The sequence below is a fragment of the Sturnus vulgaris genome, chromosome 3 (genome assembly GCF_052056855.1).
Source record: "Sturnus vulgaris isolate bStuVul1 chromosome 3, bStuVul1.hap1, whole genome shotgun sequence".
NCBI classification, from domain to species: Eukaryota; Metazoa; Chordata; class Aves; order Passeriformes; family Sturnidae; genus Sturnus; species Sturnus vulgaris.
The window spans coordinates 67817358-67889446 of NC_142245.1; positions in this window are offsets into that span (position 1 = coordinate 67817358).

Here is a 72089-nt window from a genome sequence, read left to right on the forward strand (position 1 = left end):
AACCCCTGGCAAGAGCACTGACCCTTTGTGTGACACTGAGGACATGGGACCCGTGACCTGTCCAGAGACATCAGCAGGAGCTGATGACTTAGATGAGAGACCCCATGTGCAGAGGCTGTGAGGGTGTAAAAGCCCAGGGATTCCTTTGTTCCGGGTTCCTTGGAGGCACCCACTCAAATTGTTGTGCTGCTGTTTCAGGAGACGTGGCATGACTGCATGGAGCAGAGTGTGCAGGGTGTCCCCAGGGACTCCCTGGAGCCACCCTCTGAGAAGGGGCTTTGGTCCCAGCCCCATCTCGGGTGGTGGGTGTCACCAGAGTAGCTCCAGCATGGTCAGACAGGAAAGTTTGCTTGACACAGCCTTATTAATTTCCTCAAGTATTGCATGAGTTTCTCTAAACTACTTTTGGATGTGAAGTGCTAGGTTTTGTGTGATACTACACCTTGCATATTTCCCATATCCAGTTGTATAGAGGTTCTGCAATTCCCCACTGTTTAGTGAGCAACTTAATTTAAACAAAATCTAATTTCTTCAAGCACAGAGAAACATAAATTCATAATCCTGATATTTTTAGACTCCTAACTCTAGAGACAAAGAATTTTTTATGCACATGGCTGAAACGGCGGGACATTAGAGATGATGATTACGGGCAGCAAACCCATGGTGAATGTTATATTAACTTTCAGGTCTATGCAAAAAAATAGGACACAGAGTCAAGTCAAGTTTTAGCTTTAGTTGGTGAACAACTGTTACTGTATAACCTAAATACATGTACCCTCAATCACACATATCTATAGTCTGCATAGCTGTCTAACTACTTAAATTCCCATATTGCATTCTTGCATTATTTTCCTTTGTTACTCATGCATACCAGGACATTTAAATCCACAATTTTTAGTCACAAAAGACTCTCGCTAGATTTAGCTTAGACTTACTTGAAAGCATCTCTTAGGATTTTTCATGCTTTTAAAGGTTGTGTTATTTTCTATATTCCATTTTCTTCTAAAAAAATGTCATGGCTCAAGGAAAGCATCACAAATCTTTTCTGTTCTTGCTTCACATTTCCATTTACTGTACTAATAAGCTTATCCCAAACACCAAAACCTTTTCATTCTCTTGCATGTTATTTTCAAATGGAGTTAAGCAACTGAGACTTCAGAGTGTTACAGCTTTTAAACAGACTAGCTACTTATCAAGTGTGGTCAGAAAATTCTCACTAATAAGTTACAGAATTCTTCAGTGTGCGGTTAGGCTACTTTTATTGCAAAAATATCTAGATATCAGTAAATCAGGACAATTAAGGACTTTTTATTAAACATTTTCTTGCATGAAACTTATTTTATCCAATTATCTTTAACCTTGTTTTTTGTCTTAATGCTAAGTGTTGAGCTTACTTTCTCAAGTAACATTTGTTCTCATTCTCATTTTCAACATTATAGAATGCAGAGAAAAAATTATATTCTAAATAACTTTGGAAAAATTTTTTTCTTAAATAAATATTTGGCTTTAGAGTTCAGATACTTAAAACAGAATGCCTAATGCCGATATTTCTAAATATATTGTTTCATTATTTAATTTAATTTTTTAAAATATTTTCTTGCAACATTTTAAAATGTTTTCACTAGTATTCAATAAAATTTGCTTTTTCTTAGAAAAAATATAAAGATTACCTTAGAAGCTAGAATTAGTCTAAAGGACAAAAATTTTATGCGATATTCCATGTTGCATGGGTTTATGAAAAGAAATATGAAATGGACAATGCATTCTTAGGTACACTTACAAAGACTTACTTTCACAGCAAACAGTCTTAACAATACTTTTTTGTCCAAAAATAACAATTTCAAATGCTCTTACAGTCAAATATTGTCAAGGACAGAATATCAATAAAAGTCTTAACAATTATTTCATCGTTGTTGAAGGTAATCAACAGAATTAAAGAAACTGTTGACAATTTTAAAAAGAAAGCAGTTTTAGGGTTTTTGATTGAAAGTAAATATATGGGCTATTTTAATCTGGCATTTGGTGAAGGAAAAAGGATTCATTTGAGAGTTCAAAGACGATTTCTCACTCTTTCAGCTTTTTTCAAGTAGAAATATTTGGAACATTTTTTCTTGTCATATTAGAGTTATTTGGCTCCTTGTCTTATTTTATGATCCATGAAGAATAAAGGGAAATAAAAAATGAAAAGGCATAATGAAGGCTATCTGTTATTTTCTAAAGAAACCAGCATTTTGGGTATGCATTCAGTGAAGGATCTGATTTTTTCTCCTTTCCAACAAAATCACTGTTCACATTTATACAATAGTAAGGGGGGTTAATAAGTACTCCACAAATACATTCAATATTAAAACAGCTTTTCACATTTCCTTCCAAATGGGTGAAGTTTTCTGCTTAGTAAGCATTTTATAACAAAATGCACACTTCTTATAAAAGATGCCTCAAAAAAAGTTAAATGCATTCCCAATTGTTCTAGACACAGTTACAACTCTTATAAACCATTGCAAACAATCATGTGGGTAACAGAACTCTCTAATTATTTAATAAAGGGTAGAAATCATAATGAAATTAACCCCTTTAAAGTAAGTGCAGCAATTGCTGATAAAACTGTATTTTTCTGTAAATTCACCATAAATTAAGATATTTATGAGGTTCTCTGTACAGCAAACACTGATGAGTCAGTGTAAAGCACCAATACTGGTGGGCAAGCAAACTCTTCTGTGGAAGAGATAAGGGATTAACCAGAGAAGTCCAATTCCCTTTGTCTTAGAATACCTGCCTCTGAGTGAGACTATATAAAGTATGTCATGCTGGAGAGTAATGTGGAATTGACTCTTACCCTCCTGGTTTTGCACTTGTACTGTCTCTGACAGTTCCCTTTGACAGGGGAGTACTAGGCCAGAAAGAGGCACTATTTATCCATGTTGCATCTTGATTTGAAGCCTGCTCTCTCCCTTCCTGCAAAGACTCTTCAAAGAGACCTGGCCTACCCAGGGACACTGAATAGAACATGCAGCACAGCCTTTCATGAGCTTCATTGACATGCTGTACTAACACTTTTCTTCTGAAAAAGGCAGTGTTGGAAAATCAACTAAGTGAGAAAAACCATGGAAAACAGCTGTGGCCTGAAGTACTTGATCTTTGTCCAGATTGACCTCCAGTCCCTTCTGGGGACTTTAGCCCAGACAAGGACTCAAACTGAAACTTGTGGCTCTAGCATGGAATATTTCCTTCTCCAGCACAGATGGAAAATCAACAGCTACTGATTGGCTGGTTCTGAAAAATAGTTGCACAATGTATATTAGAAACAACGAGGAGAGTGATTTTCTGACTAACTGTCCCCAATATAAGGAAACGATTTAGAGAGAACTGCGAAATCAAATGCATGAACAAATTAGCAGAATAATAAAATTAAGTGGTCATTCTTAAAATTATAATTCCATAGTGCACTGACATGTAAACACTTATGCTTCCATATTTCAAAGATTTTTTTCCCTTTTAAAGACACTATGTGCACTTGATATTAACTGTTTATAGAAAATTTGCAACCATTTGTAATAAAGTCAGTGTCAATAAAATGAATGATGGTCTTATAAGACATTTTTTCTTCACTGCAAGGAGCAATATTCACTACTAAGCAGAAAGGATTTAGAGGTGTGAGGTGTTGATATTTCATGTATAAATTGAAGATTCATGTCTCCTTATCTGTCAGATTGCTTAAAAATTCTATGTATTTCTAACTTGAAAAAGTAGCTTTTACCAGGTAGTTTATGATATCCTATGCCTGCCTCATTTGAGTCATAGGGCAGAAATTATGTCCTCTTTATAGCCTCCATCTCCAGAAATATCAAAAGTGAAGAAAAGGTGGAAATAATTTCCTATACACAGCAGATATCTAAATGTTCTTTGTCCTTTTGGTGTGAATTCTAAAGCAAAAGTTTAAATCTTATATAGACAACATGAAATCTTACCAGCCTAATTTAACCACTCTACTTGATAAAGTAAAATATTATTGCTTTACTATTGAATGTAGGTACCATAATTTTCCATGAAATGTAAGAGAAGTCTGTTATCCCTTAGGGAGTGCACAGCAGTTTCATTTATTTTCCATGATATATTAGCTTTCCAAGGATTTTTTTAACACATATTGGTTATCCATTTACAGGACTGAAACAATAGGCTGTCCCTAGCAGCCGAAGAAAAGGAAAAGGTGAAATGACAGAGGAAAATGTAGGAAAAAACAATTAACTTTTTTACTGCTGGGATTTGGGGAAAATATCACATGTACAAAAAAAATTAATGAATATGGACTTAAATCATTAGAAATTATAGAAAAGTCAAGGGTAAATTTTACGTTCTCTAGTCAACGAGATATTGCAGTATATTGGCAGGGGAGGGAGAAGAGAGATATAAAGAGAGGATAATGAGCTTATTCTGAATGCTTTTCTTCTCTTCAGACGAGAAGGTGTCTTCATTTCTCTTGAGACAGACTAATCAGAGAGTTAAAAAAAATTAAAGTGATGGCTCATACATCTATTTGTCGTTTCCACTCTTCTCTGACCTTAAAACCATCTATCCTGCTCCTTGAAGATTGCAATACTTATTGATAAGAATGATCTTTTCTTCCTCTCTTTTGAATCAATTTTATCCTAAGCTGTGAGTTTGCTGAGCATTATTAAGCACTGCTTTCCTCTCCTGAAAATAATAAATTATAGAGCTGAATATTAGAAAACATCTACTTGTGATTTAAAGAGTCAAATTGGTATTTATATGTTGAAATATCAAGATGTTTATACACAGGTAGGAACTTTATATTTAAAGTAGTCTTCTGGAAAAGCATGAGAGAGATGGTAAAGCTGAAAAACTAGTTAATACTTAAGGCCCGTTGGCAGGTAAGACTTAAGCACTTGACATTTATCTCCCATTGATTCTTTTTAAAACTCATGTTAATTATCTTGCCTATTTCTGAAAATGACACTTGGCCTTGAAGTCACCTTCAATTTCATTGAAATTTTTTTGAAAATTTTAGCTTACATCTCAAGCTTCATGCCCTCCTGATCACCTCAAATCATTACAATGTAGGGTAAAGGGCTAGCTTTCATATTATTTTCCTCTACATAAATATATGGATGTTAAGATAAAATTGGAAAGAAAGGGTTATTTTACTAGTAAGATGCAGTGAATATGTTAAATAACAAGTACTAAGTAGGATTATGTCACTCTCATGTATTGTGAACACCAAAATCATCTTTGTCTCTCCAAAATGAGATAAATCTGCTGAAATCTTGATGGAATCTGGTGTAAAATTTTTTTTTCTATTTGACGATAAATGTTTGTCCTCATTACCTTAGTGCCTGATCCACAAATGTGTTGTAATTGATGTCACATATCTGTTATTTTGGTTTTAAACATGAACATTAAATTTTTATAACTCCTAATGTGTAAATGTATTAAAAAAGACAAAGAAAGAAAAGGAAAGGCATGTTTTTCTCCTTATTTGATATACTACATGCATTTTTAAAGCCTTTCATTTCATTTGGTCCTTCTTTACAATTCTTAGATTTCCCCTTAAGTTTCATCCTTCCTGTATAGACTTGTAGATGTGATGACAACATAACATTACTGGGGTCAAATGTTAATGTAATTACTGATACTTGCACTTCACATCTGTCCTGAATGAAAGATCAAGTTGATCAGTTACCAGTGCAGGAAACTGGATAAATTCAGAAAATCTTATACTGCTTGTAGTTTGTGTTTACTTCATGCATTAACCTGTCTTAGAGACTGCTGTTTAGAAGGCATTGACTACTACTAAGTATTCAAGTTTGATAGTAGCATACTTTTTACTTCCACTTAAGCAGATAAAAGAGATTAAACTTCCTTGCTGAGAAAGAACTTTCTTGCTACTCTGAACCACAGCCAGAGCTGCAGTTGTTTCATAGGCTCATCCCACCTAGTTTACATTATTCATTAATAGTTTTTGTTTCTTCACCCAGGCTCCCCATCTAAATTGATCAGTGATGTTATTTTTTGTCCCATGCAGAAGTAACAGCCCTTTTGTTGGTGCTGTTTATTGAATGTCCAGATAATTGTAACCCAGGTAGTGTGAGTTCACATTACTTAGAGCTAGCATGCACCTCACTAAGACTGAAAAGTTCTTCTGCTCCCTACAGCAGACAGCAGTCTCTAGGTATGGTTACTGTAAGTGTTAAAGAAGACATTTACAAGTGCACTTATATCTTGGAAAATTAATGCATTTGGGTCTCCAGCTGACTTTTCCTGTGCAGGTGAGGTTTTCTGCCAGAGGAGGTCTAGGTGGAACTCTCACTGTAGGACAGACAGCAGCTGTCAGGCCCTGGCCCTTCATTGGTGACACGTTGCAGCACATCTCACATGCTGTAAAATATCCTGTGTGAGGTCACTGCATGTACTGCACCACAGTGTGAGCTACACAGTAATCTCTCTGTCTAGCAGATTGCATGTGAGATCAATAAAGTGTTAGTAAAATAAATGTGTATCATGGATCTTAAATGAACTTTGCTCCTGAAGGCTGTTCTGGGGTGATGTAGGAAAGCTGTATCAGTTCAGGATAGACTGCACACATTTCAGCCCACACAAGATGAGGTAAAGTATTTGTCTGACTTTCTCATCTGAGAGGGAGAGACTGATCACCCTGAAAAGCAAATTCATAGAGTGAAATCTATCATTGAAGCACTGGGGACAACAGAACTCATGCAAAGAGACCAGTTCTGAGCTCTATTGTGTGACAAAGTAAAGACTATCTAGAATTTCAGAGAATAATACATTAATAAAATGAGAAAAAATTTACTGTTTCCAAAGGAAAAACAATATATGCCTTAGTAGAAAAGAAAATTAACAAGAAGTGTTTAAAGTATAAACAAGCTATTACTTAGCTGATAAAAACCCCCAACTTAGAATTCATATAATGACTAAATTGGCAGCTGTGGTTTTATGTATTCCTTAAAGGAAGAAAGGATATTAATTCTTTCACCATCTAGCTTTGCTAAAATTTCTGAAGTGAAATTAAAATGGGGTTTGATCATAACAGTATTTCTTCCTGGGTACCAAGTGATCTTTGAAACACAGAAAAACTTGCAGACTCAATGGACATTGTATTTGAATAAATTTTTCCCAGAGGCAAATGGAGCTTATAACATAGGAAGAAAAGAATCAGTAACTTCCTATTGCAAACTCCATTTTTTTTGTGTGTGTTGTAGAATAGTGTAGTTATTAGAAACTCAATGTTAGGAAATATTGTCTCCATCCAAGTGGCACTTAATCTCTATTACCTGGAGGTTAAAAGTCAAAGAACAATCATCCATGTCAGTGATTCCTGCAGCAGATTGTTACTGAACCATGTAAGGTCGTTTAGTGGGGAAAATTAGCTCCCAGCAGCTTCACATGTCAGAGATGTTGTAGTAGTACTCTGCCCCAGCTCTTCTCCTTGGAAAATTCTATGATGAATCTGTGGGCTTTTTCAGGAAAGGTGTCTTGTGGTAAGAAAAGAAAAGCTTACCTTCCATAGATATTTTTGTAAAAGGTGAGAATGAACAGAAAAAAAAAAAAAAATTGCTGACTTTACCAGTCAGCTGTAGATGAAAAGTACACCAGTACAGCCAGTTGCCCTCAACTTTGCAAACAGATCAGTAATGCATACCTTGTGTTTCTGTAGCTAATACACCTTGTAAGTCAATGCCATTCTATGCATAAAGAATATAAGAAAATTTTATCTGAAAGACAAGGAAAACCTGTCGTGAGAAATAGCCATTGACCAAAGACAATTTGGAAGCTTTAGTGCTAATTTAATTGGAAAGTTGTCAGTAGCAATGTGGGCATATGGAATCAGTCTCTCTCTGGAAATACTATAATCCATCAATGCAGTGAGTGTTCTGGCTGTGTTGTTTAGAACAAGCTAGCAGAAAAAAGCTAGGATGAAAAAGAACAAGATGCCCAAGTCCATGGAGTTGCCCTGGCCATGACACAGAAATCTGTCCTGAAGTTTTGTAGGGAAACTGAATGCAAGGAACCAGAAAGGTTGAAGTATGTCATGTTTGAAATGTGAGGAACGGGGGAAAGACCCAGTGTGAATGCAAAACCTTTTACAAAGTAAAAAACCCCTTTTTACTAAGTGGTCAGTAGAACTATTATAAGAGACACCAGAACTGGTCTCTAATGAGCTTACATCTCCCCTTTCCCCATATCACACCTATATAACATCAGATGAAATATCATGGGAACATATTTTTTCCAGCAGTTTAATTTTTAATTTAGGGTTTATTTAATTTACTTATTTATTTTAATGTTTTATAAGGGAAATATCACTTTCCCTTCTTCACCCTTACTGGGTATTTTGTGCTAATCCCAGTTGCTTGCCTTTGCTTAAAAAAAAAAACCTGAAGAAATCAAAGTAGGATTTTAAAACCATCAAGATGTTTGATTTGCTTTCTCTGATTTCCAAACCCATGTCCATAGTAGCAGAAACATGCAGTAGCAGAGCTCACACTCTTCTGTTTTTGTTGCTTACTTCAAACTGGAAGCAGAAATAGTGTGGCCATTAAAGCCACAGGACAGGGAAAGACTGGAACTATTTGCTGAAGGGGCCAAATATTTTAAAATTTTTTTTAATCTGCATATAGTTCTGGTGCAGAGAACAGGGCCGAAAGGTGTTATTTTTTTAATTCACAGCTTTCTAAATCACAATTAGAAAAGAGATTTAATAGTAAATTTTGAAATATAGTATTTATCTTAAATGAAGGAACTATGCTTCATATAATCTCTCACTCGTATTTCAAATACACAGATATTCAATTTTTACACTGCACAGTTTTTTGCAGTTGAAAACTTCACTGTCTTCTCACATATTGTTGTCCCCCCACCCCAATAGATATTTAAAAAAAAAAAACAACAGTGGCTAGAAAGGGCAAATATAGAACTAGTTTCATTAGTATTAACAGACACTTACTTAGTGGGCTGCAGCCTTCTTCATGATATGCAGTTCTTCATGTAATCCAGAATCTTACTTTTCCAAAATAGATATGTAATAATTTATCAGGAAAAAAAATCATAGAATATCTACCATTTCTTTACTATTATTGCAACAGCAATAAGGGTAGGCAGGCAATCCAAACTAGTATCCTCTGCCAGAAATCTTTCATGTTGAAAACTCAGTTTTTGAAGGCCAAAGAAGAAGACGAGGACTTGTTTTAAGTTCTAACTCTGAATTTCAAACAAGTGCATTTATATTGAACAGAATATACTGAGCCCAAAGTACGCAACTTTCCGAAAGTTTGTGTTTAAAGTCACTGAATTATTTTAAATTATTATGTTTCAGTAGACAGGTTGCTTCAATAGTTAATTACCTCCAAAGTTAGAAAGCTGTGCTGAGTAGAAATGTCAAGCCCAGATTCAAAATTCTATACTGTGCACTATTACAGTCCAATCTTTGAAACAGACCTGTGAAAACTTTCAATGCTTCACGTGAGGTGCTGCCTTAACTGACCTTACTAGAATGTCAACCCCTATATCATTAAATGCATTGACACTTAGCCCCTAACCATGACATGTTCAAAGCAGTAACACAATAGACAATGTTTTATGATATGTGGCATTGCATCCTGCAAATTAAGCACTACAACAGAGGAAATACAGAAGGCAATGGCATGAAAAAGAAGGACTAGATATTCAAAGGTAGATAAAGATGAAGATGACATTATATTAAACTCATCTAAATTCTTTATTAATCTGATTCTCTGAGAACTGAGAAATGTCAGAAACCAGACCACAGCATTGTAGGCATTTATTATATGCATGAGTTGTACAATATATTGTATAATTCCAATCAGCTTTCATATTTCAATGGACCACTATTTCACAGGAAGATTCATAACCTTAATCACCTTTGATTTCTGTCCCTTAAACCCGTGGATTATTTTACCTATAGATTTACTCACAGAAATAAAGTATTTAAGGAAGAAATGTGTTTGGACTGGGTAAGACTTTTTTCCACACTCCCCCTTCATTTTTTTCAAAGCTAGCTGACAAAAAAGAGAAAAAAATAATTGGAAAGTAAAATGCCTGACGTAGACTTTACTAAAAAGAAATGAATGATCTTCCACATTCTCAACAGTGCTTCAAGGTGCAGCTAGTACACACCATTTTTACTATCAGAGGTTCATAGTAGCTTTCTGCCACTGATTGTTACATCACCTCAAAGATGTACTGTATGACAAACTCTATAAAACATCACTTGCATTTTGTCTTGCCTTTCCATTCCCCTTCCCCCACACTTGTCAAGATACCTTTATTTCAAACACTCTTTCTCAGCTACTTTTTGAAGAAGTTGTCAGCATGCCTCGTTCCCATCCACCCCTTTCCTGACAAACATTTTATCTTCTCGTCCCCCACCCTTGCACCTTGTGCCTCTGGTTGTAATTCAAAAAGCAGGGCAGAACAGGTCTAACCTCAATTTCCGGCGTTGAATGTGCAGCTGCTTGACTGATGGCCTCATGAATTATTAATGCAAAGGCCTCATGTGCATATACATGAAGTGTCTCTTTATTAATTCATAATGCAGCTGCTGCAAAGGCAGACAGTGGAGAACTCAGTCTCCTCCCACATAAAGATATAAGAAATGTCTCTTCTTCAGTTTCATTGATTCCTTTACTAGTTCATCCTCAGTTATGTGTCAACACCACCAGTTTACATTTTTGTTTTGTTCTGTCTTGTATGCCACTCTTGTGCCAGCCACATCAAGAGAAATCAAAAGGGTTGGCATCAAATTCCCCAGTAATGTTTCTTATGAGAAATAAATCTTAATGGGAGTAATGAGAGTTTACAGCTCATTTCAATTATTTTCAGTTGCTCTCAGGTGCTCCAATTCATGCTTAATTTAATTTACAGTGAATACTACATGCAGTGTGGTGGTGTTTGTCACTGGAGACTAAAAAGATGCAGAAATATCTCACAGGGGAGGATAAAAAAGAATAAAGTCCTTAGTTACTTTTGCAGTTATGTTTTCCAAAATGAGGACAGAAAGCATTAGAGACTTCAAGCAGACTTCAGGTTCTCAATGAGACAATTTTTCATGAAAAATAATAAACAACAGCAAAAGCCCTGCAAAATTCTTGAACATCACTGGGATAGGTGAGCTCATAGGTTTTAATTTTGTGTGAGTAGTTCCATTCTCCCCTCCAAAATGGTGCTGGATTTTTCATGGTATGATCTGATCTCCAACAGAGTTTTCCTTGAGGTAATTGGCAATTGGAATGTTTACAAAAATAATCAGAAAACATTTTTAAACTGCTTAACTCCAAGTATCTGAATCTAGCATTCTGAATGAGGGTAGATGATGAAGAAATAATTTAGAATTAACTGAAAAAAGGAAGAAAATTCTTCAGTTTCATAAGTGTTCTGTCATCATAGAAGCAGGAAACCTCTAACCAGAGTGTCTCTCAAATAAACCACTCAGACTGATAATGTCTGCTGTTTCACAACTGAGGGCAGAGAATAGTGAAGGGAAGGCATTGCATGGGATGAGAAGAGAGAAGGGAAGTTTAAAAAACCTGTCAAGGTTACAACTTGGGAATCACTTCTCAGGGAGATAAAGGGTAGGAGGAATGAAATGAGAGTTTCTGAACACTTACAGGCCCAGAATCTGGTAACATTCTGTGCATTTAGATTTTACACACACAGAGAAAGAGTTCCATTATAGTCTAGTTTAGATTCTGATTCCAATATTTTAAAGCCAGAAGGGACTATTAGATTATGTCTTCTGACCTTCTGTGTGACACAGATCATAAAATATTGTGCAGAGATTTTTGTACTGAGCCAAATAACCAGTGTGGAGTCATAAGTCACAGGTGCTTCATTGTGAAGGTTTTTTTTTCAATATTTGATCTTCAAAGCCAGGTGATTTGGCTTTAGTTAAATAGAAAACCTTACCTCATTCTCTGTTTCATTATCCCTTCTTGTTTCAGCAAAGGTAAGGAACATGATCATTTGAAGTAATGTAATTCAGTGGAGGGTTCTGTTTTGAATTATCTAGTGGAGCTTCTGTTTGCTGGTGCTAACACAAGTGTTAATGTATGGTAGGATATTAAATAAGCAAGAGCCCAGATGGAGCTTGAAGCAGTAACAGAGTCCTGACCAAATATTTAAGTGGAACTAAGGGTCATCACACTTGCTGTGCATCATCTACAACCACTTGCTGTTTTATTCCCCACCCTCTGTGCATTCATCTACCCCACATATTCCAAGCCTTCTGCTCCTGCACAGCAGCTGATGGATGCTATTGCCCTCTCCTGGCTATAAACTGTGCAGTGTAGCTGTGCAATTGATACATGCTCTCAGCAGGTAAAGGAAAAACAGCCAGGAAGATCTTGGTCCAGGGAAAATAAATATCTTCTGTGGTTGAAATCTGAGGTTATAGGAGGCCTTGTCATGGTCCAGAATACCAGCTAAAAGCTAAACAAGTTCTCTTTCAGAGAGAAAACTAGTAAAATTGGATAATATTGGAAGTGAAGATAAACCATTATTTACCTAGGGAAGAATGATCATACAAATTAATTTAAAGAAATGTCTCTTGGTGCACCTGACACTGGGCATATCTGTGTGGGACAGAGTTCTGGCCAGGTGCAGTTCACATGTACAGCCACTCCCTTGAATGCCCCCCTTTAGTCATCTCCACCAGGATACAGCCAACAGCCAAAGTGCTTTAGCTACAGTCCAAGTTTATTCTTTACTCTCCTTCCTGTGGTGGGCCCCTCCTGATCTCTCCACTGTGACAGCAGCTTTAAGGGTTTAACAACACAGTGCCTTTTGATCTCATTTCAACAGCTGTGATTAAATAGACACACATCACTTGCTGTGCCACTATGTGAGCAACTCATGGTTCACCTTCACTGAATTAGTACCCGCTGAGCACTGCAAATATTTGAAATGTCAATCCATTTGATAATGTCAAAGAGGGCTGCAAATACCACAGAATGGCACCAAGGAAACATTCAACACACGCAGTGGCATATATAATATCTCTTTTCTTCAGGACAAAAACCATAGTTAAATAGAAACAGGAAACCATCTAGGAAGATGTTAAGGTCAACAGACCTGATAACCTGGAGTGGGACATGCTCCTGCAATATATCACCTTAAAATTTTAAGCAAACTTATTCAAAGAACTTAATTCTTCCACATTCACACATTCTAGCAAATTATTCTCTGTTAGTAAAAATTGGAAGGTTAACTGTAAAACAACCCATGCTTTTTACATGTAGATTCTGCACCCTCAAATTAGGGTAAAAATACAGGCTTGTTGTGACAACTCTATTATCTTTTCCCACTCAAGAAGCCTAAACCAGAAGGAAACATTATATTTGAATAGAAAACAATAATTAAGCCATCTTTTCAGTCACAGAAGCTTGGATCAGTACAGCAGGTGAAAGCAGACAAGATTAAGTTGATTAGTAGGTTGTAGTTTGCCATGTAGAAAGATTTGCCTTTACAGAAGACAGCAGGAAATAAGACATCAAACTTATTGCCAGGAGTTGAATGAGAAAGTTAGCAACCTAAAGTATGTGCAACAAGAACTGAAATTTGGCAATTACACAGAGAGGACAGTCTTCCAATGAGTTAAAGTTTGTTTGGGGTATTTTTTGGTGTTAACTTGATTTACCTTTCTAAACTGAAGATTTTTAAACATTTCCTAAAATTTTACTGGCTAGCATATAAGAAATTAAGATTCATGATGCAGAGCAAGCTTTCTTTTTTTTTTTTTTTTAACTGAAGAGTCATCCACTCACTTAGTGTGTTTTTATTTTAAAAAGAAAAAACGAAAAAAGTTCATATACTGAAGCACTGACTTGGGAGGCAAATACCATGTGCCTTCTTTGTGGCAGTTGAGAATCAAGTGATGATTTTCCCTTTGTATGCTGCTAAAGACTAATGATTCACTGAGCATAAATACATTTGCATGTAATTAGACGAGTAGTACCTTAGCAATAGGAAGTTATACAGAGAATTCTTGTTTGTTGTCTTTTTGGAATTCTTGTCTCTCCAATTATCTTGACATTTCAAAAGTAGCTCAAAGTCCAGTTAATCCAGAGCTATAAATTTAATAAGAAAAGACCAAAAACCAAAACAAACAAAACCCCCCAAACCCAGACTGCAGTATACCTAACTATCTTCATTAGCATCCACTTCAGCCCCTTCTAAAGACTTGGCTGCAAGTTTCTTTTGGGTTTATCAGTTGCTTCAACAGCTTCATTTTCAGGGATTTTTTTCCTTTGTCACTGTCAAATTTAGTTGAGGTTCTACCTACAATTCATCACTTTCAAACTCAGTACATGGGAGATTACTTTATGTTACCAGCATATCTTTATTCTTTCCTACTAAGATATTAATAAAAAAATATTTAAGGAAAAATAACAGCAGGTTATTTAGACAACATAATTAAAGCTACTAAGTTTTATTAAGAGTAGATATGATTAATCAGTCTAAAAATCCATTTGAATGCAGACAGGTGAACTCCAGTAAATCTCTAAGTGATACTAACTTCTAAAAAAATCTTGGGAATTTATCTTGCTGTTATGCCCGTTGTGTCTGTTAATAACAAACAACATGTCACTGTGAAAACAGTGAAACAGCAAAAGTTATTACTCCTTCTCTACCTACTCTTCTGAAAAAAATTAAAATAAAACTTTCTTATTTTCTTAAAAGTTAAACAACTTCTATTGTAATATTACTTCTATTACTTTATTGAATTTTGTCTTTAATGTCAAAATATGTAACAAATCGTATTACCCTGATTTCAGTGGATTTTGGTAGGAACTACAACCTAAAAATTCAAGTGTCTTTTACTGCTTCCTCTACATGTGTTTAATTGAACCTGAACTGTTGATCATTAGTAAGTGATTCAAAAACAAGCTTATCAATTATTGCTCTTCCACCTACTTTTCTTTTGAAAACGGGGGCAGGAGTCTACCATTAAATGTAAGTAAGCTCTATAAAACCTTTGAGTTTTGCTGACCTCTGCTATTTTTTTTCCTTTGATCATATGATTAGACAACAATGTCAGATATTTCTCTTCATACGTGAAGTTTATCTCAAATCTTTGCTTTCTTATCCCCTAATCAGGAATGGACTAAAATTCTGATTAATGTCTCTGTTAACATGGGCATTCATTAGTGTAATCCTTTCTTTGCCCATATTCTTCAATCACTTTTGAATCACAGCTAAAGAATCTATTACAAGAGGGTGGCTTCAGTAAGATCTCTCTCATGTGACTTCAGGACACACTTTATCCTGAGGCAGATGTTGAGCATCCTTAGATACTCTTCCCACGTGACATGAAGAAAAGGACCCTTCAGACATTTCCCAGATGAGAGAGGGGCTAGGTTCTTCCTTAGTGCCTGATTGTCTCATTCCCTGTTCTTCTTTTCTTTCTTTCCTTTTTCTTTACCCCCCAAATATACATCAGCCTTTCTCTGCCATCAACAAAGCTGGTGTATAAACTAAATATGAAGGAAAGCCTAATTAGAGGAATAGGCTCTTGGCTGATAATTAAAGTGTGCACTTTGATCCACAACAGTGTGTGCTTGCTTTGAACAGTATCAATGTATTTATACCCATTGAATAAATAAAGCAAGAATTTCTCTTTGCATGGTGAGATCTAACAATGGGGATGCTGCTGAGGTTGAGTCAGTCTATCCCCTGTGTCTGAGCTGGTGCCATAAAGGAAAAAAAGAAGACACTGTCTCAGGAGACTCCCTTATGAAGGGAGCAGAAGCGCAAATATTCAGCGTGGACTCACTTCTTTGGGAAGCCTACTGCCTTCCTAGGGTCAATGATTTGAAGAGAAAGCTTCCTGCCCTGGTACGACCCTTCATTATTGATTTTTTAGGTAGGCAATGATGAAGTTGCAACAAGAAGCTCAAGGTCAATCAAGAGAGACTGCTGGGCATTGGCCTGATTTGTTAGGGGATTAGGAGCACAATTAGTGCTCATCTCTATCCTTTCAGTTGCAGGGAATGATGAGGAAAGAAACAGGAAGGTCCAGCAGGTGGAAACAGGTATCTGAGTCTGGCATCACCATCAGAGTTTTGGGATTTTTGATACTGAATTACTCTACATTACCTCATCTGCTGGTGACAGATACAGGTACATCTGTGTCAAAAGTGCTAAATTATTTTCATTCATGAGTTAACAGGGCTCTTGGAAAGAAATCTAAACTGGATTTGAGGGGGAAAGAGATAAAACCAGCCTTGCTAAAGATCTGGAGAGCATCATGCCAATATTTGAGGGACTGTGTGCACATGAGATCCTTTGGTCTGCTCTCTCAGTGGAGGTAGGAGATGAAGATCCATGCAACAGTAAAGACACAAGGGCTATTCATGTCTAGGAAACCATGGAAACTCTTGAGAATGGTCACATAGGAATTAGGGCTTCTCCCCCAAAAAGGGAGCAAGATCAATAGGCGAAGTGCATCTAAACTAATAGACTCAGGCAACAAATGGGTTAAAAACAAAAGGAGCTGGAGGACACTGTGCAGCAGGAAAGCTATGATAGTTGCCATAAAGGAGACATAGTGGGATCACTTTTACGACTGGATGCCAGCCAGGATAAAGAAGAATGTAAAGTAGTCTATAAGCAGCTGGGAGAGAAGTCCCACAATTTCCAGCCATTGTTCTCAAAAAGGATTTCAGTTTATCAGATGTCTGCTGGAAATGCAACATAGGAGAGAAAAAATCGTCTAAGAGGTTCCTGAAGTGTGTGGAAAAGAAGTTCCTGGCATAGCTGATAAGAGAGCCAACTAGGGATGTTGCTGAACAGAGAAAGACTGGCGGGTGATACAATGGCTGGAAGCTGTCTTGGGCACAACAGTCAAAAAATGATAGAGCTTTCAATTCTTGTAGAAGAAAGAAGATGTTACAACCCACCCCTGAAGGCAAGGATTATTGTAGTTCTTGTTAATAGATCCTCTTGGGTGGACTAGAGTTAAATTACACTGAATGACCAGTGTTTATATCTAATCTATATCTATATCACCTATATCTATATCTATCTATATCTATATGTGTGTTTGTGTGCATGTAGAGTCTATTTTACAACAATTTTGTTGCCATTTTGGTTGTTATCTTCTACAGTAATATAACAGTAAAAATATAAAGAGATCTCTTAGAAAAATATATAAGGAAAATAAAGAAAGAAAAAGAAAGGATAAAAGTAGATAGTGGAAAGGAAACATAACACTGCCTGTGGATCTAGAGATGAGACTTGATTGTTGCAATTTCAGAACTTAATCTGGCTACTTGTGTAAAAGACAATACAATCTTTTTTTAAATACAGAAAAGAAAGGACTAAGGAGAATTTCTGTCCTTTATAGTATGTGGGAGGAAACATGGTGATAAAAAGGAAAAGGCTGAGGTACTTAATCCCTTCTTTTCCTTGGTCTTCAAAAGTAAGACCAGTTGTTCTCCAGGTATCCAGGCCTCTAAGATGAAAGACAGAGAGACAAAAGAAGGTCCCAATAATCCAAGCAGACTTGCTATACCACTTAGACACATAAAAGTCTATGAAGCCAGATGGATCCCAGGAATACTGAGGGAACTGGAAGAAGAGCTCACTGAGCCACTAACAATGATTTGGTTCTTGCTTACCAGGAAGGCTCCATTTGACTGGAAGTTAGGAAATGGAAACTACAGGAAGGGCTAGAAGGAGGAGCAAAGGAGTTGCTGACCTTGGTGCCAGGGAAAAGGAGGCTTAGAGGAGAACATATCACTCTCTACAACTCCCTTAAAGAAGCTTGTAGTGGGTGGGTGTCGATCTCTTCTCCCGAGTAACAGGTGATAGGACAAGAGGGAATGGCCTCAAGCTGTGCCGGGGAAGTTTCAGACTGGCTATTATGAAAAATTTCATCACAGAAGCTTTTCTTCACAGAAAGTGTTATCAATCATTGTAACAAGCTGCTCAGGAAAGCAGTGGAGTCACAATCCCTGGAAGTGCTCCAAAATGTGTGGATATGGCACTTAGGGACATGGTTGAGTGGTAGACTTGGCAGTGTTAACAGTTGGGCTCAGTGATCTTGCAGGACTTTTCCAACCTAAACAATTCTATGATTCTGTTCCCATGATTGAAAAGGGAGGCCTGAACAAGGACTCAGATGACCTTTATTTTTAATCAAGGGAAATAGATAAATGAACAACTCAGAGAGCAGCTGTGGCACATGGTTCCCAGCCATGAAAAATCTATCTGTCTGGGCAGATCAAGGTACAAATACCCAGCAGAGCTCTCTAACAGCTAACGTGAGTGAAAGTATCTAATAGATCCCAGTGAGTGTTGACTAGCCCTGGCTCAAAGGCTCTCAGTGTAATGTAACTGAGTCCTCAGGACACAGCTGGCACGATGGGAAAAGTTTCAACTGTCCATTCACTATAAATAGCATGAAAGAATACAAGGTTATACAGTTTAACTGTCACTACCTAGCTTATTATTCTGATTTTAAAAAATAGAAAAGATGATTTAGTGAAGAAAAACACTTCAGTAGGAGGACAAGCAAATTTAGATTTATCAGTGAAGTCAGTTATCAGTGCTCTGGAAGACAGTAGCTGAGAGGCATAAAAAGAATTTCTTATAAAAATCTCTCTGCTGAACCTGACCTTGAAAATACTTCTCATCCATTTTGGGACAAAATCTAACAGGTGAGCATAAAGAACATTAGATTTGCTGTGCTATGTCTTAAATTGGCCAGCCACACTGACATACTGAATCTTTTCTGAGGGACAGCAAGTAGGCAGTTGAGCACTAGGCTGTACAGCTGCTGATTCAAATGTGCTCAATTTTCTGGCAAGAAAATGTCATGGGGGGCAGTGCTGTGCCAGATGCACCTGAGGACACAGTTGGCCATCCTGCTGACAGAGTCTGCTTCAAGGTGCTCTAGTGTAAGGTGCCTCTGCCTATGGCACGGAGTCATTTTATGCCTGCCTCTAACTCCCCTTAGATGCCAAGGCTAGTAGCAACACCATCAGGGAAGTTTAGCTCCTGACTATTTCCACGCCAGAAGCTGGTGACATTCTTTATTTGGGTGCACGAGTTCTTGCAGACCCCCCAGGGAAAAACAACAGGTAGCAAGGAAGATAAACAGGAAGTGTATGGGGCCAGAATGTTAGAGAAACTTCTTTGCTCTATGCTTCCCACAGCAGAGCCTCAGACTTCCAATTCCTGGTTTTGAGAAGCAGCTGGTATCAAATGCCTGCAGAGAGCAGAGTGGCAGTGAACTAACTTTCCAGAGGCAGTATTGTGATTCTGGGAGTTTTCCTGAGAGCTGTAAGCTCACTCCTGGGAGCTGGGCACTGCTGCATGCCCCAGAGCCTTTCACACCCTCATCCTGCAAGCAGAGGAGTCTTCAAAAAAGCTGGAGAGGGCCATATTTTCAGGGCAAGTAATAACAGAACAAGGGGAAATGGCTTTATACTGTAAGTGTGTGGGTTGAGAATAGATATTAGGAAGAAATTATTTACTGTGGATGTGTAAGACACTGCCACAGATTACCCAGAGCAGCTGTGGATGTCCCATTCCTCGCAGTGTTCAGTGCCAGGCTGGATGAGGCTTTGAGCACACTGACCTAGTCCAGGTCCCTGCCCAGGACAGCAGACACGGATTTGGAAGACTTTAAGGCCCCTCCAACCCAAACCGTTCTATGGTGCTATGATTCTGTGTTGCTTTATCCCCTGTCTTCCCCTTCCCCCTGCCCCCCTGCTTCCCCACCCTGAGAGGTGGATGAACAGGATCCAGAGAAGGCTGCAGTTACCACCCACTGACTGGCACCCAGAAATCAGTCACTTCTGAGTAACTCCCACAGTTTATATACCGAGCATGACACTGTGGTAGGGTGTATCCCTTTGGACAGACCATGTCAGCTGTCCTCCAAGCTTTTGGTGTCTCTTCTGACTTGCTGAACATAAGACACTGAAAATTCCTTGATTTAGGGTACACAGTACTCAGTAACAGCCAAACAATCAGTGTGTTGTCAACATTATTCTCATACTAAATCCTAGAAACACAACACTGTACTAGCTACTTAGGAAAAGTATGACCTCTAGCCCAGCTGAAAGCAGGTGAAACCAAGACACTGCCTTCCTCACTGGTCCCATGTGTATTTTTTTTCCATCTAATAGAGCAAATGCAGCGAGAAAATGAAAAGAAAAAAATCTGTATACCTTTCTAATAGATTATACAAGGAAAAATTTCCTCTGCCATTCATTTCAGACCATTTTTTGAAGTTACCTCAAAATTTTGTATCTATGTTACAATGAAAGAAAAGAAAGGAAAAAGAAAGAACTTACCTGTATATTTGAGCTTGATCTTATAAAGGAGTGGGGGCAATGCCCGCAATTTAAATGAATTAAACCTGTGCCCAAGAGTGAGCCACAGGAAAGAACACAGATAGTTAAAGCTGTGTAAACCTGTGTGCTTGGCAGCTGTTGCTTAGCTAAAGCTTTTAGCTGGAATGCAATGAGCCAAAAAAAACCCAAAAACTCCTGTTTATTTTACTCATAAAAAGAGAGGTACATATGGCATCCAGATAAACAGTTAAACATGCAACACTTCCATTAGTTACGAATATCTAATTCCATCAACTTTAATAAAAAGTTCCATACAGAAACATATGTAGATCCTTACTGCATATTTTGCTAACAGTCATTACACAGTTGTAGCAAAACTAATTTTTGTACAAAACACAAGGAGGCATTGAAAGAACATTTTGATCTGCTAAGGTGTATGTGTCAAAATGCTGAGCTCAGAAATTTCCATCAGTCCGTGGCAGACCTGTGTCTCATGGCTCCATTAGCTCTCTACAAGAACTTTAAAGAAAAGAATAGACAAAAGAGGTGATATGAGTATAAAATCTAAAAAAAAAAAAAAAAAAAAAAAAAAAAAAAACCAACAAAAAAAACCAAACTGATAAGGGATAAGCAATGTTTCTTGAGATTTCTTGGAGCATTCTCTGCAGCAATTGTTTTGAATTTCCAATGTAAATTTTTGAATGGGTGTCAGCCAAGACTTCTACGGCAGCAATTTGATCATCTTTTCTGTTTAACCCTTCTGTACACAAACAATTCTGTGCAGCTGTGTTTATTATTGTCCTGGTTTTGGGCAAATTTGGGGGAAAACCTCCAGAAGGAGCCCCCAGACAGCAAACCCCACGACTCCTCCCCCCCCACCCCACCGGGTTCGGGAAGAATTTCCTTGGAGAAGAGTGGGAGAAAAAACCTGTTTATTTAACAAGCAAGACACTCCCCAGCACAGGGAAAAAAGACAACACCAGCTGACAAAAAAACTCTTTCACCGTTCTGAAGGGATGACAAACTCAGTCTCTCTGGCGAGTGGTCGCTCAGTTATCAGTCTCTGGCGCTGGGGATGACTGCTGCAGGTGACAAAGTGTAGCCTCCCGGTGTTTCTTGGGGTTCCCAGGTCCCCGTCCGTTCAGATGGTATCCAGGAGAGGGAGGGGACGGGGTGGAAGAGAAAACAGTCCAGGGAAAAAGTTGGACTGCCTAGCTGAACTAACTAATAAGCAGAAAGCAAGGGCAAAGCGAAGGAAAGAAAAGGGCAGAAGCGAGCAAGCAGGCAAGCAAGCAGGCAAGCAAGCAAGCAAGCAAGCAAGCAAGCAAGCCGAGCTAAAACCTCTCCTAAACATAGACCATGGGGGAGGTGAGCCGGCTGATAACAAGACAAAACAAAGCTTCACTCTCAGACTCAGTCCTGGAAGCACAGGACATAATACCAAACATAATCAGGACACACGATTGGAGATAGAAACACCATAACATCACCCTAGGACAATTATAGAATTTAGACTATTTCTTGTTCCATTATGCTTAGTAGGGCAGTCATTATTCGGATTGGTTAATTTAAGTCAACAGCTTTAATAAAAGACAAATTTTTCCCTAGAGTAGGAAAGTCGTCTGTTCAATACCTTAAGCAGGTCTTTTATTGAGAGATAATAAAAAATGTGAGCCATATCAGGGGTTAAACAATTATTCTCCATCTATTCCAAATTAGCAAAATGGATGTTTGCCAATATTACTTTTACAGCATGAGGAAATAGCAAGTATGCATAGTAAAGCAGACCAGGAATTGTTCAAAATCTTAGAAGCAGTTAATTGATAAGGAGGACCCCACAACACACTTCCAGCCAGGATGAAGTACCATAAAAACATTTGAACAAACTTCCACTGATTGAATAAGTTCTAGTCTGCAAGGACTGGAAAATAGCCAAGATAAAGCTATTACCTAATAAAAGGACTAGCAATTCTTTTCTTATTATTTTTAAAGTTGCACTTTGCTGAGGATTGTATGAAGATTTCTAAAGATTTTTAAATGATTAATTCATGAATATATACATCTGGTCTGTGTTCTTAACGAAGAAAATGAAATACTTTATTGAATCTGTGAACTCAACTTGAAAGTGATTGTAAAACTTTGAGTTTCCAGACATCAAAATGAGAGTATTCATATTCAAACATAGCAAAGGTTTGGAGCCAAACAGAAGAAAAACAATTGTATTATCAACATACTGCATAGAAATATCTTCCCAATTAAATTTTTAGAAAATAAGATGGTAAAGGTCATGAAGTCTGGTACTAGAATATTCTGATCAGTAATACACTGGAGTATTTGTAATGTGAGGCTGTAACCAATGACTCAAACAAGTTACCAAAGGAGGTGGTTAACTCTCGCTTGTGGGAGCAATCTGTCCCACCTGCCTCAGACACTTATTTCAGAATGGGATGAATCACCTTCTGGAGAAGTCTGTAAGACCAGGGAATTTAGAGCCCACAGAAGCCAGGGTGGAGCTTACATGGCTAATTTAGATTACATGCCCAATTTTTTAATACCTGTAGTTATATGATGTAGACCTAACGCATCACAAGACAGGCACCTAAAATATAGTAAAACTCAAACAAAAACATCTTGATTTGTAGAAATGAGGATAGAATGCACTATGCCATCTGTTAACAGGAAGTCATTTTGGATAATGACTATAACCCCTTTTTTATTTCAAGAGCTTTGTCAGGATGGTTAATCAGCCATCTATTTCATGCACAATACTGCTCAGTATACTTCTACTAGCAAAAAGGGAATGAGATACTGACATAGATCAGATAAAATATGGGGAACAGTATACTCAGATTCCTAAAATATGATAGTTATAAGTGATTCTATCTTCAGTTTTGATAAGGATAATTTAAAATTGTAAAGCTTTAGAGAGGACATAAGTTATTGTGACCAGCCAAAATTTTTAAGTGGACGGTACAATATATGAAGCAAATCATTTGGGCATGTAGATCTTTCAGGACTGAAGTCTAAAAAGCAAACTTAAATAATAAATACAATTTGAGAACAGTTTTAGCTTTAGAACCAGTTTTAGATTTAATTAGCTATTACATCAGCAAAATCATTTGAGAAAAAGTGGATGTTAAGATGGAAGGGGTGGTAAGGTAGCTGTCTGCCAAAGATAGGGACAACAAATAAGCTGAAATTTAGGTGCATTGCATATTGTGCATGAACATATTTATGTCTGTTTGTGGGTAGAGTGGTTACTTATGTCCTAGAATTAGTATTCCTATAGAATTGATGATTTTTGCTGTAAAATTATGAACATACTTCCTAAGTTCATTTTGTGAAGATGTAGACTGAGATGATCAAGAAATTATTTTCTCAGAAACATTTTTCCCTTACTGGTAGCTGAGTCATTCCATCCTTTATTGATTGTCTATATGAGTTTATTTTAGTACATAGTGATTGTTTATTTCCACACACATAATTTCAGTAATAGTGCTGAGTATACAGGATGAAATATAGTAATATTCTTCTAGAAACCGAGGTAAAGAATCTGAAGATTTTGATGGATCTGCTGCAGGGAGTATTATTGTGGTGGTTGTGGAGGTCCTTGGCAATCTTAAATTATGACTTGAGGCACAACCTGGATTCATTCAGTGTACATCAGACTCTGGAGAGGTTGTTTGAAAAGACAAATTTAGTGACAAGGCTTTTGGAAGTACTAATTTTCCATTGCAGGTTCTGGTGTGTGTCTCAGGTAGGCAGCAGTGTGAGAGGTATTTAAAATCTCTCCAGGATAGCATATTAAAAAATTGGCATGGTTTAGGACCTGTTATCTAGAGGTAATTTTCATTATTGAAAGTAAAGTTGTTGGTAGAAGAGAATGAATGATATCCCTGAGTATATGCTATAAATATTAGTCTTACTATCTGAGGTACTTAGGGCAGGATATGTTGCAGAAAGCTATGAGATATTAGTGGAGAGGATGGTATGAAGGTGTTTTGCAGCTGATGGAAGAAAGCAGCTGCCTTTTAGGGAGGCAGTTAACCTTGGAGTCTGGAAGATTACAAGTCTGAGAGTGGTTTTCATGAATGGTGTTTTGGAAAAGTTCAGCTAAATAATATCAGCTTGCCAGAGATCTTTCTTTAGTGATCATATTAAAACCTTCTGTAAGGGATTTGGCTTTATGATTTTTCTTGGAACTGAGCCTTGTGTCCAAACTGAGGCTATAATGATAAGTTTGAGTTCTAAAATGAAAAAAGCGGTATCTACCTTGACACATTGCCGGAGTGCCTCTCACACTGCTGCTGTGTGAGTGCAGGTTTGTTTTTTATTGTATTTTCCCCACTTGATTTATCAAACAATTTTCTCTGTAGTAACCGTTCCGTGTTCTTAAATGCATATGTTTTGTAAACTACTAACACTTTTTGCTAATGATACAGTAGCAAAGTATCATCTCTGTAAAAATTTCTTTGGTTCTTTCTTTGCCTAATCTATTTTCAAAAAGCAATAGAGCAAGCACTTAGCTTTATTAATTCTTTAGAAATATAATCCCAAGTATCTAAATTAGTTAAACATTGGGCACACAAATGAATAGAAATACTCTAACATGAAATTTGTTCAATACCTGCTAATATTTGACAGTGTTGCTAGAAAGTTTTATACATTTAATCTCTGAGCTCTAGATAAAGTAATATAACAAGAAATAAAACTATGACATTTGGGGAGAACATTTATGTTTTGAACAGTAGCAGCATCACTTTGTTGTGTGTCACTGATCAACCATTAATTTCTACCTCTCGTTCATAAAGAAAAAAAACAAAACAACCCAAACACACTAATTTCTTGGTATAGTATGATAAGAAAGATTTACTTCTTCAATCTTGATGTAATTACTGATGGCCCTGAATCATGGTGTCTGCTTGTCTGTAGTTTACATCTTTATCTACATATTTGTGCTAAACCTGAAAATCTAGCCATGAGTAAGTCTTATCCAAATTTTCTTATTTCTGGGCCTGCAACTAAATTGGCATTTAACAACCACAGTTTCTTTTAAAAGGGACTTATTTATTTATAAAATTATTCATGGAAATAAATAAAAAGTCTGAAAATCTTTTTTCTAACATACAATCCAGTTCAAGTTGCCATTGACTTCAATGGGACTTGGACTGGAAAATCTCTGTGTTGAACAAATTTCTTTCACGCCAACCTTAAAAAACTACTTATGAATAAGAGTTTTCATTATGTATTACCTTGTATGAACACCTTGATGAACATTAGGCCAGTGCAGTACACTGATGCCTCAGGAATAGGCAAGGCTAAAATACCTGTTTGTTTTTATTTGTGGGTCTGAAACCTGCTGGGTTCTTAGGCGTGACTGAGTGATCAGAGCTGCCTCTGCTGCCATAAACGTGCACACTGTCAGAATGCTGCAGGCAGCATTGCTGCGGGATAGCTGTAGGATTTGAAATATAAAACCTCAGCTGGGTGTTTGAAGCTCTTTGTAAAGCTGAAGCAAGTGCTGAGGAATGCATTTGGTGCCGGTAGCTGGGTGTGCAGCTGCAGTGAGCTGCAGGCTGAGAGGGCGGAGGGAAATGGAGAGAGTCCCAGGCAAGAGGCAGAGGATATTTTTGCATCACAAAGGAAAAGGGACCTGTGTCCCAGGCAGGGTTTTCCATGGACCGTGCAAATTGTAGATGGGTTTTTATGTTAATGTTAGGCACATTACACTTTACAAATTTTTTTCCAATTTTTCTTCAGTTTTGTTCAGATCTACTTTCATTTTTCTCTCAGTCCTTACCACTAATTTTTTTTCTTCAGTCTACCCTATCGCTGCATCTCTGTTCTGTCATATCCTTACTCTGCCAGTCCAATTCAACACTGGCTCCCTGTTGGATTAGAAAACCTCATTCAGAGGTTAGCTGTTCTTTCCTGACAAGCTGGCAGTCTAAGCTTCCTCTTTGTGAGTAACCCTATGCATTATTTTAAATCTGATAGAGCCTTTCTGCCAGAGAGCCTTCATCAGCATAATGTGTCTCTTTTCTCTCATCTCAGTCATCCGCTTCCTCTGCATGTCCTATTGCATTCACAGGCCTCAGCATGCTGCTCTGAAGTGTCTTGGCAATGGACTTCATCTCCTGCAGGGAGAGGAATCACTGTGTCCTAGCTTGCTGCATCCCTCGATGTGGGATTGCGTTTCAGTAATCAGGACACAGGTTGTGCAAGAAATCTGGTATTTCAGTTTTGTCTAGATGAGTAATGTTCAGAATAAAAGTAGAGTACAAACTCTAAACCTTCTTAGCAGTATGGAATGAAATTATTGATTGCTCCTTGTAGGTTTCAAGTTTCCGAACATTTTCCTTCATGTCTTTATAAGTCTTCTCCCCTTCCACAAGATACTGTTGTACTTCCTGTCTTTTTGGACCAGAATCTGAGGACTCATGATCCATTCCTTTTAAAAGCACAAACGAAGTAAAATAGCAAACAAATACCTTGTTTATATCATGAAGGTTCAAAATAGCTCCCTTTGTGGTGAATTACATCCTTTTTGGTGCTATCACTCAGTACATATGAATTTTCTAGTCTCTACTTAAAGAATCATCAAGGAAGTCATAGCTAATAATATTCTACATAATCTAATTTAGTGCACCAGGTGAATAAAAGTAAAAGGATTTACTTTTGGTACGGAAAATTGTTTGAGTTCTGTATTCCCATGTTTCAGCACTGATCAATTTAGAGTATATTCACCTGCAAAACTCACATGCAATTAGTATTGTGTGTTATACTCTACTGTCATTATTGTGTTTCGTTGGCTCCTATAGATTTGGTTTACACCATGACTGTTCAGTTTTATTGTAGCTTGTCATCCTTCCTTCCTCCGTGTTGCTTCTCTGTCCTTATCTACTGTGTGACTTTTTATTTTTACATTTTCATTCTCTTCTGCTTCCTCCACACTTCTTCTCTGCTCAGTTCCTCTTAGAACATCTTGTTATAGGAAGATCCTCAAGCTGAGTTCCAAATATTTAGAATTTTATTGTACTTTGATAACCAATCTTGGAACTTTTGTTTTAACTGCATTTAATAATCACGATTCAGCCTTCTGCCACTGGTCATTTTTTGCTGAAATTGTCTTAGGGTCTAATTAATTTTTTATTGTTTATGTTTGGCCACTGCAATCTGTTCAAGTTGTATAAGTGTCAACTCTAATCTAGATGTTTATTAAAATCCTTTTTGTGGCCAAATGATATGGAATCTCATAAGGAAAATGATAATAAGGCAGCAGTTATCAAATTCATGCTACAGAAATTAAAATATTAATTTTTCCTTATTGTATGACCTTGGAATTTTCTCTGATTAAAAAAAACATTCAATAACAGTGCCCAAAGAAGAAACAGGAAACTCTGCAAGGTACCCACAGTTTGTTTGTTATCCAAGCTGAACCTTTAGAATATCAGCTGGCAACTGGCCAGCACTTGGGTTCCACAGGGTTGTATCTTAATGTCAGTGCTCTTCAACATCTTTAAAAAATTTGGATGCAGGACTGTATGGGACACTATGAGCAAGTTCATAGATGATACAAAAGTGAGAAGAGCTGTTTTGCTCCCTTGAAGACCCTGCAGAGAGACCTTGATAAATCTCAGGACTGGGTAATCACCAACCATATGAAGTTCAATGAGGGGAAGTGCTGGAATCTGCATCTGGAACAGATCAACCCTGGGTGTATGGGCAAACTGGGGAATGAGAGGCTGGAAAGCAGAGCTACAGAAAGGGACCTGGGCATCCTGGTTGGTGGCAAGTGGAAAATTAGCCAGCAGTGCCCTGGCAGCCAGAAAGGCCAGCTATGTCCTGGGGTGCATCAGGCTCAGCATCCCCAGCTGGACAAGGGAGGAGATTGTCCTGCTCTACTCTGCACTGGGGCAGCCTCACCTCGAGTGCTGGGGGCAGTTTGGGGTGCCACAATTCAAGAGAGACATTGAGCCATTAGAGAATATTCAAAGGAGGGCAACAAGGAAGGCAAAGGGCCTTGAGGTGAAGCTTTATGAGGAGCAGGTGAGGTCACTGGTCTGTTGAGTCTGGAGAAGAAGAGACTGAGGGGACACCTCATTGCAGCCTACAACTTCCTTTTGAGGGGAAGAGGAGTGGCAAACACTGATGTTTTCTTTATTTTGACAAATGACAGGACCCAAGAGAATGTTCTGAAGTTGTGTCAAGGGAGGTTTAGGTTGGATATTAATTAATAAAAGGTTCTTCACCCAGAGAGGGTTGGGGAATTGGAACAGACTCCCCAATGATTGGACAATGCTCTCAGGCACATGATGTGACTCTTGGGGTGGTCCTGTGCAGGGTCACGAGTTGGACTTTATGACCCTTCTGGGACCCTTCCAACTGAGAATGTTCTGTGATTATGTAATTCTGTAATACAGATCGGCTCAAGAGCTTTTACACTAAAACCCTCATATACATGTACCTAACAAGTTGCTTACTGGAGTAGTCACAGGTAAACTTTACTCATTAATTCACCAAGGGATCTATTCTGTCTTATGTGAGCCAGCAGAATGTAGCAGTTTTATTTGTGATAGTGACTGTAATATCATGCTTGACAGACTAGTATTCATGCCATTATACAGCCCTCTCATCAACTTGGACCAAAAAAATATTTTTCAAAAAAAATTAATGGTTGTCTGCAAAATGCCTGCAATGCACTGGGGAAAGCAGCAGAATTTTGTTGTGGGGTGGTTTTTTGGGTTTTTTTTGGTTTTTTTCCTGTCAGCACATAGATTAAAGGAGTCCAGAGATGTAGAGGCACAGTTTGCATATATCTTAGCACTCCTTGCAACTCAAGTTTTCACTTAGACCTACCACTATATGCTAAAGAGTCTTTCTGGATGTTGTTTTTTACCAGAAGACAGTTACCTACTTGACAATTTTAATGTTAGTTCCTCCTCTGGACCCTGTAACTGAGCTAAGGTTGCACTGTAGCATTTTAAATGAATGAAGCAATATGCTGGAGACCTGGGTATTTAAGATGCTTATACTCAGTTTCTGAACTGGTTACTCTGGTAAGGAAATCTTTACCATTATAAATTTTGGTTAATGCTTACCTTAGGTTAAAATATCATGAACATAACTCTTATTGCAGTAGCACTGTTATCAATTGCATACATTATTGGCGTATTTATAAATGAGTGAGAAAGTGAAAGAGAAAAATTTCTTAATCTGCGCATTCTTACTGATGGATCAGGAGATGTTTCACTCAGATCCAAATGCTCTTCTGCCCAGACAAGTAGATTTCTTAGGTCCTTCCTGTCAGAGAGCCTTCATTAGCATAATGTTTCATCTTAGTGGAATGTTTTAATTTCAAAGCTGATTTCCACTTGAAAGTGAAAATCTTGCCCTGGAAAGACTGATAGATCTTAATTTTTCTGAGGATAATCCTGTTTCGCATTGCTGAAATCATAGCCTGACCATATACCTTCATTGGAATAAAAATTATTATATTTCCTTTAGGACACAATATCCTCCTGTTAAACCAATATATCTGGCACTTGACTAGGGATAAATGGCTATCATCAAGAATTTTATTGACTCACTGGCTTGTCTAAGTGTAGGAAGTCATACACCAGATTTTGTGTTCTGTCACTTAAACATCTAGGTGGAATAAACATACATGTCTTGCACCTTAACTGAGAACAGATGCAGTGGTTGTTAATCACTTTAACGATTACAATTCACCTACTGATCACAAACCTCTTCATTCTAAACATACTCAGTCATTTGTCCTTTCCTGTTTATATAGTATAAAAGCACTTTATTCCAACAGAACTAACCACCTTCAAACAAACAAAAAGTTTCAAATAGATAAATGTTACCCTCTGTTTTAGAACTGAATCACTCCAAATCCTTGAGTTTATTTTTTTTAAACTTGCTTTGAATATGTTTTTCAGTAAGTGGAGAAGTATTTTTCATTTACCATGGAAGTTCTAATGATTTTACACAACTTAAGTTTCTCTCTAGCTATGAGGGCTATATCTTGACAGTGATCTATAATTTTGTTTGTAAAAACAACCAGCAACACAGATGATGTTTACAGATGATATCTAACTGCTGTTCTAAATTAATAATAAAAAATAAAAACGGAGCATAAAAAATGTCATCAGTACTTCAATTTCCAATATAAATAGTCCAAGAAACAACATTTAGCCCAGCTTGACAAGGTATTAACAGCATGAAGTCTTAGCTTAGATTTCTTCTCTTGTATAATCAATATACAGTGCAGCACAATTATACCAGCTTACCCAGCAGAAAATCTTCATTAATGTTTTTGAAAAGTCTTTTAGACAAATTGCACCATTTGTAGCATGCATCCATTTCCTTCAATTTAATTTACTTACACCGGTTGCTCCCTTTTTCTTGACAAAATTAGTGGTCACCAGAGTTCAGTAGCTATGTGTTCTCAAATAGTTATCAGTGTACTGTAGACAGTGCTGAGGTTTCCGTGGATTGCTCGTTTGTTTGTTTTCTTCTTTATTTCTGTTTTTTAATTTTGTTTTCAATTCTTGAAATCCTTTCTCTTCTTCCATATGCCTGCTCTCAGTTCCAGCTCATTCCTAACAACAGGATGAGGTTTTTGTGGATCTGTGTTTCATTACTACACAGCTTCATTGGGATGGGATAGTATTCAAATCCCATTTTTACCTCCCTGGGTGAACAGTACAGTTGGTTTGTTTGACATAGGCAATGTGCTTCTCTGTCCCGTGTGATTTATATTCTTCTTAATGGGGCAGTGCTGAATACCAACAATGCTCAGTTCCTCTTATTAGCTCTTCTAATGAAACAAATTTCTAAAAGAGCCTGGGACAACAGCCACATGATGCTGTTCTTCAGCTATGGGGTTGGAGTCACACAGCCCAAAGAGTCAGATTTAGGAGGGGAATCTCTGGCAGAGAGAGAACAAATCAAACTGACTGCACAGAGCTCTTTCACCAGGACTGCGAGCAAGGATGTGCTTGAGCTGATGATGTGGGAACCTGCCCAATGTGAATTATTGAGGTTGGGCATTTTCCAAAGACTGATTTCAGTGAAAACCTGTGGTGTTGCTGCAATATTTGGCCATGGTCAAAATGTCTATATATGCCACACAGGTACCCTAGCAACACTCAGGGAAAGCCAAAAGCTTGGTATTTCTGCCTTTTTATAAGATATATATACTATGACTCTGGACTAGGTTTTATTAATCCATCAGGCCATGAACCTTATCAGGGATTTGCTTGTTTGTTTGGCTTTTTGTTTATTGAGTACTAGCATGCTGTCTATTCCTGGAAACAGTAGATAGATATATGTGTTTGTGGAAGCAACCTCTGTGAATACATGTAGCCAGGAAACAATGTGAGCTGATTAGGAACTACTCATCATGTGTTTTCTAGAGTGGCCTTAGAACAACTCGTTCTCTTTTTGTTATCCAAGACTATTTTTCAGGACAAGGACACACACATCTAAATATGATTTAAAATGTTTTAATATCACTAGGCATTTTATCCAATGCCTTTCCAAAATAAAGAAAAATATATTTACTCTAGTATGAGTTTGTAATATTAATTAAATGGTGTTCTCATTCTGCTGTGGTTTTGTTTTTTTTTTTCTCTGATCTATTTAGTATATATTCCTGGCTGCAGCAGCTGCAGAATAGGTCATGTCTAAGTTAAATCCTCAACCAACCTGTCTTTTAAAGTAGAGACTTGATTTTAGTGATTGATTGGTAGCAGTTTTCTAACATAATGATAAAAATTTGAGTCCTCAAGAATTTTTCTGACTAGCTTCAAATGATAAAAAGAGATGCATGCAGGAGCACCAAAGTCAGGAGAAAACAGCTGGCTTATGTATTTTTCTTCTTAATCAACTTTCTATGACAGCCACCATAAAAGTTTCATTGGTTAAAACTAGAAATGGACAGGGCCAGTCTGAATGATAGGTATTAAACCACATATTTCATATTAACACCAGTGCTGGAATATCAACACTGGTATATGAGCTATATATAAAGCTAAAATTTGCTGTGAGAGGGGAAGAAATTAGGGAGCCATAGACACTGTAGTTTTAGTAAAACCTAAAAATAAAAAGAAAATAACTGTCCTTTCATATGAAAGAAGCAGAAATATAGATATAGAAGACCTAGAGAAAGAGAAGTATGAAGAGTAATTTTTGAGGGAAAGGATTAAGTCACAGTAAAAAAGAGAAAAGAATGAGAGACACTGAGAAGGGAAAAGGAAAATAATAAAGGAACAGAAGAGCTTGTTGATATGAATGTTATTGTTATATCCACTCATACTCCCACCATCTTTCCAACTTTTTAGTTTTTCTAAGTTTGGAAGATTAGAAGGTAGTCTTATTTTGATTTGAATTTTTTTTTTGTTTGGGGGGGTTGTTTGTTTTGTTTTTTTTTTTTTTACAGTTACATACAAGAACAATCTAATTTGGTATCACTGCCAGGAAAAGCTATTCTCAATACATTTATGTCTCTGTATTACTATTATGATTGTTTGCAAAGAGATAAGCAGCATCTCTCTTTTCAGGTTCTTATGTATATGTGTCTGGAACATAATGATTATATTAAAATCATATTTTTATATTTATATATGAAAATATACAAATATATGCTCTAAAAAGAATAAAATAGGTATTCAAAGTAATTTAAAAGAATTATTATTGTATCTTGACAAGATCTGGGAAGCTATTCAGTGCATTGTAATAAAAATCAATAGATTTTTTTCAATATATATACATATTAGAGATCTTTTAGCTTTTAGTGGGGAAATTCAGCTAGTGTTATATTGTGATTTCTAAATGGTATCCTTGGACTGACTGGTTCAGTAAACCACAGAGGGGAGAAGGAATACTGGGCATAGCTGGCAGAGTTATCCCTATGCCTGTGACACGATGTGATTTGAAAAATCTCAGCTACTCTGCAGGTCTAGCCATACCTAATGCTTCCCATTTATGTAACATCCACATGTCTCAAAACACCAAATAAACGTTCAAAGGATGTGCCAGCCTTTTGCAGATGGGAAACCTGCTGTACAAAGGTTATGATTTACAAAGCGTTTGGATGATACACACAGGAACAGAAATGATTTCTCGTCACTTGTGTTAGAAAGGTGTGCACAATTTTATTTTTCTGTCAGCATTTTTTGACTCTTCATTTTTGTCCTAATATTACTTCTAATTTCTACTTTATTTCTCAACATTCATCTTATTAAAGGAGTTGAGCTCACTTCTGATAGACACATGTTCATTCTTCACCATTTAACCATTCCTGTTCAGGAAGTTATCTTTTCTTCTTTTTTCTATTCCAAATTTTAAGGTTTTTTGGTAGTGATTTTCATATGATAGTAAAAATCAGATATAATTAGAAAATAAAGTGTAAATTACAAGACTCTTCAAAATTATACTTACCAACAGCTAAATAACCAGCTGAATATTTAGTGATGGCAAGAAGAAGGAAAAAAAAAGAGATACTACATAAAAAGCATAATTTCTTCAATAATAGAATTTGAAGCAATCATTGGTATTTCAAGTGTATAGTTAATGGCTTGCTTTTCTTCTAATGTTTTCTTTTATTAATACATCATTAGAAAATTTTAACTTCTATGATCAACAATTTATTTTCCAGCAATTTTTTTAACAGATAGAAAGGTAAGAAACAGATAAGATAACTCTTATGCAATGAGGTCTTGCCTTTGATTTTTATCTTATCCTCAGAACTTAAATATACTCACAGTTAGGACTGATTTTGCTATATGTAAGAATCCATTGGGATTTATGTGTACTTTTCTAGCGAAAATTCTAAGGTTTTCAATGAAGGGCTACTTTTTATTAATTTTAAATTTTATATATTTCTAACTGCCTGAAGTAGATCTTAATACTTGGATTTTCTTTTTCTTTTTTTTCCTTATTTGCCAGGAAGAGTTGGATTTCTAGTACCATAGGCATCAACATGACCAAGATTTCTTTGCTGTCCAGACGTGAATGGAGTTTAAGCATCAATATTTCACAAGTGTATGCACATACACAAACAGACCTGCACTAAAGCACTGAATAGTTTGAGATCATTTCAATTAAGGTTAGTTCAGAGCTCATTGTTACATGTGATTTCACTAAGTGATAATTTAACACACTAAATTACCACTCTGTTCCTCATAGAAAGTGACACTTATGACCACATAATAAAATACTTTATAGCCTGTTGTTCAGATTCATAATTCCACTTTGCTGTAGGAGGAGGAAGCCACAAGTCATTCCAGTGTAGCTGCCATTAGGGGATGTATTGCCTTCCCAGCCCGTGCACTGAGATTAAAAACGCTGACAGCCTCTCATCCACAGATGGCAGAACCCTCTAAAGCTGTTGAACTGGCACTCAGTCAGTTGGCTTTTGATCTGGCTGTTCAGATATAAGAGCCTGTTTAAGCAGAAAAGAAAATAGGCTGTTCATGTTCAGTTAGTATAAAACTCTCTTCCGATGGGCCTTTGTGTCTTTATCTGTTCCTTCAGCTGCTTTTAATTAATGCTTTGAAGACACTGTGTATTTTGGGTTTAAGGGCAGGAATAACTCTGTCTAACTCAGCTCCATGTGAAACATCTCAATGCTGTGCAGCAGCCCTGTTCTTCCCTAGTGGACTACCCACACAATAACTTATGACTAAATTTCTTGAAATAGGTACAGATTTTCTCATCTAGGGAATGCAATCCAAATCTATTCATGGTTGTTTGGAGAATCACAGTTTAGTGTAGAGTGAATGTATAGATAAATAAAAGGCTGTTTCACTGCTTGGTACAGAGCAGCCATTAAATTCAAGGGGTTATGGGAAAGCCCAGCAGCCTGCAATTTGCAGGGAACTATTGTGATCTCTTAGGATGAATCCTGAGGTCGTATGTATTGGCATTACTATTTTTTAATTGACAGCCTGGTAACAATGCAAAGCAGAGGTGAGGACAGAGCTCTTCCACCATGGGGAAAACAAATTCCCCTGCTCTGCTCAGAGTTATGGTATTACGTGTTTAAATAAGGTAGAGAAAACAAAAAAAAGAATGAATGTAATTACATTCAAAACATAGAAGGGGAGAACCCACTAGAGCAAGCAGCAGCTCTCAGTGTACAGTGGAGCCAGGGGGTCCCCTGGGCCAGGAGCAGTGGGACACTCCAGAACAAAGTTTCCCAGATGTGGATGGTCCCACTGTCCCAGCCAGCAGCAGGGCAGCCAGGAGGCACCAGGCAGTCCCAGCCCCAGGTGTGCCACACCTGCCTGGGCATTGGCCCTGCTGCAGTGGCACTGGGGCAGGGGCTCGCGGTCCCTGGGGCTGACAGGAGGAAGAGAGACACTGGCAGAACAATCCTTAAGAGGTGCACCAGAGAATCTTCAGGATAGCAAATGGAACAGGCATACAGGGAAGAGATTTGAACTTTTATACGTTGAAAAAATCTCATCCTAAGTAATTTAACTTGAAAAAAAAAAGAAAAAAATGGAAAAAGATTTGCACTGAAAATATTGAAAAGAATAACAAAAAACCTAAGATTAAATTGCTTAGGGGAAACTGTTAAAGGTTGAAAGCTGTGGTCCTTCACATTTCATTTTCCAAGTTAGCACTTAGTGAACAAATAATGGAATAAGTATTGTTGAGTAGTGCACCATTATGCCCTTGAATGAAGCACTTGTCTATGAGTGGAGTGTGTAGCTAAGAGAGAGTGAACTGAGGGAATAAAAGTGTAAAGACTGATAAAATAATTCACTTATTTCTTTGTTTTTTGAGGAAGATTGTTATGGGTTTATCTTGTGGGAGAATCCAGTAATCCGTGGTTTAATAAAAAAAATATAAGCAAACATTTCCCTTGCTGTTAAAATTGCTGTTAAAATTACTCTTAACCAAACACTTCAAGTCACTTCTGTCCTATTTAAAAATTTGTTAAAGGATTTATAGAGCTAATTAGAAGAACTTAGAATATTAACAGATACCAAAACTGATAGTAGTGTAAATGTTTTTACCTATTTTAAATACAAATTTTCTGGAGATATTTACCTTTCATGTGCAATCTTAATCTGCTTGTCAAACATGGAGGCAGCAGACTCATTATAGTACTCCAATTACAAAGCAGCGTTGCTGTCGTACAGCAGCTGACAAACTCTGTGCTGCACTCCATTGTGCTGCACTGGATTTGAGCTGATTCACAAAGGACTGGACAGATTGATGTACACAAAGACATTGGCAGCATTGGCTGACTTGTGCAGGGGTATGGACAAGGGGAGGGTGGAAGCAGAGAAGAGTCATGTTATTTGGTATAATCAGTAAGAATTAGGTGTATTTCCTCCTCACTTTTGCTTCCAGTTCAGTTAAGATTTTCCATAAGAATAACTGGAGCATGTGAAAACAAGAATTGACTCATTAGGATCGCTGATACTTCTAGGGAATTTGTTCATGAATTTATTTCCTAATATTTGTATCATGGCTGCTTATGGTAAGGACAAGCTCAGAGAATGCTGACCCCACCATGACAGCTCCTAGAACAAGCAGTGTGTGTATTCATACACACACATGTATCTCGTTGTGGGTTCCAGGACCTTAGTTTTCCATTTGTGAAAGTCAGAGACATGGACAGAGCACACTGAGCCTTACTTGCACTTCAGATATCGAAACTTCCTTCCCTCCTTCACAAAAAAAGTTTAAAAGGGGTGAATACAACTGATTCATAGATAGGCATGAGCCTAATGTAGGACCAGGGTGCTGGGATATGCAGAGATTTACAAACTACTTGGATTACCAATTTGCATATAGTCCTTTGTAATAGAAGTAATGAAGAGAAGACCAAATTATCAAGTACATTTCAATACAGAAACAGATTAGGGCAGTCTGTCTAACATTGCCTAACTGCATTTTACTGTTTCTTTGTAGCTTTTCATCTTTTTCTATGGGCCTGACTTTTATTAAGAGATACTTGGAAACATTTTATAGCTACTCCATTGTATGCAGTGGAGAAGTATTGTCTTGGTAATTAAATTCTCCTGCTTGTTAAGGTACAGTTTAACTACTGAAAGGAATGAAGCAAAACACAGCTTGTGATTTCTTTAACTTCTTCTCCTACCTGGAGAGAGCTATTCTAGAGTGTCCTTTCTCCCTCCAGAGAAAGCAGTACATCATCCTTTCAGCCTGCACTGTGCTATTTTGAAGATTCTGAATTTGTTTATCACCTTCTTCTAAAGAAGGTGTTTCTCCATGTTCTGCTTCAAATATGGAAGGGATTTTGATTAGGCTTGAGTATATTTGAGAAAACACCACTTCTTTTTAATCTTTGGTTTTATTTTTATAGACATGAATAACTTGGAGGCTGTGCTGTCACTCTCTTTCATGCTAAGCAAGTATATTAGTATTTACTTTCCATTTAAAATTCTATTACCTTTGAGTACACTGACTGTTGTTGCTGAGCTCACAGAAATGTTTTGAAAGCTCTGCATCAACTTTTTGCCTTGCTGCACATCTTAGGACTATACTAACCAATTACATTGCTGTGAAATCTAAAGTGATGATCAGACCTACCTTTTCCAGGCCTACCTCTGAAAATTTATATTTTAAAACATTGACAAAATCCTAACTTCTTATCCACAGACCTTTTTCCTTTCTTTTTTTCCCCTTTGCAAATTCAGTGCATCCAGTTTTATTAAAAAAAAGTCCTTCCCTGGAGTGATTCCTATAGAATAGAATTTTGTTACTGGTTTCAAATCCTCCCTTTCATAAGTCACATTCTGTCAGACTTTTCCCATGCTCAAATACTTCCCCTCTGAAATAAAATCTATGATAAAGTTGTCAATTAAAAATGTTGCAAAAATTAACATCGTGATAATTGCTTACAGCAAACTTAATCAACTTTACTGCAGTAAAGTTGACCATATTCATGCATTATATACATTATCCTAAATTTCTGTTATCATTCTAAACACCAGATCATTTCCAGAATATTGTTTTACTGGGAGACAAGGAATGGAAGAAAAGAATCCAAAGAAAGTGACAAAAAGTACACCAAAGAAATATTTGTTTCTTCAAAATAAAATTGTCTTTCCAGAGTTACTGTAGGCTGTTATGTAAGCTGAGTATATTTGCTCCAGAAGCAGTGGCCCAGTAAAATTCAGTATTGTAGTCCTCCACATGAAATTGAAGGAACATCAAGGCCTATTTTTTATAGTAAATAACATTTGTTCTTATAGTTTAACTATCCATAAATACCACCTAAAAAGTTGTGACAAATTTTTTGGGGGGGAGAAGGGATTGCAATAAAAAAAAAAAATTGGCAATTTTCAGATATTTTTTTCTTTCTAAGGTATTATTTTTTCCCACTATTCCATAAGTGTTTCTTAGAGAATTGAACACAGCCAGAGGGATATAAAAAGCAGTTTTAGTGAAATCCCAAACCGTTTCTAAAATACACTTTAGTTCAGTATGTTGCTTAAACAAAATACACACTGGTGTAGTATAAAAAGTTTATAAGGTTTTTTTATGAGTTACATAATTCACTCATTGCTTCACCAGTTCAAAGGGAAAGCAACAACAAAAAAAAAAACCCAGCTGCCCAAAGCTTATAAGAACAAATGTGTTACCCTATTCTATCAAATTTTGTATTTTCCGATAAATACTTAAATGCACACTTAGAAAAAATATAACATTGATAAATAACTGTATTTGGTTCTGTTATTCAAGAAGTACAGCTATTCAGGAATAACTACTCTTTCAATAATACATAAGTTCTTTCTCAAGTGTGGTCATGCTTGTTAATGACAAACACAGCTCAAAATGTCAACATTTGCCAAAATAATTGCAAATTCTTCCACAACTGCTTTGTATCAATCAGTTCTCATCAAGACAGTTTTCAAGTTTACTTGCAGAAAAAAACATCTTGCAAAGTAAGTCTATTTTCCATCACTATTTTAAAACATAGAGGATGCCTTATATGTTACACTGAGAGTTTTCAGAATATTATGTTCTGGTAAATGTTGAATGCTAATTTTCGATAAAGCCTAAGACAATTTAACAATATTGCATTAGCTTTCCTAATGCAGATTTCTGAGTGAAATAGGATACTGACATCCAACAGTAATCTATTGGCAACATGGAAAAGAAAATACAAATATACACCTCTGCTATATCTCTGTTACCTGTTTTAAGAGTTCAGCGTTCTTAGGCGACAGTTGAAGATGAAAAATAGAGTATTTATATTCTGTGTTATAGTATCTTCAATGTCAGCAGATTTTTCACATTTAGCAATTACCTGAGATACAAAAAAACTTGCTGCCTATAGATTTGATATATATAATTAATTTTCAGTGGTGATCAGTACAGGAATAAATAAATACTTGTTTCCTTTCATGAATATATGACTAGAAAAGATTTCAACTTATGTAAATTATGAATTTTAAACCCCACAGTTTAAAACTCTCCCAGGTCCACTTCCATCTAGGGGATGGGATCCAATTCTATTTGTTTAGAGTGGGGGGGAGAAAGAGTATGGATTGCCTGGAAGTTGTGCAAAATTACCTTTGTTCATTTCAAGGAGCCCTTTCTTTCTGTGTCACAGGGGATCTTTGCACATGAATGCAACCCATCCTAAAAGTCTATATATATGCCATCAAGTGCTTCATAAAGTGTTAGTCAAATATGTGAAAGCAATCAAGTAAAAGTCTAATCAAACAAGTTGATCTTAAGCAAATATTTCAAGTGGCCTTGGGTCTGAGTTCCCAAGAAGACTGTGTGTTTGAGAGTTGGAGATGGCAAGGGGAATTAATAAGCATGGTGTGTGAACGCTTTCCTTTCCAAAATATAGTTAGAATTTGAAGCAGAAGGATTCAAGGATTGAATGCAGAAGCACCCTAGACATCACTCAATTAGACTTGAACTAACAAAAAAAACCAAAAAAACCCAACCAACCAACCAAACAAACAAACAACAAAAAAGACAGAAAGTGACACTCTACCTTTTTGCAGATGTACGGAGCACATAGAACATCTCAGTAACAGCCTTGCCTGCACAAGGTAGCTGGTAAATGCAACAAAAAATATAACAAAGGATATTTTAAAAAAATCCTCTTTGTAAAGAAACTGAGCATATGATCCACTCTTTCATGGAATGAATAGCAAATGTAATCCCTGTTTGGGAGGTTTATAAGCCTTGGCATATTACACATGGCATTGCAGTGCATGTCTTGTGTTCTTTTGAAATTAATTTTGAACACAGAAGAAGCAAAACTAATAGAACACTTGCTTCCCCACAGCTTTATTTGTTAGCTTCTGCATGAAGCCAATTCTAAGTGGATGTTAGTGTAGTATTAGTCCGGGGCACAGAATGGGAAATTTTGATTTAGTAATGTTCTCTTCATTAGTTTAAATATTAAAAAGAAAATAAAATCCCTAGACCTGTCCTCTTAAGGGGTAGAGGAGTACATTTGTATGCATCTTATTTGTATTCATCCAAGTTTTGGGGCAACTGGAAAGCCCTGAAATCTACTGAGAAAGAGTGGCACCTTTTTACTTGATGGAAGATACACTGAATAGAACTTCTGTCATTGTTGTATTAATTGAGGCCAGTAACAATTTATACTACCAGTATGCCAGACTGTCCATCTGAAATACAGGTAACATCACAGGATATTCAATATAAAGAAAATTGCATGAGTCTGGTGGCCATTTCCAAACTGTGCTATGAGAAAATGAGAGTAAGGAAAGAAGATAGGTCTGTTCTCAGCAGGTGACAAAACCATGCTTGTATTTGTTTTGTTTAGCAGCTCTGGAAATTCTGGAAAATCTGTGCACTTCCAGAATATTGTGTACATGAATGAGATCCCAAATTCTCATCATTTCTTTGTGTCCCTGACACTGTTGCGAAACCTAATGGTGCTGAAAATTCAAAACACTGAGAAAGAGAGGAATGGAGGATATTAATATTTGAAAGGAAGGCTATAATAGTTGAAAGAATGCAAAGGAAACTTTTTATTCTTCTCTTTTTGACCTTTAAATAGTCGTGCCTCCCATCTATATTGCTGTTCTTCATCTGGAAAATAGCAATATAAACAAAATAAAAAATTTAGGTCATAAATTTCCTGAAACAGCATGCAGGCATTACAAATTTCTACATTCTATCATCCATCCTGGATATTCTAGTACAAAACAAATTAAAAAATTGAAGGAAATCTCACATCTTCAGACCTCACAGAATTGCTCTTTTGCCTCAAACATTACTTGTTTTATTTGTCACACTTGAAAAGTTGATCATAATCTACTCCTACTATTAATATATTTGAATTCAACATTATTATCCTAGAAAAGCAGGTGTCTAATTCAGATAGAGGATCAATACTTGTCAAGAATGTAATTTAAACTTAATAGACTGATTTGCTTTGTGCATTTTCAAGGTGATGACCAAATGTGTAGCAGCAGAAATCTTGTGAAAATAAAATTCAGTGATGAAACTCTATTGGTCTTAAAAACCTGTTTCGGTAGTTGTGTTGATCGAATTAATATATTGCCTGCATCTGTTCAAAATAAGTCAAATCTTAAATATTTACTAACAATAGCCTTTGTTCAGCCAAAGTATTACAGGTAAATTCATACAGCAACATAACTATTCAAGTTCAAGAAGGCTTTAATCTGTTTACAGAGAGAACTGCAACAAAAAAAGCCAACAAAAGAAATCAAATATTTTCAATTTGATTATCTAATTTGCCAGTGTCAGTGTTTCCTTAGTGTTCTCTTTAGTTTAGAGCTCTTAGCTGTAAATCGAGTCTTTCTAGACTCTGTATTAGCTATTATAACTTGAAGTGCAGCCTGAAATTCTAGTTATATACAGCTCACAGATAGATGAAATTAAGCTCTCATGCTAATGTTGTATAGCCTGCAAGCTTGAGGACTCCCCAGGAACACAAATCTCTGGCCCAATAGAACGGGGTTCCACCCGGAGCTGACATTTCCAGGTCAGCACAGCACCCACCTGCACAGCTGTGGCACCTGGGGTTGGACCTTCCCCTCCCACCTTCAGGCACTGCATGCTCTTTACCTGTGTTTCTCAGCTGCAAGATTTCTTAGGATTATTTTCTTAAAATGTGACTTGTAAGAACACCGATTTCCTATTTTATAACTATTCAAACAGTTTCTAGATGCAAAAAGATACTAATTTCTTTTAATATAAATTCTAATGGCAGCCCCTCTACTAATTAGTGCATTTAGATATAGTATAAAAACATGATATTCAGAACTTCATTATCATCATTAATGTTTTAGTAAACCAAAACACATTTAGAAATAATGATCTTGTATCTATTACAGTAATATTCTTGATATTCTGAAAATGCATAATTATTTACTAATCTGTCAAAGAAGTTATAAGGATTAAAAAAGAAAGTAAAAGACGAATTAATGAAGTCACGAAATCATGTAAAATGGTGTTACAATGCATTTGTAGACCAAATTCTTTATCAATTTAACAAATTGTTCCTGGGAGATTTTTCATATTGCTCAGCAATTTTGAAAATTTCCTGCAAAAATTTTCAGATATACATAAGTAACTATTATATTAATGTATTAATAACATACAAACACATTTGTATATTATAAAGCTCCAACTATTTTAGTCCCATGTTACATAGTCTTCATAAGACTTTTTGAGTTAATACAGTGGAATAGTGAAGTTCATATCCTTTAGCAATAGTTTAGCACTGTTGGGGAAAAAGTGAAAAAAAAAGACATCTGCCATAGGGGAGCATAAGCACATTCAGTTTCACTGGGTAACAAAAAAAATGAGAATTGTAGGAATGGTGGAGGGGAGGTAAATTGAGGAGAGGCTGTGAGGTGATGAACCATGGAAAAGATTGATTATAAAACAGTGTTACAGAAAATAATAAAAAAAAATGTTAAAATTGCCCTGGAATTTCTTTCCTTTGCTGTTATTCGGTGCAAATTCATAAAAGGAAAATCACTTCTCCATTGTATTTTTGTACGTAGTCCTTCAGCACCTGCCAATGAAGTCCATTGGACATTGAAAACAGAATACCTTAAAGAACTCTTGGTGACCTCTAGAGGAAAGACATGTTTCACAAAACGTGATAACTGAAGCAATTTCAATTACACTTTCAGAAATGCCTATAGGTGACTATGGTTACTCCAAAGAGACAATGGTATTTCAGTATGCATTAAAATTCTGAGGGAATTATATGTCAGTCTTACTTATTTTAGATAGAAAAAGGTTTTACCTATTACACAGACAGAACTTTAGTTCAGGTCCTGCATTAGAAGCCGTTTTGCAAAAATAGGTGAAGTTTTTAGAAGTTATTACAGACATGGTACTGATGACATACCATGGAGCCTTTATCCTCATTTCTACATCTTTCTATTAATTATATTGGTTTGATTCAGTTTGGAGTGAAAATACTGACAAGATGCAACTTTTTCAGAAACAAAAACCAAAACAGCTGTATTATTTTACAGGTTTCAGTATTGCCATGAAAGTTAATATCTGCATTATCTCATCATTCCTAAGAAGCTTTATGATATTTTGGGGGGTACAATGAACAATAACAACAGAACCCTGACATTATTTTGAAGAGCACTGTTTTTCAGGGGTTTAGGAAAAGGGGGAGGTACAAGAAGAGGGAGGCAATTAGTATTTCCAAGTGTCTGGCAGAAGGAAGACAGCTGGGAAGACAGCTTTTTCTTAGGACTCATTCACTAGGATGTTGAAAAAAGGGTATCATCTTCTTTAAATTCACTTCCTTGAACATTAAGGAGCCTGGAAATTGCAATGGATTTGTCTGGTGGTTGGCTTTTTTTTTTTCCTTTTTTCACCAGAGAGCGAGGCTGAAACAGTTGCTGTGGAGAAATAGAAATAATAAGTTGAAGTCTTATTAAAGCATCCAGATTGGAGGGTTGGGATTCAAGAACAAATCAGTTTTAAGACAGTTATTCTGTCACATAGAAGCTACTGAAATATTGCTTTATGCTTCTGTTGCCATGCCTCATGCTTAAGCCACTTATTCCTAGAAGCCAACTGTAGTACATATTATGTAGTTTTTGTGAAAGAACAATAAAAATTATGCAGATTAGCTTGAGCCCTTTGAGGGTACAGTGATTGTGTAAAAGTGGCAGATGAGGTAGGATAATTCTGTTTTTTCAGCAGCTGCACTGCAGCACTGCAGTGTAAAGGTGAGAAGCAGTTTCTCATGCATACTACAGACTTTGTAGAATAACAGCTATCATAGAAGTAATTTATTTTTATAATGCAATGTAAAAAAAAATCTGTAATTAACATGGCAGTGGTGAGATTATTACAGTCAAACATGACAATCTTCCTTTTACTTAAAAATGGATGCATTTCTGTGCTATCAATTTGGCAGCCATTAACAATTGTTTACTTTTAAATTTATTTTTATTTAAACAATTATGTTGAAGAAGCTTGAAAGTTCATTTTTCATTTTTTTTCTTTAGTCCTGTGCTGCAACAAACTATCCTTGTTAATCTCACTACAAAAAAAAAAATTAAAAAAAATTTAAATCTTTATTCCAGTGCAGCACGTTATAAATTAAAATAACCTATTAGAATCCTTACTTACTTGTTGACATAGGTAAATTCAGTTGAAAACTCACATAAATGTACCCTAAGATAGTATTAAGACAGTAATCAATTCCACTCCCAGTCTTTAGTGTCCTTATAGAGATTTAAAGGAAGGCAGTACATATATGAATGCTGTAAAATCATATGTAAAAAAAAGGATTAATATTTAGATAAGTCAAGTAACCCAAAAGGAATGAGCTGATTAAAGATTGAATGTGGTGTGCATAATGTGGACCAAACCCACAAAAAATGCTACCTGGTTACAGGTAAGTTAAAAATGTTTTCTATTTGACCTTGGCATTAAGAAAATACTGTGACTCTTTCTTGAATTTTAGCCTCATGCAGAGGAAAGTTATCATGTCATTTCCCCTCTGCTGCCCCACAGTAATAAAATCATTTCTCTTTAGGGTAAGCAGCTGATTTAGGGAAGCTCATGTGAAAAGAGCTGTGTTGCAAATCAGATTTGCCAGCTAGTAGCAGACAAGTAACTATTATTAGCTGTTACAGCAGGCAAGATATAAATGTCAAATTTTTTTTCTGAAAGGTGAAGTTAAACTTTTCAGTTTCACTAGAGAAGATTTCTGTCACAGTTTTAAACAGTGCTATATGTGGAAGCTCACCCTCTACCATCTGTCATAGCAAGTGATATTTTGGGGCCACATTGTAACCCAGATGATGACTAGCTCACAACCTTGACCAAAATACTTTCTGTGAATGAATTACGTATGCACTTAAAGTCTAAATTCAGCTTACTGACTTGTAGGTCAGCACCTCTGGAAGAGCTCTAAGGGGCTTAGGAAAGACAGGAACATACTTAATAATGTAGAACATTTTGCATGGGGATTAATGGAACCTAAACCTGAACATCCCGATACTTACCTACCATTCCTACTGCCTAACAAAATCAAATGGGGACAATATTCTCTTCAGTATTTTTAGCCTACCTTATACGAAGAAGTCGTGTAATTTTTCTGAACTGGTGTAAATTGCTAAACCTATTCATCCTTTCAAGTACTGAAAATCCCAACTTTTGACACTAATTTTATCTTTAAAAGCCATTTTTGATGGTTTTGACAGATGAGGTTTTACAAATATGAGCACTGAAGATTATTGGTCTGAATCTTCCATTATATGCATGATTTTGCCAAAATGTATCACTGCTACAAATGCAATATAAAGCTTTAATATCCTGGGTTACTGCAGACAGGTGGAGGAGACAAAGCAGTTTTTCCTGCAGACTGGGGAAACAGTTTGCTGCAATTTGAAAAGCATCACACAGAACTTGAGAAAGGTCTAAAAGCAGGTCAGGTTATATCTGAGGGAAAGCTGGCAACACAGACTAGAGAGACAGATGATTTCTTTTTGCCTGTACTATGCGCTGCTGATGTGCAATAACTGCAGAGAGATTGCTTTGTGATACACATTTCTGTGGCGTCTTTTTTCACCCTTAAATAAATAGCACTAAATTTTCTGAAAGCTGGTTGATCACAGATAAACTCCTCAGTGCTCATATGAGAGCCATAGGGCACCTACCAACCCTGTATTAGGTATCCTAAGATCTGGTGGGAGGATAAGGGGACCATGACTGTAAATTCAAGTGTCCAAGCTGAGGGTTGCACTTCCTCACCTGAACAAAACTCAGCTTTGCATTTCTGAGACCTTAGCAGAATACCTTAAGGGATCTTGTGAGGGGCAAAACCCTAATAAGTGAGCATCACAGGAACTATGAAAGTGTCTAAAATGATTAAAAGTCTATTTCATTTTAAAAAGACTCTATTGACCATTAAGTCTTGGAACAAGAATGCCAGATTTCAAAACAGGTGCATCCTAGTCCTTTTGCATCTTACGAATGATACCGATTTAGGAGCACATAAAAAAAATTAAATATGAAATTATATTCTTCAGTGGTTACATATCAAAATATATTTTCACCTCCTTTAAGCTTATTTCATGGTTATTTCAACAGCATAGCTGAAAATAACTGAATCTTGAAGCTATAATGATACTTTAAAAAATATATAGTATTTCACCTGTGCAAAAGTGAGGGAAGAAAATTGGGAGAAAAGCCCTCTCCACGATTTTAAGACCAGCTGTTGCCAAGCAACTCTGCTGAGGATGATGGGATTTCTCTGACACAGAGGCCAAAGAGATCTGGTTAGTTGTGGGCACAAAGAATGTCTCCCTATGCCCCCTCAGTACCATTAGATAAAGTTATGGACTCCAAAAACACTTTTTGGAGATCCAGCGGAGGCCTTTTATTTTATTTTTCATAAGTTGTTCTTTGCTGTGGTCCATTCTTTGTGGGGCTTGCTTTCCCATGCCATTCTGGTGGCTACACAACATGCCTACAGACTAATTTAAACTATATTCATTCCATATGAGTTTTCTGGCTTCCGCTATGGTTTTGTATTTCAGTTGTTTTGGAGTGTGGAACCAATCTCTTCCCAAAAGTGCAGCTGAGCTAAGATGATTAAACATTTTAGACTGTAGCCAAACAAGTACAAATTTAGGCAGTTCTATTCCTAAAATAGGCCCAAGCCCATGCCCCCCAAAATCATCGCATTACAGCAGCTGTCCTCCCACTTTTCTACATCTCAGTATCATCTTCAGAATCCTGAAGAGTGTTCTTCTGTAAGGACAGCTTACAAAATCCCACCACTGGTTAGAAATCACATCAAGCTCTATGTGGTGTCCAAGCTCTGCAGCATCTTATGAGTAGCTGCTCTGCCCAGGAATTCTCCTTTTCCAAGAAAGTTTGTCTTTGCACTTTGGGGATTTCTCTGGAAAAGACATGGGCAAAAGTGACAATTGATGGCTTATTTATCATTTTAACAATATACTCAAATTTAACCAGCTTTTTTTTTTTATGTAAGTGGGAGTGAGGGGGAGGATTTTGACAAGTCTTGAGATTATTCAACCTCTCCCTTTTTTCCAAACTACTGTAGAAATGGATGAGTAAAATTTAGATCAAGCTTTTGTGTAAGGAAAAAAATCTCCTGCAAACAGAAAAAAAACCCCAAACACCAAAACATATGATGAATCTTTCTTCATCTCAGCCAATTTAAAATAAAATTTTGATCCAAGACCACAACACATACATAACTTTTTACTTTATAGACACTGAAGCCCAAGTTTTAGCTTGAATCTTTCCAAAGTTTGCCCACACTTTCAAACCGTTCTGTTTGAAAATCCTGGCAAATCTGGGCCAGGCTTCTGCTTCCTTTAGGAAAGTGTTTAATACTATCTTTCCATAGAAAATATGGTGTCTAAACAGTATTTTGTCTAACAGAGTTATGAACTTTTCGCATCTAACAGAGGTGCTTCACTATTATTTTTTTTCCAAATGTAATGCGTTATAGCCATTATTAGTGCTAATTTCAGGTTCTCCCACCTCCCTTCTCCAATCTTTCATAGTCTATGATTAGCTAAGAAGCAGTTAAACTTTGGTAAGCCAGGAGGACTGGTAGTGAACTGACAGCTAAGGGTGTCCATATAAAAATATCAGTACATATCCACATAGAAGTCTTCAATTATGTATAAAAATGCTATTTATTGATGGCAAATATCAATGTAAAACAAGGAGTAAAAATATGGCGATGCTATTACAATTGTAATAGCTAGTTTCATTTTTTTCAGATTTGCGAGTCAGCTTCGACTGAAGTATTTCTGAGGCTTTTGGCTCGATGCAGATATTTAACAATATTTAGCAAACAGGTGTCAGAATTCCATTGAAACCAATTTCGGTACATTTTTATTGCAACAATGTAATCAAAACTACTCTGCCAGTTTATGACAGCCAAATTATCTGCAGTTTGAAGAAAAGCCAGATCTCACAATATAGCTGATAAGAACAAGATCAAAGAATAATCAGCTTTTCAAGAGTCTTTTCCTCACTAAGGTGAAATATTCGGCATTCTCACATGCCTGTTCTAGCAGCAATAGGTTGATGCTTATGCTGCCATTAGTTGTGCCACACTTCTAATTGCACACTGACTATATTTGTAATAAAACATTTTCATTCTACCAAGCTGCAGTTGTCACTCACAAGGTAGTAAACACAAACACTGCTCACAGTGGGAATTGAAGAGATTAAAACCCTTTTTTTTTGTCCCTCGTCTCACCAGATTTAGTCCCCTTTTCCGTGGATATCTTTTTCTTCTCTCACTTTCAATTTGGATTGTATTTACTTCTTTCACTTTCTAGATCATTCGACTTGATTCCCTGGTTTATTTCTAGTTCAGTGTTCTTTTCCAGGTATTTGTGTAGCCCTTTTATACTTCTGTGCTCAGTTTTATCCACTGCTACATTTTAGTCCATCTCTTGCCTCATTTAATTTCCTTTCATTTTTCTGCTTTTCCCCTTCCAAGTTTTGCTTCAGTTATTTGTATTCTGATTCCAGTGGAATGTAATTAACTTCTTTTCTTGCTCAGCCTCAACTACTTGAGAGTAAACTAAAATGGCTAAGTTTCGAAATTGCAAAGGAATGCCTTATCCATTATTAATGAACTAAAATGGGAAAAGGAAATGAATACTATAGGCTGAACTACTAGAAAGGAATAGTCCTGGTGGACTGAATGGATAGTAAAGGGGAAGAAATGCCTAGATTGGGAATGGAAGATAGAATAAATTAAATTACAAAAAATGAAATAAAAGGACCAAGTAAGAGAAAGGAAATTATTTAGGGGAACAAAGAGAAATAAGGTTGTAAGCAAAAACCTGCAAGATAAAGTAGAACATGAAAAGAGAGAATAAGCTAGGCTTCATGGGAAGTATTTGAAAAGCACCAAAGAGAAAATTAACCAGATTCAGGTGAAATCAAAGTCCAGATATAAACTAATATATGATTAATGGAAAGATACTAACATGAAAACAATTATAGGATTAGATTCTACTTTCATGCTCATGATGCAAATAGACAAAAAGAAACACAACAGATTTATCTTTACAGCTTTGTTGATTTGAGGGCTGATAACCATAAAGCCTGGTGCCTTTTTCAGTCACTGTTGTGAGGTATTCAGGGAGCAGCACTCCATTCCTGGTCATACTGGGTTCTGCAACAGTGGCTGTCAAGTGGGCTTACTCGAATATTTGGCAAGAAAACAATTCTCATTTTCCCTACACCTTTGTTGTCTCAAACGGTGATTACTGCAATGCTTTCTACATGGGGCACTCCTTCAAACCACTTACAATTTGTAGATGGAATAGAACATTCCAGCGAACTTCTTTAGCAGCATTTCATGCAGAGAGTAGTTTGTTCTGACCTTTTAAATGACTTTTTAAGTGATTTGGTACTCATCTAGGCAAGACACAGCCTGTCTCCTTTCATGTCTCCTGCACAGCTGAAGTCACCTGAGGTACTTCAGCTAAAAGCCCCCTCTTGGTAATAAATGAACAGGAGGACGCTGATGGCAAAGTGTTGTCAGTGTGAAGTCCTTGACTCTGAACCAAGTGGGTTTTTTTGTTTTTTTTTCTGTGATCTCTCAAAAACTAGATCTGATCATATCCAGAAATATTAAATGTCTAGGAAAGTAAAGGGAGACAGGAGAGATCAGTTAGGCAGTAAGGACGAACAGTTGGGACGTTGCTAGTCAGAAGAGGAAATAAAAGGGCAGAAGCACAGGCATGAAAGATGAGGGACAATTAGGTACTAGAATTTGAAAAGTACGTTAAATGGTGGGTCCGGTTCTGTACTGAAAATAAAAGAATATCTTGAATGTAAACAGGAGGCAGAGAACCATTTTGCATCTGATGAATTTGACCTTGTCAGATTATTTTTCATTTTTGCAGCAGTTTTATACAATGTTTTATAGGATCTGTATGTAAACTAAAACAACATTATCCTAGAAAGAGTAAATATTCACCATATATAAACAAAAGGAGGTGCATTATATATTGTGGTTTCTTCTAGGTAACCTTTCTAAACTTTATATTTCCTTCTAGAAACCATTTCAAAAATGGATTCTGAGACAACAGTTATTGCTCAGTTATTTATTTTTTTCCCAGAGTCTGGGAGGTGGAAGGACTGACTGAAGGTTTTTATTGTTCAGTTAGACCTTTGCACATGAGAAGAGCAGGATTCTGCATGCATGATGATAACATGTCAAGCAGTGGCTGTCAGAGGAAGGAAGAAGCAAAGGCAGCCCAAGCTTAGGTGATCACCCTTTTGACAGAGGAGCACACAGAGAGGGAACAGACATCTTGTTGATGTCCCTATGGAATGAAGGCAGAGAAGTGTTCTTGACAGTGGCAACCATGGGATTTCTTTCTCTGTCAGTGAAAGTAAAGCACAACTGACAGTCTCAGGCTGGAGTATGGCATCAAGAATGGGAATAGCACTGCAGGGTAAATGAGCCATGGAAAGAAGCACAGTCCAGGGATTGGAAAGGTGATTTTTAGAGCTTTAATTTAAAACAAAATATTATTAGTAAGTGCCCTTAAAAGGGAAAAAAAAAGAGAGAGACAAAGGAAAAAGAAGAGAAAAATAGAAGAAAAAAGTAAGCAAAAAGAAAAATGAGAAAAGAAAAAGGAAAAGGACAAAAAATAAAAAGAAAAAAAAAGAAAAAGGAAAAAGAAGAAAAAGAAAAAGAAAAAGAAAAAGAAAAAGAAAAAGAAAAAGAAAAAGAAAAAGAAAAAGAAAAAGAAAAAGAAAAAGAAAAAGAAAAAGAAAAAGAAAAAGAAAAAGAAAAAGAAAAGTAAAGAACTTGCCCAAATGATGTTTTTCTATATTGTAGATCAGAGGAAGAATGTGTGAGATGACATGCCAATTTCATTTGCAGGATGTTAGAATGAAATATAAGTATTTTCATTTTTATGTTCATTATACAAGTGTGATTATTTAAATAACTTTTTCATGTTTTGCAAACCGCTGGAGAAGTCAATGTGAAATATCCTTTATTGCTTATTTATCAATTTCTTTACAATTGCTTAGTACCAGCCTCAGCTGAAATATCAATACTGCTTGTTTTAATTTAATTAATTGCTGTGACTATTATGTCACCAGCAGGGCTCAAACCATTTGCTTACTTTTGCAAATTAAATACATTTATTGAGACAAAGAGAGATTATGTTAAAAGACAATAAGCATTTTATTTTTATTGGTTAAGTATCAGAAAGTTTTCAGATAAAGTATTACTTTGGAAATACTAAGATCATTACACAAACTCCACCTCCTCTGCTGAATCACAGTTTTAGGCAGAAACTGAATTGATTAAAAAAAGTCTCTAGAAATTCTTTGCTAGTTTGAAATATCTCTGATCCTCACGGATGAAAGGATTAAGATGCCCATTTGGGTAAAGCAGAGTTGACTTTTCATTCCCTGATCATTGTGCAGTACATCTCTCTTCCTAGTTTATGTATAATTTTAGCAATTTTGAGAATATTGATTTATCAGGAAAGCTGGGAAGAGCTCAATAGAGTTGACTTGTCCTGCGCGTGCAGCACCACCATAACTTAGTATTTTATTAGCAGTATTCCACAAAATCATTTTTTTGTTCTATGCAAGTGCATTCTCTAGAGAAAAGAAGTTTTAAAATATATTAATATAATGCAATGGTAAAAATTAATTTCTTAAGGAAATAATTTCAACTAAATTTTGGTCTGAGTTCAGGTAGAATTCAAACTTCTGTATTACATGCTCTCTTCTGTTATATGGCTCTTGATAAATTTCTTCTCAGTTGCATGGCTCTCTGTTTCATTCAATGTGTGGCTATGTGCACCTAATGACCATAAGGCACTGTTCTACATAGTTCTATTTTTATTATCATTTCATAGCTGTTAATTCCTTTTTATAACACCTCTGTGACATGAAGACAATCTGTTAGCTGTTTTTATTAGGACAAATGTTTAAAAAGTCTGTAAAATCCAGAGATTTTTATATGCTGTAATGGCTGTTACAAACAATATAAAAAAGCATCAGTAAGAAACTTAAGGACAAGTACAGAGCAAGATGAAAAAGGTTTTAATCATTCATAACACAGAAATGCAATTTTTTCCTCAATGCTTGTATGTTTTCTGTAGGGATAGAGTGTCAGAAACAACTATATTGGAGTCATTGATGCAAGCTCCCTCTTTCCTGCAGGAAGATTTATCATGAAGACTGAATGCTGAAGTCCAAAGAATATTTATTCTGTACTCAGGCTATGGAGAAGCTCATGTTTTGTTCCACCAGGCTATAAAATGCCTCTACACCTAGTTGCTATAGGTATATTTCTACAGCAAGCAAATACTAGTCCAAGTGCTGAAACCATGAGCACAGGTTTTATCATGATGGGATGGTGGAAATAACAAACTGTGTGCTTTTATCCAAGACTTTTCATCTCCTCTGTGTCTCCAATCTCTAAAATTAGTCATTAGTTATGCAAATAAACTTAAATTGCAAACTCCATTTCTCTTAACCCTCTATTTTATCATGACTTTAAGCACATCAAAACCCAAAAGCTTCAAAACACTAACCTGAAGGTACGACTAGCACTTAGGAACGCTTTCTGTATTGTTATGCATCAATTTGAAGGAAGTTAAAGTTCAAAACACGTCAAAACACAGTTGGGTCTATTTACATCAATAATAAAATTCCTTAGCTCATAATGAAGTCCAGTTACTACTGTTGCCAAGAAAATCTCCCTGAAAATTTCAAAACCTTGTTTATTTAATAATAATTAAAAAAAGAAAAATAAAATAAACCCGCTAAAGCAAAGCTCTTGGTTTGTGACCATGACTTTAGTCAGATTCTGCAAATTAGTGTAATATGGATTATTGACAAATGAGATTGCCAAAGAGAGCTGAATTTTGTTGTTTTCCTTCATTTGACGTGGAAAACTGCTGCCTACACGTGGGTCTTCCTTTCCAGTATTCTGTTTTGTCATATGAACTGAATTACTTGAACAAAGGTTGAACTCCAGCCTGAGATTTGTTGGTGTGCTATATAAGACCCCAAGAAACCATATTAGATTCAAAGGCAAAAGGCTAAAATACTCTTCATTACTGCATAGCATTAAACAGTCCACAGAGAAAGCATGAACACAAGGTATAAGAAGTAGCAATGCAGGGGAACAAAATCCCACTTCCAAGCATCCTCATTCATTTGATCAAGTGCACATTCATGTTCACCTTGCACGGGTGAAATACCATTTCCTTATGTGTCAGTGGTGTGGAGGGAAGTCTTTGACAGTAGAGACAAAATACCAAAGCAGTGACAAAGTGTTTCAGGCAAGCAGGAAAAACAAAACCTGTTCCAGCAAATATGTTAGCAGATCAATACTTTTCCCAACAATACCCTGCACAGTCACCCAGCCCTAAAGTTAAAGAATGCCAATTGAAATGCTGAATAGCTTCTCTGCCTTCAAAAATTCAACGGCTGCTCAAAATCATGAATGCTTTCTGTAAGAGCCTCACTTAGCCTTTCAGTTACAAAAGAAAAGAAGGAAAACATGGGAAATCATACTGTCTTTTATAAGAAGGCACAGAAAATCTATCCAAAGGCCAAAATATACAGTAAACTGGTGTTTTGTGAAAACAGAATATTTATTTAATAGTATTTATTTGCTCATTTTTTTCAGGTGACTCTTTATTCTTTTGTTTCTGGACTACTGCAAATACAGTGAAGCTAAGGAGCCAAGGTTTCTACAGTGCTTCAGTACTCAGTGAGGTTCCCTGACTCTAAAGAGTAAAGCACAGTAAAGAGTGAAGATGTCCTCCATTCTTTTCATCATTCCCTGTATAAAGTAGTAAAAAGCAATGCATTTTAGATTGATTAACAGCGTTCAAAAGTCTGATTTTTAGAGAAAAACAGATGAGAAAATTGTTCCTCTACAAGAAGGAACAATGTTGGTTTTTTTTTCTCTGAAGATTAGATTTAAATGCCCAGAGGTTAAGGGCACATAGTGCTTTTATAGTCCTTTCTAGGGCATAGCAGATGTGTTTTGCTGATTGACTCCAAATTCTGTTTAATACATCAATTGCCCATGACTATTTATTCTAGATTCCAAGATTCCAAGAACTTTTTCTCCACAGCAGAAGGAATGATGTTATTTAATTTTTCTTTCCTTTGTGGCTGTTGTTGTTTTATTGATTTGTTTTTTAACAGTATTGTGGTTTTTTTAACAGTAGCCTTTCTGCATTAAGCTATGCCAAAGGATGTAAGCAGTGAAGAGAAACAAAGAAAAGGTTAGTGTAGCTGCTGTGACAAAATGATGGGTTTCAATCAAATAAGGTAAGTGGATTTAATAATTTTTAAAGTATTTGTTAAGTGGTCTTGTCTCTAGTATTTTAGGAAAGTAGACAAATCCCTAAACTCTGCACATATTTGTCTCACAATTAGGCACTGAAAGCTCAGCTAACATCTAAGACCAGTGGTTATATGACCACAGCCAGCATGTATCTATTGTGTACAGCAATAGAGGCAGCTTACAGGAGTGAAAAGAGTGGAGGCAAGCAGGAAAAGATAGTTAAAAAAAAAGAAAAAGGAGGGGTGTGCATTTTCCCTTTTCTGGAAAATGAAAACTCAAGGATTTTTCCGTTGAAATTGAAATTCTAAGCCATTTCTGTCTTTAATATCAACTACTAACAAAACAACCCTTCTCTCCTTGTGAGGCCAGTAATTTCTGTGAATTCTGAAAGCTATTTAACTCTGTAAGTATTGCATCTTTCCAGCCTAGATTATCACAAGATACTTTAACACAGTATTTTGAAGACTTTGAAATCATCATTACTTTTATTTTCCATTATCTTGACTGAAAGCTTTGTTCCTCCTACTATTTTGGTGATGAATTATTTATGGCACCTATTCCATAACCTAGCTCTTTGATTAATATGAGCAGAGTCTTTTTCTTACCTGCTGGTCTAAACTGAACACCAGATTCCAATGAAGTACTAGTGAACTAAAGAGGATTTGTGATCAAGACACAAATTCCATGGCAGGCTAAGAGCTCTTGAAAAGAGTGTCACACCAACATCCCAGTGAGTCCAAGGAGACTTGTGAATACTCTGCATTAGAAAAAAAATAAAATTGTTTCTCCCTGGTAATGCAGGAGCAATTAAAACCATTAGGGTTCATAAAATGCAGCTTTACCTCTGGCCATCAACTTCATGCTGCTGTCATCATCAAACCAGTGTAATCTGACAATTAACCTTGACACAAATTTTTTCCTTCTCTTTAGACAGACATAGGTAAAGTCCTATTAATAATGGCACCCAGAAGAGTATCACCCAGTGATAGACTCTTATTTTACAAAAGTTTTAATTTCAAATATAAATTACACATGTTAAAGACGTGCTTTTCCAGGTAGATAGGTTTTTATTAGTGACAGTCTAAGCAGTGTTCAAACAGAAAACAATGGGTGTGATCTATAAGGAAAAAAACCAAAAAATCTCTAAAAGTTACTTTCACAAACTGCCACTTCTGCTGACACATAAGAAAATACAGGAGGAGAAGCTAAAGGGACAGTTGATATATTTTTCCAGGGAGCTTAGAGATGTACCTTGTGGAGATAGATCCTTAAATCTCACTGGGTAGCAAATATCCAAGGTATTTCTGCAAAGCTCGAGCTTTGCTTGCAGCTCAGTTATCTGCTTAGGTGACAAATCAACAAACCTTTAAGAAAGCTCATGCCCTTCAGATAGTGCTCTGGATCTGATGTTACAGTGTGAAAAGAAATCTTTGGAAATGTGGAAAGCGACAAGCAGAAAGGTGGCATTTCACTACTTGCACAAATATTCAGCAGTGTGTGATTTAGCATATATTTTCATTCTCAATTGTGTTTCCATGAATAAACATATAACACCTTTAAAAAAATATAAACTAGAGAGTGTCAGAACACTGGTTACATATTGTTCACGTTTTAGGGATGATTTTTTTTTTTAATGCCGATGTCTTCATACTGGATTTTCTCTTTGTCTTATAAAGAAAATTGTATTCTATCCACAACACAAATAAAAAATGACACAATGAGTACTGCACAGTGTTATCTTTACAATATAGTTAGCCAGTAATCCAAATTATCCCTGGATATCTCATCCTAAAAAGGAAATTAGAGATTTATAGAATCATATAGTTTGGAAGAGACTTTTGAGATAATTGAGACCAACCATTAACCCAGCACTGCGAAGTCCATCATTAAACAGTATCCCCAAGTGTCCATCCAAAGTATTTTAAATACCTCCAGGGATGGTGACTCCATCACTTGTCTTAGAAGCCTGTTTCAGTGCTTGATAACTTTCCATGAAGAAATTTTTCCTAGTACAATATCAGCCTCTCCTGTCACAACTTGGGCCATTTATTCTGTCACTTTTTACCTGGGAGAAGAGACTGACACCCACCTGTCTACAACCTCTTTTCTGGCAGTTGTGGAGAGTGATAAGATCCCTCCTGAGCCTCCTTTTCTGCAGGCTAAACACTCCCAGCTCCCTCAGTTGCTCCTCACAGCACAGGACTTGTGCTCCAGACCCTTCACCAGCTCAATTTCCCTTCTCTGGACTCACTCCAGCACCTCAATGTCTTTCCTATAGCAAGGGGCCCAAAACTGAATACAGGATTTGAGGTGTGGCCTCACCAGTGCCAAGTAATAATAGTTAATGGGTTTGATGAGTGACTTAAGGGATAACAGTACTGCAAAAAAATTCATATGTAAACTTATAAAATAAAATCCATAAAAGTAAAATATATATTCTCTAATGTTCAAAGAGAAGCACAAGGAAGTTACAGGAAAAAATGTGCTTGATTATCTTAACAAGTAAATCATCAAGAAATCAGGTAAGTGTCAAATATCAAATGGAGTTCATATACTTTAATGTGCAGTATTTTTAAATGGAGCTAAAGCAAAAATCTTTATTTCTAATTTTGTCAAAATTTTTAAAACATCTATTACATTATAGGAGCAAATTTGGACTCTAACCTCTATGGAATAAACAGAGATGCCAGATTTTCCATCAGTTCAGGGATAATAGTCTCCAAATATGGACATGAGAATTTGAGCCTAGTTTTGCTGATTTGTGGGATAAACTCCACCTGTAAAAACTGATTAATTCCTTCTCTAGTGCCTATCTTGTGTCTCTTAAAGAAGCCAATCTCCTGCTTCCCATCTCTAAAAGGAGAGGTATTACACTAAGTAGTCTGGTCATCTGCCCTCAAGAAAGAGGACAATTATTTATTTAGAAACAACCAGTAAGATAAGGGTGTATTTTCCTTCTTTCACAAAATGTAGGAGGGACTTGGAAGAAGCTAAATAAAAACCCATTTGTGACTCTCTTTAGGTTCATGGGAGAAGTCCATCCTATCCCTCAGAACCACACGCATCCACCTGATTGCCTACACAGAGTACTGAGTTTCAGTGTCATGTACTTTTTGCAGAAGAGCCACAGTGCACAGGAAGTGCAGAACCTCGTTTTGTCTCCTCCTTTTCCACTTTCCATTGCCTGTCATTGATAGCTTCAGAAAACAGGCCTGATAAAGAATTTAAGATTTTTAGTGTTCTTAAACTGTGCAAATAAGAGGTTGTATGTCCCAGACCATCACTGGAAGGGAGAGGCACAGAGATTACAGATACAGTTATGTACTGCCTTAATTCTACCCACCAGAGTATAAGCTGATGCTAAAACAATTGGTTACTAAAAAAAAGAGAAAAAAAAGACCCAAACAAGATAATAAACATTCCTGTAAATAGCATGAGAGACAACATAAATCCATGTTTTCTGACAAAAAGAATCCATCTCTATTGATCCTTTAACTTAATTTTCTCTGGCTAAGATTCAATTTCCAAACTCATCAAAGCACAGCTTTCTCTGATGTTATTAGATCTTTTTCAGTCCCTCACAGACTTAAGGTGCTTTACTCCCAATATGTGCATATTTTACCTTCCTAGACTTTTCAACACTGACTTAAATATAGACCACAGAGCAACCAAGATCTGTTTTACTGGGTATCATATATAGATAAGACTCGGTGGTTAAATTAAACAAAGTATGTCCCCATTAATATAAAACCCAAAGGCTTGGATACTCAGCTGCTGTATCTATGAGTTTATTCCAGAGCTGGAAAGGTGCTTACAAGTAGAAGCTTTTTTGCAGAATTTATTCTTGCTTTTTGATGCTACGAGTAACTCACCTATTTATACCAGTAAAAGTCTTTTTTTGAACAAGGGCCACATTAAAGCCTTGGATTCGGCAGGGGTTCATACAACCCTGAAGATAACAGGTTAGCCTGTACTAGCCCCCTGGAACTGTGGGTCATGTACCCATGAAGGGACACAGAGTATGGACTGTGGTGTGCTCAAAGGAGGCAGAGGAAATGGAACAGCTGCAGAGCTGCACAGCAGCCAGGAATGTCCATTAATCTTGCTGGAAAAAGAAAAGGGAGGAGGAAAATAAGAGGTATATAGAGAGCTCAGAACATATCTAGGCAGAAAAGATCTCAAACAACAAACCAAAAATAAAGGCAACCAACAAATCAGACTAAGTTTCTTATTAGAATAAGGCTTAATATTTGGGAGTTTGAAAGGTAGATAAATAGATTCTGGAGGTGGGTTGGAGTAATATCAATGGTGATATTGCTCTGAATCTGACTTTCAGACCACTCTGTACGGTGCTTTCATAAATGAGGTTGGCACAGAGAAATTGCTGTTGACACACTGCTAAGAGGTAATGTCAGAACTCAGTAGACTCAGAACAACAGACAGGAAAAGCAAGAAAACAGTGAGCACTAGAAAGATGAAAAGCAGTGTAGTTAAGAGGTAGAGCTCTATCAGTCGGAAATTAAGATATAACAAGAAGATAATTTTGATTTATTTCAGAAATCCGCATGCCACCAATGACACAGTGATGAAAAATGACAACAGAAAACCCAGATACTTTGGATAGAATACTGTGCAAAGTTTTGATTATGTGCTCTTGAAAAAAAAAACCTTTTATCTGCAACTGGGTGAAATAAAAGAGCAAGTTGAGGAGATAAAAGAACTGTAGTAAGGACCCTGCAAGAGTTGCTTATCTTAGCACAGAAAAATATAAAGTGACAGTATAAAGTTATTCACCTTAAAGGCAATAAAAGCTGAACACCCAAGAAGAGAGTGGCTAAAAAGCAATGTTAACAGGAAGAAGTTGTCTATAGATATATTTAACTAAATTTCACTAGAAAAAAAGATTTCTAATCATCCGAAGAATGAAGCCCTATAGCCATGCTTGAGGTAGCATTGGAGAGGTAAGAAATTCTTAAATAATATGATAAACCTATGAAGGTTCCATTTGATATTATTGGATTCAGTGACCATGGAGATAACTTTCTACTATGTCATGATGGTAAATTCTGTAGGGTCATTTTAAAAGTCCAGGAATTTGAGATCTATAATACCTGTAAAAACAGAACAACCTATGTGGAGGAAGTGTGAATATAAAAAATGGCGCTTTTTTAAAGTTTTCTTTTTGTTGGAAAATATAAATGATGAGATACAATATTTTTCTACTAATTCATAAATTTTATAAATCAGAATAATTATGCACCAATTCAAGCAAGAAAAAATTAAACCAAAAATTCAGAGTGACCTAAATGTGAGAGACTGTGTCTCCTTGAAATACAATCTCTTTTGCTCAGACCAGAGGAAACAAAAATTATCACCAGTTTACAAGCATTTAAAAGTACCAACAATCACTGAGGATGATATGCTGCTAATTATTCTCTTGATTAACAAATTTGAAAGAGAACACAACAAACAAAAAGAAAAAATAAGTAAGAAACATCGATCTGTAAGTACGTTTTCTCTGGAGAAAAAAAATAAAGTCTGTAAGTGCTGTTGACAGGGTCATGGGAAGAAGAGCACCTATTCTATTTGCTTTTCAAATAAAGGAGAAAATTTGTATTCCTAACACCTCAGAACAGCAGTTTTATAAGTTTTCAATTCAAGAGAGCAATAGATTAAAAATAAATGGTATGTGTGGTCAGACATGAAGAAGAATAAAAAAAAAAAAAAAAAGAAAAAGTTAAACTTAGTTAAAGGAAGGAACTTGTCCAAAATTAGAGCAAACAAACTCAGCTTTGGCATAGCTTCAGTGAAAATAGAAAACATTCAACAATTTTAGAAGCCCAAACCACTGATTGGTTAACCCAGTTTTGTTTTTCTTCCCGTGTACAAACATTTACATACATCCATAACAAGCCTCAAGTGAGAGATATAATTAAACCTGAATTTAACTTCGTGCACAGAAAAAGGCATTTGAATCACTTCAAATAGCCTTAAATTTGAGTTTGCCTGAAAAAGTCAGTGAAAAGTGAGTGAATGGAAGAATTTGTCACTGCAACGAGCTTTAGACAAAATGCTTAAATATTTGATATATCTGAGTTCTGAAATTTCACTGAACTCTGATAATGCTATTTCATATATCCAGACTCCAGGTCTGGAGTGGCCGTTCCAATGTAAGGTTTTCTTCAGTTTTCTCAATTTCGATGGTCCAAATTCTCACCAAAATAACAACAACTAAAGCAAGCAAGCAAGCAAACAAACAAACAAACAAACAAACAAAAACCCCACAAAACCTAAACATATATACATATATTTAATGCTAGCTACACAAAACTATAAAGCAAGTGACTGAAGGGCTGTTTCAACTTCCCATTAATCAGTAAGAGTCTTCACAGGAAGAGAGCAAAGGTCTAAAGAGGTGCTAAGTGTTGTCGATTAGTGACAGCCGGCTCCTTAGCTGGCTAGGCTACTAATCATTCAGTGTTAATCATGGAGTTGTGCATGCTGAAGTCCCTTCCTTATCACATAAAAGGTTACAGCAGTACTGCACTCATTATGCTGCACCCCCTGGATATTTCTAAACTTACCTTAGAAAAAAATAAGTTCTTGGAAGTAGTCCTTACATGTAATTAGTTGCTCTGCCAGTTATGGCCATACTCTCTGTAAGGTAAGGAGTAACCTGCACAACTTTTTTTAACTTAGCTGTTTTTATGTTTATAACTAGAACTTAAATGATTTTCCTACACCTATTTAAAAACACACTTCGCATTTCAATGTTTCTTTAGGAAACAAATCTTGACAGCACAAGTATCCTATGATACAACATATTAAAATCATCATTATTTCAGCCAAACAATCTAATAAAATAGTAATTGACTAAATCATGATAAAATTGGCAAGCATCATGATAAAAAAACAGAGCAGAACATTATCCAATCAGGCCTTATCACAACCTCTTCATTTTTAAACTCTCTTAATTTCACCAGCAAATCTTCACCTCTTGTACCTGACAGACGCACAATGAATTTTCATACTTGGACCTTGTACCCTCCCCTTTAGGGAAAAATCCATGCCTTTGCTCTGTTAAGTTGCAGAACTTAAGTAGGCAAAAAAAGACATCTCACTGCCTATGCTGTTGTCAGCTACTCTCCCCTGCACTGAGAGCCTTACTAGCTTTCAGGCATTTAGATCCAAGAGATGGTCAGGAAAGGTCTGGCTATGCCTAAACTCCAAGGGCTGTTAGCGCTGCTGTGCTGGTTGTGACCTTTGAGTGGGCACTTGATGTGTTGGGGAAGCTGTGAGAATAACACAACTTTTACAAAAGACAGGGTCAGATCCCTGAAGCCTGGGGGAAATATATTTTAATTAAAGCAGAGAATGTGTGATATCATTGGTTGCCCAAATTGCAGAAGCCTGAAGAGCTATTAAATGAGACTGTTGTAAGTCTGGGGGACAATAATTGCAAAAATAGTATATTAAAAAATAACTGGTGACAAAACCAATTTGAATGATGGTAAAATCTTTACTAGCTACAGACTTGCTTTTGCAAGTGTCAAAGCACAAGTATGCCCTTCTTTCAAAACCATGTCTCCTGAAACATTCAGCCTTGAAAAGCCTGCAGAACATCTTTTATATTAAAAATATTGTCAGCAAAGCAAGTTTGAATAAAAATATTGCAGGGAATTTCCTAATGTGAAAATAACCCCTTATCTTTTAGGTTTTGTACAATCTATTAAGGATAAATTTTGCAATATCATCCTTGTAATGAGATTATTTTACTAGATCATCTTTGTGTAATAATGTATTCAGTGCACAGCTTTGAAATATAAATCAATTATTTTAAACCTAGTACTAGCCAGAAGCTGTGCTTCTAACTAACAAATGAACTAGAGGATTCCTCTGTTACTGCTAATTAAAAAGTTCATTGCAAATGTTAAAAACTGAGAGCAGCCATGGCTACGGCATTGCTACAAGGATAAGACAGCAGAATTCCATATGGTCGTGATTATCCAAATTTTCATATGCTGGAGGTTTTTACTGGCTCCAGCCCTCCTTGTCACATAAAAGTCTATTCATATTTCATAAGACTGATACAATGTTGCAGCTGTAATGGCATCATGGGCTAATTAATTTATTCTGTTCTCATGATATTTTCTGTAACATTATAAACAATTAGTGCAATTGGTACAATGGTGGACAGAATTATAGTCAACCAGTTACAGAAGGCATGGTAAACAAGATAAATCAGTGAAACTAATTCAGTTGTGACAGTGGAGAATGCATCATGAATGGAAAAGAAAGAAGTTGTGTCAGTGGGAATGATGATAATCTATTTTCTCTCACCACAAAAATCACGTAAAACAAGACCTCCATTTTCCCCATCATAAAGAAACCAAAGTGCTGAAAAAATAGAGGGAAAGAGAACAGAAAATAAACAGCTAGTCCAAATGTTTTAGGAGGCACAACCAACTGAGCAACAGATTTTGTGGGATAGCTAGAGAGGAAAATCTTGGTGTCCCATCAAAAACTGAAACAAAGGCCTACTGAAAAACATTAGTCAGAATCTCTGTATGTCTTACCTGGTTTTCATGACCTTATAATGTAGGCCACTATTAAAGGATTCAAGTAATGCAGTGCCTGAGAAGGATTAATCTTAAAAGTCTGTATTGGCAGTGTAAAACCACTTGGATAAATACAAGAATGCTTCCTAGTTTCAGACTTTCTCTTCCTCCAAAGAAGGCTCCAAGGAGAGCTGTGATGAAATGGAACAAACGTGCCCTGAGGAAGTGGTTGCACAGAAGACAGACAGCCAGGCTGTGGCAGCCACACAGCCATTAATGTCAACATTGCTAATGCTGATTTTCCATGGTATTGCAGAATCCAGGTTAAAAGCAGACTCTTTTCACTTCCACAAATCCCTCAGTGTTTTGGTTTTTTACCCCATAATTCCACATATCCAGAATAATATTTTATATTCTCATAATCAATGAGCTCTACCTAAAAACTGCACATAACACGATTGTGTCATTTTTATCCATTCTCTTAATGATTTGTGACATCATATTTGTGTTTGCTGAAACAATAAAGCTGGTAATCAAACCATCACAGCAGTGATGAACACCTTCAATATGCTCAACCATATTAAATAATGGTGCCTGTTATTTTACAGGACATATCTCCTATCACCTCTCTGTATTATGGAACCATTGGGTTCATTCCAAAAGCCATCCTAATTAATTTTCTAACACATTTACATACAATTTGAAATATCATTGGTCATATGAAAGAAATCATAAAAAGAAACTGGGAGCACACATTCAGTGAAATACAGATTAAAACTCACTCTACCGACCAGGAACTTTGAAAATACAAATAAAGCTTTTGAATAAATCATGTTTTCTTGAAGCTCTTATGTTTTAATCAGTGCATTGTAACTGCTCTCTGTTGCACTTGATTTCCTCTAAAGTATCTACCCCCCACCCTTAAAAATACTCCAAAGTTCATGCTTATAACCAAAAAGATCCAAGACCATGCTATTTTGTTCCCAAGTGATCATTATGTGCATTTTTAAATTGCAATAATGCCAGTACTTGCACAATTTTCTACTTGCTCTATAACTGCAATACATTAGCAAGTGGCAAATAAGTTTCCACAAGGTATGAAAGCATATCACACATAGGAAATCTGGAGCTTGTATCTTCAGTGTGGACAAAAGTGTGACTGTCTACTCCCTCCCCTGTGTCCTTGACCCAATTTTTCCTTTGTATTCTCAGAAGGCAACTTCTGCTTTCTTCAGTTTATCAGTGGGAAGCATACGGATGGTAATTTTTTTCCTTTTACTTGGTTGGGATACTTAACAGAGGGTAGCTCATGGGACAGGAACATTAGTGTTAGCATGAGATTTCTCTGGAAATGAAGTAGTTTAATTAACAAAGGTAGCTCACTTGCTTAACATTAACACCTGAGCCAAATATGTAAAAGATTTGAAAAACCCAGTTATTTTAATCAAATTCCCCTTCCAGGTGTTAAGTTTCTGGCCAACACCTCTATCTGCTGAAAATCCCTAAATAAAATGTCTACGAAATGTGGCAAAACACTGTGGTTGTCCATAAATTTCTACAGAAAATTTACAAGATTTGATAGAAAATATTAAACAGTGTTAATGCTGAAGGCAAACATGATTATGGCCTTAGCTACCTCCTTAGCTTATTATAGAACATACAGAGTTACACTGTGTTGGGGGGAGAAAAAATTAATTCAGTAAGCATATTTGTTCTTTATATATACATTTTATCTTTAAAATAGTTTTGAAGATATGATTGGTGCAAGGTTTACATGACTTTAAATCATATATGCCTTTAAATCACCCAATCTACACAAAGATTATATTGTGGTTTATGTTGCATTTACAGGATGGCCAGGCTATGGGATTACTAGTTTCTGTGATACAAACATGCCCCGACATTCACAGCTTCCACGTGGTTGCCCTGGGCTAACCTGCTCTGCTTATCATCCCTTCACTCTCTGTTGACTCAGATGTCAGGTCCAGATCCTTTTTTGTCAAGAATGTGTTTGTGCTTTCCTGACTCACGAAAAGATCAATTCCCATCCAAAACCTCAAATGATTTAGCTTGCATCCCACTCAGATCCATTTTAACTCCCATCCCTATTTGCAATTCCATGCATTGGCTCAGGGAGAATTTTTTTTGTTATTTTTCCTTCTTCATCCTCAGAGTTCAAGCCCCTCACTGCATGACCTTAGAGTCAGGTCTTCTTGTACCACCACAATTCAGGTACAGGCAGGGCTTGATTCCTGAGAGCTGTAACTTAAACCTTGGGTGGTTTCAGGCACTCAGGACTGACAATTCAGACACCTCTGGCCCTGCAGGGTCTCGGTCTGGCATTGGGCTAGGAAAGGCAGACCCAGCCAAAAGCAAGCAGAAGCCTGCCCAGGCATTTGTACATCTTTGCTATGTTCTAGCTTCCATGATTTTTGCTTAGATGTAGGCCAATTCCTCAGCTTGTTTTGTGAGTTGATGCCAATCTGAAAATTGACAAAGAGTTAAAACCTACTGCTCTGAAATTTAGTGATGTTGCAAAAAATCCTACTCTCCCTTCTGGGCTCCTGTTTAAATGCTTTCACTGTAATTTTTTTCTTGGTATAATTCCTCTGCTATATTTATAATAGTAATTTTGGATCTTTCTTGCAGAAGAGAGTAGACCTATTACTAATACTAGTTGTAGGTAACAAAAATTATGCATATCTACACACGAAATTTTTAAAAAAGTTTTGTTGCACTACTGAATATGAAGAGCTACCCCAGAGATTCATGTTAACTAGCATAAATCTTATCAAAAATCTAAACCATGTCAAAGAGAAATTAAAAAAGACTTATGAGAAATTATAAGCATGTAAAATCATGTAATGAGAATAAAAAGTACCTTTCCAGGGCTGACATTAGAGCTAACAACATGAAATGTACTGTATTTGAAGTCTGACAGTAACATCACATATTAAAGAAAACCCTGTTCTTTATGATGATACTTCATATACAGGAGAACTGTGAATGAGCTTTTTCTCACTTCTAATGTGAAGCAAAAACATTATGACAGCTAAATAACAATATTTAACACAAGATGACCAAGCTGCTACAATAGAAAAACTTATGAAAATATAATGTAGAGCTTTCTACAATAAATAGGATTATTCCAAAGCATATTTAAACGTATTATTGACTGTATAAAATTCCAGCCACTGTTTGTAGATCCTTTAAACAAAATACTATCGCATTTTTAGGCTAATGAATATCTGGTAATATGACAGGGATATTGAAGACTTTGGGAGTCAAGAAATTATCAGGCTTCAAGCTGTCAAAAAAGAGAAATAAAATTACAAGATTACTTTAGTCAATAAATTGACCTGCTTCTAATTTTACATTATACACAATGCTAAATTTCATGCTCTTGCTTCTTGCTTGTTCTGAAAATAGAATTATTTCCCCGTCCTTTCCAGCTTCTAAGAAAATCAGTCTCCTGTCTCAGACGTGCCATGGCAAACTCTCTACATTTCCTACTTTAGATAAGACTACCTTTTCCCAGTGTATAACCAGGACAGGTAGTTTCAGGCTGAGAATCTCTCTACTTCTTCACCAGGAGTCTGGGGTCGCTTCTTTTTTAACAGGTGCACACTAGACAAAAGCAAGCTTCCTGGTTAAATATTATGTCTTGGGAAACCATGTAGCTGGGGAAACATCAGACTGTGGCCAAGCTGTTGCCTCTGGCTTCTCAATACCACTCATATTCAGGTACAACCTCCTCCCAACCCAAATATTTAATAACAATACAAGTGGGAACCTCAGAGCTGCATGCATCCAAATGCAAATGGTTATATAGACCATCAGTCTTGTTACATTTTAATCTCTAGCACTACTAATAAATATCTGGATTTGAAAGAGCTTCCTAGCTTCTGGATCTGGTTAAAAAACTGGCTTATGCTACAAATTGATGTGGAGGACTGCTCTCCATCTATCACTGTCTTTCTGAAGTTTCCTGGTTTCCATTAAATAAAAGCTGGGCTTACAGAAGCTCTAGAAATTCCCTGTCCCATCCCTATTCAGACTATGGAGAGAAAGTGTAATGCAAGATGCTCACAGGATTTCCTCCCAAAGTTTACGAACAAACTTTTTGTTTGTCAAAACTAAGAAGTTATTTTTGCAAATAAGGCTTTTACCTGCAATCTAGTTTGTTTAAATGTATACTTTTTCTACCAGGATGAAGAAGAATATGGCATACAGAAATGAATCTCCTCACAATCAGATTATGAAAGTGACCAAACAAATGTGGGAACTGATGTAAAAAGCCCAGCTTCTGTAGAAGAACAGAAATTACCAAGTAACCTTTCACTGGCTTCTGAAAGGACCTGTTACCTCTTCACTCTCTCATCAGATGAAAAGCACTGCATTGCCTTGATTGTAACTGACCGAGCTCTTAACTTTTGGGAGAAAAAATGCCCAAGGGAAAAAGAGATATTTGCAGTCCATGTCAATACCTCTTACCAGGCAGCTAATATCACTGGCTTGTTCCTGGCTGGTGAACCTGAAGTACAGTGTACTTCTCCTTAGTTTTAACACCAAAATGCTTAAATAATCTTGTGAGAGAGCTAGATCATAGCTCCATTATGGTCATTACCTAGAGTTAAACATCCCTTTAAATATCCCTTAAAATATTATGAAGCACCATGAGCACTTTGTCAGGTGGAAGAGCACCTAACATCTCCATCTGGACAGAAGTGGGTATTTAACACGTTGTTTTTTCAGAAGTCACTTGTGGAGACAAGATTTGTGTAGCACTTATCTCTTGCCAAGTACAAGTGAGAGGGCACTTTACAGAGTCATGCGGCCAAGGAGGGAAGATAATCAACATTTCTACAGCACCTTCTACTTTTTAAGTCTTCTTGTGAAACATTGTATTTTTTCTATCTGATAAAGACATTTTGTCCTGAGACATTAGAAAACATCTTGCAGTAAGATTCATGACAATGCTAACATAAATGCTTTTATTGGTTCAATCATTGTGGTTTTGTGTCAGAAAATGAAGAAAGGTTGCCCAAGACTACATAAGCTATTTGAATATGATATAGTGAGAAATGTTATAATAATTTATTTAGTGAGATTATGCATATGTCTGTAAATGAAATTTAGACAATCTAAAAAATTTGCTTTACTTTCTTCCAAGGCATTTTGAGACCACAAATTTATGATCATTTATTGAGGCTCAGCCCAGAAATCTTTTACAGGAATAATATACATTTCATACATACCCACCAAATTTCACTGTAATTTACATCAAATCTTATTTTGATACTCTTCTTGGGCTAATTCAGAACTTTGATTTTTAGCCAGTTTGACCATAAGAATCCCCACATAATCTCATCTTAAAATAATGTTTGGGTTATTTTCTGTATACTTAATCATTGCGTCCAACATCTCTGCTTCTTGTCATTATATGAAAATTCTGCTACCAGCATTTTGTCATGTAAATACTGTTAGCCCAGAATTGCTTTAATATTATGTATTATATTTAGTCCTCTTCAGTTCTTTCAGAGAATTTCAGTGCAATTATGAATTTTCAGATGTTTGTATGAGCGAGACTAAATTTATAATCAAAATCACTGCTGAGAACTTCTATATTATTCTAATGAAACACAATTTAAATCAAGAGAGTTGGAGCAGTGTAAACCAGGAGGAGGTGCTTCAGTCCCTTCTTCCACACATTTTATTGAGAATTGCTTTCAAAATGGCATTAGATTAAGGTCTTAGACTTTTGTCTGCTGAGGAAAAGAAATCTTTGTTTTATCCTTAGCAAAGTAGAGATAAAATGCCAGTTAGGTATCATGGAAAACAGGACACCTTCAAAGCTTCAAGTGAATGTTCTTCTGCTGAACTCTTAGGATTTCACTAGAATGTATCAGTTACAAGCTCAATAAGCCCCCAAACTAAAAAATGCTTGAACTCTAGTTATAATATAGAGCCATAGCAAAAGCAATCACTAGAGAAAACAATGACTAGAAAGTAAAAGGAATTTTCAGAACATGTGGCAAAAATCTATTGGAGAGAATAAACGAACCTTCACAATGGTGTTTTGAAAATACAGAACTATCACAACATAGCTGTTTCATACTCCAGTCTTCAATCTGATAAATAACCTAGCCCAGAAACTGCATCACTATGCTTTTCGGAGATCTCAGCACAGGAGATAACTGCCACACAGAAGAAAAAAACCTTCTTCTGTCGAGTCTATGTCAAAACCAAATCCCAAACTCAATTCTCTATTTTTTATGTAGTCCAATACCTTCCTTGTAAAAGAATTTCACAAATACATTAGAATGTGCCATTGCCTAAATTATGATATATTTATTGATTTAGATTAGACATATACTCAGGTGGAGTCTCCCCAGAGTCATGGCAGTTAATTTAATGGGAATATATAAACAAAACCCAGCAGAATTTACGCTTTAGATAGTCTTAGATAGTCTTAGATAGTATTTTCTCACTCTCAGATCTCTGAACTTGCCAAGGTGATCATTCTGAAAACTTCACTTTGCAGATGAGCTACTCAAGGACTGTGTTCAAGGGCTATCTAAGTGGTCCACTGATGTCAAGAAAGCTGGAGGCAGCTTTACCTTTGTAACAGAACTCCCTTAATTCCCATCTGGAGCTAGTATTACTGAGCTCTTGCAAAACAACTCCATGAATAAAGATGCAGCAGTATTCCCTTTTACACTTACACAACAGAAATTATATCTACTATGCCTACTTCACTAATGAAAACATTTTTCATTGTGGTGGGAAATGTTCGATCTTATGGTGCAAAAATACATTCAACATTTCTAATAATATGATTTAAATTATAGTGGAAATTTGATCCAAAGTTGAAGAGCACTTTTTTTTTTTTTGGTGGTAATTCAGAGTTCTGAAAGATTAATATATTTATCAGAATATTCAAGCAATTCCTCAAATAATTTTCAATCTTCAATTACAAAAAAGGCACTTTTACAGGCTAGGGGTAAAGATATTTATGCAGTGGTTTCAATTTTACTTTGGTAGATAACACTATAACACTCTATACATCACAGAAGATACTGAGTTTCTTGCTTTCACCAAAACTTTATGAGCTTAAATCAGGCTTTTGCTTTTCTACCTAAGATCTTAACATTCCACTGTCAGCAAAAAGAATTGCTTGAGGCCAAAGACAGATAGATAAGTCTACCAGAATTAAACAAAAAAAAAAAATGCTTTTAATACATTTACAGGCTTGAAAAAACTCTGAGATTACTTATCCTTGACCATAGTAATTGACTATCAGAGAGAAAAAATAGTTTGCTGTTCTTCAGGATTGATGAACTTTATGTAGGCAAATATCATTATTCATATATTAGAGTGGGTATTTACTAAACTCTTCACAGTTATTACAAACAAAGTTATATGAAATAACTTACATGAAAGCACAGCCCAGTTCCTCTTTTCCTTTAAAACCTGAAAATAGGCCTTCTATTTCTTCAGGTTTACCAATGATCTTTGTCTGTTCTTAGGTTCCTCTTATTTGTAATGAGCCTGAGAATTTTATCCATGCAGATAATTACTGTATTCATGTACAGACTGGTCAAAACAAATTAGAAGACTATGAGGAGGAGTCTACATACTCATACAGATCTTGGAGCTTTGGTAGGAAAGAGAAGAAAGCACATTCAGTGCTTCCATCTTTTCACAAAAAAAAAAAATTCAAATCATTATTCTATGAATATGGAGGAATCAGTATTACTTTTGCAATTAATGTCTTCACTCCTCTGTAAAAGAGCCTGGTTAAATATTTAAAGGCACAGTAATTCAATACAGAGCTTTGGTTCCCTTCCTCAGCACAAAATATCTGAGCTTTCCATCAGAGTAGTTAAGACTCGGATGTGATAGTTCTTGCATTTTACCTTTCCATTTAAGGCCCAGGCTACACAGGTGTCCAGCTGCTCATAGATGGCCTTTGGCTAATCTTGTGCAGGAATTTTCTATGTAACAACTTAATCCTATGCAAGTTACCACTCTGTCAAAGCCACAAAAGCAAATGTGCTCCTGCAGCTCCATATCCAGCATCTTTATTTTGATCACAGATGAAGTTTGACTTGAGCAAGTCCACCATGGTTCAGTGACTTCATTTCACAGCTCTTGCTCAACTTTTGCTGTATCTGCCACAGCAGCAACAGAGAACACTGGAGAATTGGGGTGGCATAAATGTCAAATGAAAACGTCCATATGCTTCAAAGCATAGATATCTTATGGACTGGCTGACTGAAAAATTTTGTCTGAGCATAGGATCAAGCCTTTGTGTTGACAAAA